The sequence below is a fragment of the Nicotiana attenuata genome, unplaced genomic scaffold (genome assembly GCF_001879085.1).
Source record: "Nicotiana attenuata strain UT unplaced genomic scaffold, NIATTr2, whole genome shotgun sequence".
In the NCBI taxonomy this organism is placed as follows: Eukaryota; Viridiplantae; Streptophyta; class Magnoliopsida; order Solanales; family Solanaceae; genus Nicotiana; species Nicotiana attenuata.
The window spans coordinates 85,735-153,389 of record NW_017671884.1 but is presented as its reverse complement, the minus strand read 5'-3'; the positions used below and the strand labels follow the sequence as shown (position 1 = coordinate 153,389).

The 67,655-nt window shown below is 37.6% G+C and overlaps 4 protein-coding genes and 1 pseudogene across 5 annotated transcripts; 2 read left to right on the top strand and 3 right to left on the bottom strand.

The window, feature by feature from the left end:
* Positions 1–7,073: 7,073 nt before the first annotated feature.
* LOC109210723 (protein NRT1/ PTR FAMILY 2.7-like) lies at positions 7,074–10,090 on the top strand. Its single transcript, XM_019374176.1, has 4 exons — positions 7,074–7,497; positions 8,094–8,311; positions 8,568–9,112; positions 9,193–10,090. Exons 1-4 carry the CDS (start codon positions 7,404–7,406, stop codon positions 10,025–10,027), a joined length of 1,692 nt encoding a protein of 563 aa, XP_019229721.1. The 5' UTR covers positions 7,074–7,403; the 3' UTR covers positions 10,028–10,090.
* A 4,763-nt stretch (positions 10,091–14,853) lies between these two features.
* Positions 14,854–17,001, top strand: LOC109210719 (annotated as a pseudogene).
* A 286-nt stretch (positions 17,002–17,287) lies between these two features.
* Positions 17,288–20,799, bottom strand: LOC109210722 (DDB1- and CUL4-associated factor 8-like). Its single transcript, XM_019374175.1, has 5 exons — positions 20,504–20,799; positions 19,136–19,387; positions 18,687–18,830; positions 17,921–18,607; positions 17,288–17,831 (listed from the first exon to the last, which is right to left on the bottom strand). Exons 1-5 carry the CDS (start codon positions 20,612–20,614, stop codon positions 17,604–17,606), a joined length of 1,422 nt encoding a protein of 473 aa, XP_019229720.1. The 5' UTR covers positions 20,615–20,799; the 3' UTR covers positions 17,288–17,603.
* A 3,486-nt stretch (positions 20,800–24,285) lies between these two features.
* Positions 24,286–36,133, bottom strand: LOC109210721 (V-type proton ATPase subunit a1-like). The gene is made up of 17 exons (XM_019374174.1): positions 35,712–36,133; positions 33,315–33,359; positions 32,020–32,142; positions 31,778–31,885; positions 31,062–31,175; positions 30,791–30,964; positions 30,408–30,545; positions 29,892–29,999; positions 29,665–29,772; positions 29,414–29,562; positions 28,637–28,790; positions 28,376–28,536; positions 27,237–27,443; positions 26,973–27,156; positions 26,269–26,352; positions 25,509–25,705; positions 24,286–25,421 (listed from the first exon to the last, which is right to left on the bottom strand). Exons 1-17 carry the CDS (start codon positions 35,850–35,852, stop codon positions 25,358–25,360), a joined length of 2,259 nt encoding a protein of 752 aa, XP_019229719.1. The 5' UTR covers positions 35,853–36,133; the 3' UTR covers positions 24,286–25,357.
* A 5,618-nt stretch (positions 36,134–41,751) lies between these two features.
* Positions 41,752–47,780, bottom strand: LOC109210720 (arogenate dehydratase/prephenate dehydratase 2, chloroplastic). 2 transcript variants are annotated; one of them, XM_019374173.1, is made up of 12 exons: positions 47,395–47,780; positions 47,228–47,295; positions 46,727–46,819; positions 44,284–44,484; positions 44,126–44,206; positions 43,891–43,986; positions 43,738–43,815; positions 43,518–43,607; positions 43,348–43,415; positions 43,128–43,209; positions 42,766–42,835; positions 41,752–42,174 (listed from the first exon to the last, which is right to left on the bottom strand). In XM_019374173.1, the coding sequence occupies exons 1-11, from the start codon at positions 47,657–47,659 to the stop codon at positions 42,776–42,778; spliced, it is 1,182 nt and encodes a 393-aa protein (XP_019229718.1). In that variant the 5' UTR covers positions 47,660–47,780; the 3' UTR covers positions 41,752–42,174; positions 42,766–42,775. The 2 variants fall into 2 exon arrangements, with proteins under 2 accessions (XP_019229718.1, XP_019229717.1); XM_019374172.1 differs by having other exon boundaries at positions 41,752–42,156.
* Positions 47,781–67,655: the final 19,875 nt, after the last annotated feature.

The following is a 67,655-nucleotide window of genomic DNA, read 5'->3' as shown; positions in this document are numbered from 1 at the left end:
TCGGCTTCGGCTACGGCTACGGCTACGGCTACGGCTACGGCTTCGGATTCGGTCAAATGATCGATTGATTGATTAACTTTTTGGACCAAATTTATTTGTTAATAGTAAAATATTAACAGAAATATTATTAAATATTTGTTTTAATAACAAAATATTAATATTAAATATTAATATTAAATCCAATCCGTTTTTCTGTTTTGGTAACAGAAAAGTAACTACCCTCTTCAATTTTCCCTCTTTATTTTCCCTCTTTATTATTGAGTAAATGGCCATTTATGTAATGACATTTATGCTGTGGGCGTTTTGCATAAACAGCCATTCTGAAGAGTTGCACCCTCTTCAGATTTCAGCCTAACTTTGGCTATAAATACAACACTATTCTGCTCAGAATTTCACTACGATTTTCTGAGTTTCTTCTCCTTCTTCTGCATACTTTTAGCATCAAACAAAGCAAAAAGTAAGTGTGATTTGCTACCGAACTTTGTGTTCGCTGAAACACTAGGGTTTGAAGTACCACTACACCAGTGTGTAATTCGTTCTATCCTGGGAGGAAATAATCCATAACCTTGGGTACTAAGAGGGGATTAAATTCCTTAAGGAAACACTGTGAATTCAGTGGGCTCGAATTGGTTTTATGTCATTTCTGTTTATGTTCATTTCTGTTTATACTCATTTATATTTCCAGAATTATTTTACAAATACACTCTACTAACAATTTATAACCCACTTATTCTAATTTATGATTGTATACTTATCATAACATAAATTATATTTAGGGCAAAGGGTCAAAATTGTCCCTCTACTATTGTTTATTGGTTACTTGTGCCACCCGTTACACTTTTCAGCCATTCTCGTCCTTGCCGTTAATGAAGTTTGAAAAAATACCCCTAACCCTAACGTTTTGACACTGTGGCAACTGACCACATCAATTTTATCCATGTCAGCTGCCAAGTCATTGATTAATCACACCAAGTTAAAACCCTACAGACTCCATTTCAGTTGAGCTCAACGAATAACAAGAGCCTTCACCACCGACATCATTGCCGTCTCTCCAACCACCGTTACAACCAAACAATCCCAAATGGGATTCAAGTAACTTCATATTACCAGAAAACATCAACAACTATTGTTCTCATTTTTTTTCACAAGGACTTTTCCAGATTTTGAAGAACTTGAAGAGTTCTTCAACTCTTTTCACTATTTAGAAATGGACTTTTCAAGTTTTCTTCTCTTAAATCTTGATGAAATAAGTGTTAAACTCTGAATCTAACACAAATAAATAATTTTTAGAAGATTTAAACAATAAATCACTGAACATCTATTAAATATTCAGATATGTGAACATGAAAACCCGAAATGGGTTTTTGATTTTATTTCAAAATTAATCCAAACCAAGACGGCAGCAAATCCGATTTGGCACATACTGACATAAGCTAGGTAATTGCTGCAATTCACTTTCAGTATTGTTTTGGCACGTTTGTTTATAAGGACCATTTTGACCAAAGTTCAAAACTAAACGGGATTAATATTAGTGTCTGCGAGTAAAATCCCATACTTGATTCTTGAACTGAATCCTCGTACAACAGCTATAGAGAGGGCCACAATTATCATGAACAAAAAGAAATTTCCGGCCACTTCATTTAGTTCATACTAGCTATTCCACCGTGCCAATTGTCGTCCCCAAACCTCTGCAACTCTCCGATGAGCACCAGGTGGCCGGAAATGGAGTTCCAGCCGTCCAAATCGACCAAAACTACCGTCCAAATCGACCAAAACTAATGCGAAATAATTTCTGCGGATGAGGAGATTGCTCCCAACACGTCAAACGACAACAACAAAGTGCCAATCTTCTCGAATCCGAAGAAAACAAATTCTGCAGAGTCGACCATGCCAGGTGCTCGACAAAATGCCAAAGTCAGGGGAAAACACGCACACATACATAGATCTGTACAAAAAAAAAAGGGGGTATTAGAAGATATCCTTTTAAGCCATCCATTTGTACAGTGAGCAAAATTCGCGAATTAAACATACGCCAAGTGAGTAACTTGTTTGATTTTAATTACATGCCCATAAAGAAAAAATCTGGTGAAATTTTAATGATATACAATTGATTAAACCAAATTATATATCTAAATAATTAGTAAAAAAAATAATGATTCGAATTTTGTCCGAAATGAAAGAAAAAAGAAACACAAGAAACCAACTACTGAAGAAAATCAAAATGATTACAATAGGATTAAGTTTGACATGCGTCCCTTGGTTTTAACCTCTCCTCCTTTGGAGTCCCTTCTAAATTTTGATTCTTAGCTGAAAATAGAGCTTGTAGGAAGGATCTTTGGTGTGATTAATTAATGACTTGGCAGCTAACATGGATAAAATTGATGTGGTCAGCTGCCACAGTGTCAAAACGTTAGGGTTAGGGGTATTTTTTCAAACTTCATTAATGGCAGGGACGAGAATGGCCGAAAAGTGTAACGGGTGGCACAAGTAACCAATAAACAATAGTAGAGGGGCAATTTTGACCTTTGCCCTTATATTTATAAAAAAAGATATAATCTAATCATTTTTATAATTAAAATAACATGATAAATAGGTTATTTTTGTATTTGAATCTATGTAGAATCTAAAATTTTGAAGAAAATGACGTTTTTAGTAGTGTAAATTGTTATAAGGTCATTTAAGTCATTTTAACATAAAAATAGCTTATCAGCACTTTTTAATCAAATAGTTTTAGCTGCTTATTACTAATTTCAGCACTTTTATCCAAACACGTAACTGCTTATTTATTAAATCAGTTTCAGCACTTAAAAGTGCTTTTCAGCACCTAATGCTTATCAGCTACTCTAAATCAGCTAAGTCAAACGGGCTATGTCGAAGATCCCAGCAAGTACTATGATCATATTCGTACTGATGTTTACTTCTATTACCATTACTTTCATAGACAGACACTCTGCCCTTTTCTTGCGAAATTCACCAATTTTACTCTCATACCCTTAAGGAAGCATTGGGGTTGGGCACGTGCTCACGATTGTTGGCATGGCTGTCTCCGCAATAGTAGAATCAAAGAGGCTAAAACTACAAGGCCAGAATAATGCCATAGTTCCAATGTAGTCTTGTGTATATATTGTAGGCCGACAACACTTGCAAATTATACAAAGTAAACATTAATATTGAACAAAACGTAACGCTTATAACTTCTACAGACTCAAACGCACATACGAACTGAATTGTGATAATAGATCGACACTGCTTAATCCTGCGTGATCCACTGACTGGTATGGTCGAATAATATCATTTTATGCTATACTAACAAAAATCACCATTAAATAAGTGAACCCCACTTGATATTTTCTCATCATATTGTAGAAAGATATTTAGAATAGCTAATTATCTAAGATTGTTCTAAGCATTAGTTGGATCATCTAATATCAGGGTGCCAACATTTTCTAAGCTGTATAATACCCAACTTGATATTTTCTAATCATTGCTTAGGAAGAAATTGTAGTAAAATATGTTTAGGATTATATGATTTTCCCTTTATGTTTGTACAGCTTAACATCTGGGCCCACCAAAAATTATTGAGAACGTGCTATATTTGCAACTTGCTTGATATTCGGTAGCATTTCGCATTCACCCTCCTTTTCTTTATTCTGGTTTTAGGTAAGGTTACCATATTCTGCTTTGCTCCGGTTGCAAAATGAGCTGCATCCGGTACAAAATCGGGTCAAAAGGGTTATTATCGTAATTATAGTAAAATAAAATGATTCTATTGGCTCACCAAAAAGTTACCACCGCTAACTTGAAAACTGATATGGTATTTGACGATTCTACCCTTTAGTTATGTCATGATACATTTTCCCATACAATCATTTCACATGGGACCCACTTTTGGCCTTTTTGGGTGTTGATTCCATCGCATTCTGTGGATGTCTCTTATGCTTACGGCTTACCCATACAAAATTTTAAATGGGTAAAGTTTTTTTCTTTTCTTTTCCCATTGCAAATTTTTAAGTGTAAAATATTTTACATTAAAATTAACAAATATCCAATTGACAGAAATTAATAAAATTATGCAATATTAGCACTTAAAATAGCAAATAGGATATATTTTCTAAATGTATGATAGAAACTGATAAATGATTAAATTACTACAATAAACAATTTACGTTAAATAAAACATATATAAAAGGTTTATATATATATATATATATATATATATATATTGACTAGTTTTTTATTGAAAGAAAGGCAATATATGTCCTACGTATGATTTACGAATAAAAATTGGACAATCTTGTTGACTTTCTTCATCGCTAAAGACGAACACGTTGACTTTTTTATGAAGTAAAATGCTGTATTTTGTACTTTTGGTATAGTTTATGGGTGTGCAAGCTATTGAATAAAGAATGTAAAAATTGCATGGGTGTCCTGTTTGGTCGCCCCCTTTTAACTTATACCCGTTTTGTTTTTTCGTTTGCATTCATATCCATTTTTTTGTTAAAAACATTTTAAAAAAGACGATTTTGCCCTTCAGGTCTATTGATAAAACTGTAGATTGCAGGACAAAACTTTAGCATGTTTTGGCATGACGTTTTAGCAAATGAACTTAAAAACTTAAGCATGTTTAGTATGAAGTTTTAGCAAATGAACTAAATAACTTAAGCATGTTTAGTATGAATTAGCAAATGAACTAAATAACTTAAGCATGTTTTGTCTAAAGTTTTAGCAAATGAACTAAAATAACTTCAGCATGCATTAGCAAAAACTCATTAGAAAACTACATACTGCAAGACAAAAAACTTAAGCATGTTTAGTCTGAAGTTTTCGCAAATGAACTAAATAACTTTAGCATGTTTAAACTGAAGTTTTAGCAAATGAACTAAATAACTTCAGCACTCATGATAAAACTATAGACTGCAGGATAAATAACTTCAGCATGCATTAGCATGAAGTTTTAGCTTTAACATGAAACAACTGCATGCTACATTAGCATGAAGTTTCTGGTTTTTGATAAAGCTGCTGAGAGGAGAGGAGGAGATTTTTTTTCATGAATGAGGTTGCAGATCACGCGATTTATCGGGGTATAAGTTTATATTATTACGGATTTTTTGTCAACTGGCTACCAAATGAATAATTTTTAAAATAGGGTACATGTTAAAAGGTGGCACAAATATAGGGTACGGTTGCAAATCCCCCATAAAGAATTGACAATTTTCCTTTTCAAAAAGCAAATGGGATTCCCAGGTTATTATGTCGCTGGGCCGGCTCTAAAGGTTAGGTCACTAAGGCTATTGCCTTAGGCCCCCAAAATTTGAAGGCCCCAATTTACCTTAAACTTTTATTAGTATATATTAGGGAAATTACCAACTATGTCCATTTATAAGTAGCTCATTACAAAAATTGACCAATTGATAAAATATTACTAATATTAGCCAAATTAGCCAATTAGCTATTTGTAGCAAAAAATATCAAATTTTTGCTTTGTTTTGAGTGGGTGTTATTAGAATAGATTGGGCACAACTCAAGGAGCTTGAATCTCAGTTTTGGGATGATTTGGTGAAGTTTTGAGTTGGTTTGAATTGAAAATTCGAAGTAAAAGCTGAACATGAAAAAAAATGACATGTGTATCACATTGTGTATCATTTGTGTATAACATATGTATCATATTTGTATCAATTGTGTATCACATGTATATCCATGTACACCTGTGTGTCTGATACATGCGTGATACATGTTTGATACATGTGTCGCAGAAGACTTTTTTGAACTCGATTTAATTACGAATTTTGATACAAAACCAGGCCAAATCACCTCCAATCTTCCTCAAATTTTGTATATTGATTTATCTATATATTTTCAATGAATTTCAACTATACCCATTGAAAAAGTTCCTTTTTTGTTTAGATTTTTGGAATATTGTATAGATTTTTGTATTTCATCACCTTATTTGCTACCCCGTCCATGAAATTTCCTTTCCGTCTTGTATCTAATGTTGCTAATCACGCTTAAAAATATGGAAGGTAATTTTTGCATGTGATTCTTTGAGAGAAAAAACCCTATTATTTGATTTTTTAATTTTGATTGGCTAGTTTTGGTAAGTCTATGACTAATGGCTAGAGGTTGGTAAGTTGAGATTTATTTGAGACATTTGTGTAAGTTTCCCTATATTATATTATTTATATAAATAATTATTATAAAGAAGTGTTACATTATACTTTTTTGTTATTTGATTGAAGTTATTTTATACCAATAAGTTCATAAACTACGATAATTTTCTCATTCATTAATTATTAGATTTGTTTCACTATTCAATTTTAATATTATCTTTTTTATAAAGGAATTAAGTTATATATATCGATACCATAATGAGTATCTTTTACAATCTTCTTTGAAACCCTATGAACGCAAAAGCATTCATGCACCGGTTTTCTTTTAGTGTAATTCAATATATTATATTAGGTTATTTATAATTTATTTTAGGTATTCACCAATAAGTACTACTAATAAATAGAATGAACTACAATTATCGTTTAAATTGATCAGAAGGAGTAAATATTTTTGACAGCATCAATACACAAAAATTAAGCTATTATATTATGTACGTTTATTTCTTTTTCTTGATTGTGATGATAGCCAAATCAAAATTTTCGCTTTGAGTTATAGACCTCAACAACCCATAATCCACTTTATTCTTTGTGCTCTTCTTTCAATTATTTTTTTTTTTGAAATTCGCTATTTATTATCTTAGTTGATTAATTTGTCATTTCGAAAGCAAGTTTTGTTGTTAGTGTAAATTTTTTATAAAATAAATTTAAGAGCCTTTTCAATATGGTTTCGCCTTAGGCCACAAGATCTGTTGAGCCGCTCCTGTGTCGCTCTCATTTTATATGATAGTATTTGACCGAACATGGATTTACTATACTAGTTGACCCATATATTATAGTAGTGATGGAGAAAGAAATATTAAAGCAATAATAGAAAAATTAATTTAATAAAGGAAGCATCACATAAAGTTGGATAGTTTATTACATATATGTGAGTTTCTCAAAGGTGTGAAAGTTTTATAAAGTGAAATGGTGTCAAACACTTTTGATCGTCACAAAATAGAAAGAGTGTCTGTATAAATTGAAACACAGATGAACCAGAAATTAACAAAACGAAGGAGGCTTATGAATTCTGTGAGTTTGGTAGATCCAGCAACTAAATCATTGGAATATATGATCTCTTGTCAGATCATCAGCTTCTTAAAATAATAGTATATCCTAATAATTTAACTTAAAAAATGCTGGTGAAAGTATGGCGTGCAAGTCTTGGATAAACATTGGCCTGCTATTAAATATTTCAAACAACAAATAACAAGTAGAAACAAATATCATTGCTTTCAGGTTGACCTGCAGCTAGAAATGGAAAATTCAGAAAGAGATGTTGATGAAGCAGCAATGCAGTCCTCTTCTGCTCGAAAAAATGGTGGCTGGATAACCTTCCCCTTCATTATAGGTATGTTTTTCACCCTTTTATTATGATAACAACTACTACAACAACAAGAACAAACTCAGTGTAATCCCACAAGTGGAGTCTGTGGAGGGTAGAGTGCACGCAGTCGCTAACCTTACCCCTACCTTGTGAAAGTGGAGATGTTGTTTCCAATAGACCCTCGGCTCAAGGAAAGCGATGTAGTAACCTTTCTCATCCTTTTATTAAGAGTCGAATTCAGGATTTAGAGTTCCTGGATTCACAATGGCCTAACATATTATGTGTTTACATCTTTTAATATCTTTTACATATGTATAAATGATTCGAGAATAAAGCAGCCAGTTCAGTTGAATTCGTCGAATCCACTCTAAATCCACCCTATGTTGCTCGGACTTTCTAGAAAACATTGTTGGGTACATGTCGGATCCTCCAAAAGTAGTGCATTTTTTGGAGGATTTAACACGGGTGCGGTAACAATTTGGAGAGTTCGTGCAACATGGATTATCTGCCTCTACTTTGTTTACCTTGCTGCCTACCCCATATTGTTAAGACTTTAGTCCATGACAGAGACTGAGGTATGTGAGACTGATAATCTTGAATGTTTTGATTGGTAATTTCAGCAACTATGGCGGGCTTATCGCTTGCGTCTGGAGGGTGGACTAGCAATCTGATTGTTTTTTTGATAAATGAATTCAACATGAAGAGCATCAAAGCAGCTAAAGTTTACAATGTAGTCAATGGCTTGACCTCCCTTTTCCCAATTCTTGGTGGAATCATTGCTGACTCTTATCTTGGCTGTTTTTCTGTCATTTGGATTTCTTCTCTTATCTCCGCGCTGGTACATGAACTAACTCTTGCAATAGATTCATCTTCACTTCTTCAAAATACAGTCAGAACTTTCTATAACAGTATCCGTATATAACAATCATTCACTATAAAAGCCAAGTTTTTCTTCGAACCGATTTTTATGTTATGTTTTCTATAACAACACTTAGCAGCCAAAAAATATCGTAACAAATGAGCCTGTTATAGAAAGGTTTGACTGTAGATTAAGACCCAATAACCACATGTTGATTTCTTGATTGCATTTGCAGGGCATATTGCTTCTACTATTGACAGCAGCAATTGATGTATTAAGACCTGCAGCATGTGATGATGGATCCAGTCTTTGTACAAGCCCCTCAAAACACCAGTATGCAGTATTATATGTGGCTCTGGGACTAGCATCTTTAGGGGTTGCAGGTACGCGTTTTACAATTGCACCCATGGGAGCTAATCAATTTGATAAGCCAAAACATCAAGCAATTTTCTTTGATTGGTACATATTCGCCTTTTACACGTCCTTTGCTATAAGCACCACGGCCATTGTTTATGTGGAGGACAATATTAGTTGGTCATGGGGTTTTGGTATCTCTTTGGCTTGTAACATTCTTGGCTTGGCAATGTTTCTCGCTGGGAAACGTTTCTATCGACATGTTAAGGAACAAGGCGGTAGCCCTTTTATCAACTTAGCACGTGTTATTGTCGCTGCCATTAGGAAATGGAGAGTCCCTCTTTCAGAACAAACTCAAAACTACTACCATGGTACAAGTGATACAACCACAACAACAACTTCTCCAGTTCCTACAAAGCTCTTCAAGTATACCTCCATTTTCGTTATCGTTCTGCTTATCTAGACTCTTTGTCAAATTGATAAACTGATAAAGTCCTGTTGTGCAGGTTTTTGAATAGTGCAGCTTTTATTACTGAGGGAGACAGCAAATCAGACGGCTCGATTAGGAACCCCTGGAGACTATGTACAGTGCAGCAAGTAGAAGATTTGAAAAGCTTGATCAAGCTTTCCCCTTTGTGGGCTAGTGGTTTACTTATATCCACACAACTAGTCATGCAAACAAGCCTGCTAATTCTTCAAGCTCTCAAAATGGATCGACATATGGGACCTCATTTCGAGATCCCAGCTGGTTCTATGTTAGTCTTCATAATGTTATTTACCTGTATAATGATATCAATCATTGACGGACTACTCTACCCTTTTCTAGCTAAGTATACTCGCTTTTCTATCACCCCACTTCAGCGCATAGGAATAGGCCATGTACTGACTATAGTTAGCATGGCTGTCTCCGCGCTGGTGGAGTCCAGAAGGCTGAGGCTCGTTAGATCGCACCATCTCCAAGGCCAAAATGGCGCCATTGTTCCAATGTCAGTCTTCTGGCTCGTGCCACAATTAGCTCTGAATGGAATTGGAGAAGGATTTCATTTTCCAGGACATATGGGGTTTTATTACCAAGAATTTCCAGCATCCTTGAAGAGTACGTCGACTGCAATGGTTGCGCTGTTTATTGGTATCGCGTACTATATAGGGAACGGGTTGATTGATCTGGTTCAAAGACTATCAGGATGGTTGCCAGACAATATCAACGACGGAAGAATGGATAATGTTTTCTGGCTCTGTTGTGTCTTAGGATCAGCAAACTTCATTTATTACCTTGTGTTTTCCTCCTTGTACAAGTATAAAAATATGGACAACAAACCAGATGATGTGCCTAGTAAATGATCATTGTTATAATTGAAGAAGCATGTACAGTTATCATGGTATATATATATTAAGCTTTCTTCAGTTACAACTTACAGGCATTGATAAGCCAGGCGCCAGCGCCAGCGCCAGCGCCTCTGGAGCTGCCCCCCCCCCCCCCCTTCTGGAGCCAGTGGGTTCTGAATGACACAGGTAATAGAGCGAAGCCTTAGGCTGATAAACTGATTGAAGTCGCTTCCATGTTTTCCCCGAATTTCATCAGTTTCAGACTCAAGTGCTTGTTCATCCATCTTCATTCCAAACAAAGGCGAACAACTCCATTGAGTGACCGTAAGAAAGAGATGAATCCTTTAAATGAGTGAATGCTTACTAAAAAAAGGTGTAAATTGGTGTCCTTTTTGCAACAAAATTATCAGTTAGCAGATTTGTCACTAAGCATTGTCAATGTAGATCAACTGAACATGTTAAGTAAATGAATGAATTTGAGTTAGACCTGGTTTAGTGAATTGAAATCAGGACACATGAGGCATGTTGTGGTTGAACTTTGTATTGTCAGAAGGTCCAAGTTGATTGTTTTTCTTTTTGACCTGTTAATCAAGAAAAGAGATAAATGTTGATAATTTAGAAGGTGAAATAGAAATTTGGCCACCAAAAGTTTGAGAAATCTAGTTGAGTACTTTTTTGAGTGCTAAAAGAAATATGACTTTAGTATGTAATTTCAAATAGTTGTGTCACCCTTTGAGTAATAGACTTTTCCTTTCTGAATATGTCCTATCCAGAGTCGGACCTATGTTGTAAAGAGAGCAGTCACCGGCACCTAAAAAGTTCAACAAATTTTTTATGTATACATGAATATGGCTTTAAAACATATAGTGATAGATTAGTAGTGACACTCTATACAAAGTAGATTTTAATTGAACGCAAAAGTGTATACATAATTTTCAAATCTTGGGTCTACCTCTATCCTGTCCGGTAATCATCTTAGATTTATGGATAAAATAATCATCATCAAAAATAAGAAAACAAGAGTTGATATTTTCTCATCATTGCTTGAAAAGGTATTTTTATTGTCTAGGATTATTCTATGCATTAGTTAGCTCATTTTAGTATTACGGTGCCCGCATTTTCTAAACTTTGATGAGGTGGAAAATACCCACCTTTCTGGAGATGACTAATTTAATGCTAAGTCCTCCAAAAATTATTGAAAACAGACACACGTTAATATTTTATACTAATATTTAGCATTCATCTCCTTTTATTTATTCTGACTTTAGGTACGCCTAATTTTGTTTATTTGGACTGCATATAAACAAATAATATCACCTATCATAGTTTATAGCTTATGAGTTCTGGGAAATTAGTTAGATGCAGAAACTGACTCACTGGACAATAAGGAATATCTGACCTTTTTCAGATATCTGATTAAACAAGATTCTCCAAATAATATATAGTCATGTTGCAACTTTTAAAAAACTTTGGTGAAAATATGGCGTGCAAGTCTAGGTAAACTTTGCCTTCTATTAAAACACAAGAACTCATAGCAAGTAGAAACAAACATAGTTTCATCTCTCAAGTTGACTTGCAGCCAGAGGCGGAACCAGGATTTCAAGCTTATTGGTTCGGGATTCCAATCGTTTTAATTTATTGGGTTCTAAATTAATAATTTATTATATATTTAATGGATTTTTTAAAACAAATATAGAGTTCGAATCAAAATTAGTGGATTCGGACGCACCCGCTCCCTGACACTCTAGCTCCGCTCCTGCTTGCAGCTAGCTATGGAAAATCCAGCAAGTCACGTTGATGAAGTAGCAATGCAGTCCTCTTCTGGTCGAAAGAATGGTGGATGGATAACTTTTCCCTTTATTATAGGTATGTCCCATTGTCTCTTTGTCCTTCAGTTAAGAATCGAATGCAGGATTTAGAGTTTGTGGATTCAGAATGGAGCGATCTATTATATCATGTATACATCTTTAATATTTTGACATATGTATATGTCACGACCCAAATCCCGAACCCGATCGTGATGGCGCCTCTCGTGAAGACAAGGCCAGCCAGAACAACCCAAGTACCTCTTCTAAAGCAATTAATTAACATTAACAATTCTAACACATGTTTAAGGTAACCATAAACGCGGGAACAGCGATAATAACAAGGGGAAACCATCCCGACACGGCCCAAACCGGGGTGTCACAAGTCATGAGCTACTACAGAGTTTTCTACAAGTTTACGAAGTATGAAATCCGATACAATAGTCTGAAGAGAACATAAATGATAGAGGATAGAGGAGACAAGGGGCTGCGGACGTCAACAACTACCTCGTAACTCCAAATCGATGCCTGGTCTGGAAGGAATCAGCGCTCAGGTGCGGACTCTGCTATGCCTGAATCTGCACACATGGTGCAGGGAGTAATATGAGTACTCCGACCCAGTGAGCAATAATAATAAATAATAACCGAAGGCATGAAAACACACAAGTGCACAAGGAAATTCTATATCATGCAGTAAATCATTTAACGCAGTAAAACAGTAAAGAGTCAAATGAAATCTCATTTTAAAAACAGGTAAAACAACAAGTAAATAGTGAGTAGAAATCTGCCCCTCGGGCCCAGTATCAATCGCTCAGAACAGTATCAGCCCCTCGGGCTCAGTATCAGTCACTCTGCATAATATCAGCCCCTCGGGCTCACTCTCAGATCATATGGGTACCCGCGCTCACTGTGGGTGTGCAGACTCCGGAGGGGCCCCTTACGGCCCAAGCGCTATATCAACATAAGGCCTGAAAGCCTTCTCACATCACTCATAAGGCCTGAAAGCCTTCTCACATCACTCATAAGGCCTGAAAGCCTCCTCACATCACTCAACATATCCTCACATATGGCCCTCGGCCTCACTCAGTCCAGAAAACATCATAAAACCCTATGGCATCAATAAAATAGTAGTGCTCAGCCCAAACAATAGTGGAAATATCATTTAAGTCTCAAAGTTCAATTAAAGCGGCTGAGTTTGTAAAACAGTATATTCAACAGGACTGAGTTCAAGTAGTATATCAAAATAGTGAGGAAACAGTGATAAAAGTCCACGAAGGATTCAAGTAGTCGGCATGAAGCCCAAAATATGGCAATAGGCCCAAGTCATGTTAATAATAAACATATCTCGGTCATATACGCGGTAAAAACATAAGTCGGGACGGACCAAGTCACAATCCCCAATAGTAAACAACCCCGCGCTCGTCATTAAGCGCGTGTTTCACCTCAATATAGCACTACGTTGTGCAAATCCGGGGTTTCAAACCCTCAGGATATCATTTACTATCATTACTCACCTCAAGCAGGCCAAAATCCTAGCTCGCTATGCCCTTGCCTCTCAAATCGGCCTCCTCGCGCGTCGAATATGACCAAAACCACAACGAATACGTCACAATATGCCAATGGAACAATACCCAATCGAAAAGAATCGAAAAACATCGAAAATCACGAAATTTGCAAAACCCGAGCCCCGGGCCCACTTCTCGAATTTCAGAAAATTTTACATTAACGGATTCCTTATCTCGCCACGAGTCTATACATACCAAGAATTCCCAAATCCGAGTTCGAATGACCCATCAAAACCCAATTTGAAATTTCAAAACTCAAGCCCTAGTTCTTCCCCCTTTTTGATAAATTTTCATGAATTTCTAGGTTGATTCTACATTTAAATCATGTCTTTAGTTCATAAAACTTACCTCCAATCAATCCCAGTCGAAATCCCCTTCAATTCCCGTCTAAAAGCTCTCAAGGATGCTCAACAATGGTGGAAAAATAACCTAGCTCGCGGAACAAAATGACTTAAATCGATTATGCCCAGGTGACTTTTTACTCTATGCAAACGCGAGGGACCTCTCGCGTTCGCGATGAACAAAACTTGCCTCTGACCAAATTACCCTTCACGAACACGGTGACTTACCCGCGAACGCAATGCTTTAACTGCTCCAACTACGCGAACGCGTGATTCATGTCGCGAACGCGAAGAACAAATAATGCGGGTCCTCAATTCCTCTTATGCGAACGCGAGACACTGCCCGCGAACGCGATGCACCAGAACTCGAACCTATGCGAACGCGAGACCCAGCTGCGAACGTGAAGAACAAAAACTCAGGGCCCCCAAATCCTTCTACGCGAACGCGATGGCCCACTCGCGTTCGCGAAGACCAATATCCTGCTGCACTGACTGCTGCATTTTCTGCTGCATTTTTCCAAGTTCAAACCTCCCGTTAGCCATCCGAAATCACCCCGAGGCCCCCGGGACCCCAACCAAAAGCACCAACTCATCCTAAAACATCATTCAAACTTGTTCCAATCATAAAAACACCTCAAACAAACACTAAAACCATCATTTCTCATCGAATTCAAGCCTAAGTTCTTCAAAAACTTCCGAAACACACATTCGATCAAAAACCCAACCAAAACATCTCCGAATGACCTGAAATTTTGCACACACATCCCAAATCACCTAACAAAGCTATAGCAACTCTCGGAATTCTATTCCGACCCTCGGATCAAAATCTCACCTATCAACCGGAATTCGCCAAAATACTAACTTCGCCAATTCAAGCCTAATTCTACACCGGACTTCCAAAATCACTTCCGATCACGCTCCTAAGTCACAAATCATCCCCTGAAGCTAACCGAATCACCGGAAATCACATCCGAGCCCTCTAACTCATAAGTCAACATCCGGTTGACTTTTCCAAACCAAACCTTCCTTAAAGAGACTAAGTGTCTCATTTCCTTCTGAAATCAATCCAAATCAACTCGTTCACACAAGACTCTTACAATGAAGCATAAAGAAGCAGAAAATGGGGAAAACGGTGCGGTAACTCACGTGACAACGGGTCAGGTCGTCACAGTATACATGGTTCAAGTTGAAAGCAACGAATTCAGTTGAACTCACTTCTACAGACTCCATGTTAAGAGTTGAGACAATGTAAGAAATGTTGAATGTTTTGATTGGTAAGTTCAGCAACTATGGCGGGCTTATCGCTCGCGGCTGGAGGGTGGACGAGCAATCTGATTGTTTTTCTAATAAATGAGTTCAATATGAAGAGCATTGCTGCTGCTAAAGTTTTCAATGTGGTCAATGGCTTGACAACTATTTTCCCAATTCTTGGTGGAATCATTGCTGACTCTTATCTTTGCTGTTTTTCAGTCATTTGGATTTCTTCTCTTATCTCAGCTCTGGTACAAAAACAACTAACTTTTTCATTAACCATTATATTCATCTTCCTTTCTTCACACTAGAAAAAGATTCAAGAATCACATATTGATTTTGTAGGGTATGTTGGTTCTACTGTTGACAGCAGCAATCGATGGATTAAGACCTGCAGCGTGTGGTGATGGATCCAATATCTGCACAACTCCCTCAAAAAACCAATATGTAGTTTTGTATGTTGGACTAGAATTAGCATCTATAGGAATTGCAGGTACACGTTTTACAATCGCGCCCATGGGAGTTTATCAATTTGACAAACCAAAACATCAAGCAATGTTATTTGATTGGTACATTTTCATCTTTTACTTGTGTTGGGCTTTAAGCACCGCGTTCATTGTATATGTTGAGGACAATATCGGTTGACCATGGGGTTTAGGTATATCTATGGCTTGTAACATCCTTGGCTTGACAATATTTCTTGCTGGTAAACGTTTCTATCGTCATGTTAAGGAACAAGGAGGTAGCCCTTTCATCAACTTAGCGCGTGATATTATCGCTGCCATTAGGAAATGGAGAGTCCCTCTTTCGGAACAAACTCAACACTATTACCATGATCCAAGTGACAAAACCACAACAACTTCTCCAATTCCTAGCAAATTCTTCAAGTAAGTCTCTTTTCCCCTTGTTTTTCAACACTCAACATTGTTAGCAAACTCAACATTGTTATTAATATTCTGGTTTATGTTGCTGGTACTGATATATTGTCTCTTTTCGTCTTCTTGAGTCTGAGGGTCTATTGGAAACAACCTCTCTACCCCCTCGGGGTAGGGATAAGGTGTGCGTACACACTATCCTTTCCAGACCCCACTTGTGGGATTTTACTGGGTTGTTGGTGGTGGTGGTGGTGGTGTTGTTTCTCCTTATATTTTCCTCTGTCAAATTCATTAGCTGATCTAGTCATGTTGTACTGGTTCTTGAATTGTGCAGCTTTTATTACTGAGGGAGACACCAAATCAGACGGCTCGATTAGGAACCCCTGGAGACTATGTACAGTACAACAAGTTGAAGATTTGAAAAGCTTGATCAAGCTTTTCCCTCTGTGGGCTAGTGGTTTACTTATATCCACACAACTAGTCATGCAATTAAGCCTGTTAACACTTCAGGCTCTCAAAATGGATCGACATATGGAACCTCATTTCCAGATTCCAGCTGGTTCTATGTTAGTCTTCATATTGTTGTTCACTTGTATAACTATATCTTTCATAGACCGACTACTCAACCCTTTTCTAGCTAAGTACACCAGTTTTACTCTCACCGCTCTTCAGCGCGTTGGAATAGGCCATGCACTAACTATAGCGTGCATGGCTGCTTCCGCGCTGGTGGAGTCTTGGCGACTAAGGATTGGTAGATCACACCACCTACAAGGACAAACGGATGCCATTGTTCCATTATCGGTCTTTTGGCTACTGCCACAGCTAGCTTTGAATGGAATTGGAGAAGGATTTCATTTTCCAGGACATATCGCGTTTTATTACCAAGAATTTCCAACATCATTGAAGAACACGTCGACTGCAATGGTTTCATTGTTTATTGGCATCGCGTTCTATTTGGGGAACGTGTTGATTGATCTGGTTCAAAGACAATCAGGATGGTTGCCTGACAATATCAATGATGGAAGAATGGACAATGTCTTCTGGCTCTGTTGTATCCTGGGATCAGTAAACTTCAATTATTTCCTTGTGGTTGCTTCCTTTTACAAGTACAAAAATATGAACGATAAACCAAATGATATGCCCAGTAAATGAAAGGAGTTTTTGTTAGTATGATTTAAGAAGCATATACATCTGTAGTAGTGTGAAATATTGTGCTTTATTCAGTTACATGAGTTGATAAGCTCTTTGGAAAGACAGTATATTAGTCCTTTAAATACATCTGTAGGGCGTAAATTGGTGCAAAATTATCGGTTAGCAACTTTGTTGCTGTGCAATGTCAATGTAGATAATGCAAGATAAGATAATAGCTTGGGACTTGAGTTGACTCCAGATAATGAAGTCCACAGAAGGACAAAGAACATATACCAGGTAAACGATGGATTCTGAAAAAGGAACAAACTTTTAAGATTAAACCATTCTTTCATACTTGGCCAGGATAGGATAGAAGAATTTACAGATGAACTATTCAATTTGATAGTGGCTACAGATTACACCACCCACTTATTAACCATGTTTGTTGGAACATGGCAGCCAGCACCATCTTTAAAGAAAGATGTTTCTCTGAACATGTGAATGCTCAACCACTATAAGATGCATGAACTGACCGAGCCATGATAGAAGTAAAAATGGCCCTCAGCGAGGAGCGAAGTAAAGCAGAAAAAGAAAATTGTGCTGGCGGATACGAAACATATGGACTAGCTAATGCTGCATTCGGAATTTTCTCCCTCCTCACCATCTGAGAATCCTAACACGAAAGCGCCTCCCCCTTCATCTTCGTCACTATCAACATCCTCCGAATTTTCTCGTCTCTCAATATAAGCCAGTGCTTGCCTCCTGTGCAGACGTAAAACATGCATTATCATGTCTGGGGTCAGCGTAACCCTTGAATGGTCCTCTCGGCCTCGCCTATTAGCTTCCATTATCTGCTTAGATCAAGACAAAGTGGAATAATCATAAGCCATCAGGTATTAGACAAACATGAAAACTTTAACAGAAGTGCTAGGATTTGCACCTCTTGAACATCAGGAGGCAAAGGAGTAACATCTTTGGATGCGGGAGCCCAAATCTTTATGGTCTTTTCTATTCCACATGTAGCAAGAACAGGGATACAGGGATGGGGCTTAAGCTGATTTACAATGTGCCTATCACCGACCATCAAGCGGACAAGCTTGGCGTCCTTTTTCTTCCAGATAAATATATGCCCACAATCAGACCCAGTCAATACATATTCATCATTCGGACCAAAGAAACTCACTCCTTTAACTGTCTGTGAATTTCTGTGTCCTGAATAAACCTGTGGTTTTTCAAGCTTGTCCAAGTCTTCACCTTGCAAAGACAAAGGAGCCGGACTCAATCCCATGTTCTTCTGAAACAAGTATATCAGTTCGTCATTGTATGAAACCAGCAATTCACTTGTGTTTGAGTAAGTCAGTGCTGTAATATGAACATCATTTGTCTTAATCAGGTGATGAGGACAAAATGTGTTGATCGGCCTATCCGAACTGGTTCTTGCATCCATTTGGTACATTCTGATGTCATATACACGTGCATATTCATCGGAACCTCCTACAGCAAAGTAGTTAGGATTTCTTGGGTCTATCACAATGCCATTCAACCTTATGCTGCTCGAGTGCTTATTGTTTTCCGCAAATGATGAGCAACGTAAAAGCTTTGAGGAAGAATTACTGCGCAGATCATACTGCACAATAATGCAAGTCACGGCAAAATAACATGAAAAGAGAACAATGTAACAAGTAAAGAAGCGCGTCGCGACCTACGTGTTGAACAAAACCATCTTCACCACAGCTATAAAGTATGTAGGGACTTCCTGGTTCCACAGCAAGCTTATGTACACGACCTTGGTGCTTACCTACTCTTTTTGTTTCTACCCGACCATTCTCCAGCAATAAACCAAGCCTCACCTGCAGCAGTGCTTGCAATATGTTGAAATAAGCACATAGGAGTCAGAGCCACAATCATCTTCTTTGGCCTTTGTCAAATTAGAGATATGAAGCAGCAGACTCAGCAGGTCTAAAGTATCGCTTCATCATACAGAAACTACAGCTGAATGTAAATATATGCAGATAACAAATGTGTGAAATTATACTTGGACAAAAGAAAATGTCGCATTTAAATACTATTGCCAGAACCATTCAATAAAACATTTGCTCTATGTTTCCTGTCTCGCATGTTCCATATATTATAGTGCGTAAGATGGCAAACATACCTGACCATCAGCGGATGCAGTTACTATTTTACGATCATCCGCGAAGGGCATGAACTTTGCCTGGAATATATTGTCCATGTGACCTGATGGATAAGACAGCTTTGAGGTTCTCGTTGCCCAGTCCCATAGTATCACTCTTCTATCATCAGAACCCGAGACAAGTACATCACCGGTGGCATTGAAGTCTATTGTGTTTACACATCCTTCATGACCGGTTAACTTGCCATATAAATCCAGTCGCTTGACCATAGCCTGACTCACAAGATTACAAAATGAACTCTTCAGTGGCGCACAATGTATTAGCCAAAAAATTTCTAGGGCACATGAACTTTCAAGCACCTTAGACATAGCTGAATATAATTCTACATAGATTTTGAATTACCTTCACATCAATGTGAAATATTTTACATATAAAAGTATGAAGTTACGCGAACATAAGTAGCAGCTGAGACTGTCATTAAAGCTGAAAGGTGTCATTATTTCTTTATCTTTTTGAATAAAACTCCACATTATTTAAAGATAAATAGTATCATCATTTATCTTCATTATTTACCGAATAAATTTCCACATGGATCTGAATTACCTTCACCTTAAATGTGAAAACTTTGCATATTGAAGTATGACTTTATACGAAAATTAAGCAGTAACAGAGACTTGATCATTACAGCGTATGAAAGGCATCATTATTTATCTATCTTGGCATACTGTAAGTCACAACAATCTCACATCAGATATCGCCATCAAGAAGGAATCTGATTAAACATATTCAAAATTCTAGTCCCAAAGTCCCCAAAAATTCTGAAAATCATTGAAAATGAAAAAAAAAAAAAAAAAATCAAGTCCATTCTACTGGATGCTAAATTGTTAGAAAGTGGTAGCTAGGAATAAACTTGTCAGTACTAATCCAAAAACATTTGTAGGTATTAATCAAGTCATATCCACAACTCCAATATTACCACAACCAAACATTAGCAGGTCGAATACCTTTGTTTGTTTATTTGTTTTTTCTTTTTGTGTGTGTGAAAGAGAGTGTGTGTTTTAATATTTAACCATTATATCAGTTAGCCCTCATCTCCAAGCTAGTTGAATCAGTTATAATAGTCATCTGTAAGAGATGAGTTTAAATGGATTAACATAGTTTATAGAGCCGACCCCAACTTGTTTGAGACCGAGGTGTAGTTGTTGTTGTTATAGTAGCAGTAGTATTAGTACTGACCATATTAAAAAAGAATTTGATCAAACTAGAGAAAGTATTCATATACAGTTCAATCAGCTGAAAAAATCACAAAAATCAAACCCAAAATAATAAATTCAAAGAGATGATAATTTAAGCTCGTACAACAAAAACCGGGAGGGAACAAATCAAACCTCAGAAGCAGAGATTCGACGAGAGAAATTTCTGGGGTGAGAAAACCCAATTTCTCTTTTATAAAACTCCATTAAATCATCTCCACCAGAAACCTTGTACACCCTCTCCATCTCTCCTTAATCAATCTACTCCTTTTCTACTATAGAAATTGAAGTTTTTGGATTTGGTAGAGTAGAAAGTACTAAAACCATGACATTTTCTTAAAAGCTAGTAGGAAATTATTATATATGTATTTGTGTTAACAGTAGGGGACGCTTGGATAATTGACACATTGCAGGTATAAGATACATCTACATTCTTTAGATAATAACACTGGTTTGCCTTTCGGTGGTATATAACAGTTTTCATACGACGTCGTATGCTTTATCCCTCTTTTCTTTTGTTTAATTATTACTTTATCTTATCTCAAATACTACTGGTTTTGATCAACTGAATTTGTTCAACAATATTTGAGGTTATGAAATAAGAAGCGTACTTTTTATTGTTAATTAAATGAGGCATAAGAGAGAGATAAAGGTATTTTAGACCAATATTTTTATAATTAAAACTATTAAATTCAAGGTGTATAAAAACTTTGAAATATGAATGGTATGGACCAAGGATAGTAATTTAGAATTGCATGAGCATGTGAAAGTATTTTGTCTTCTAGTTGGGCATTTCCTATTTTTTGTTAATTGTGTTAAATAAATTGTCTGAAAATTTAAAATAATTGTTATACAGAAATTTAGATGTATCCTCAAATTTTAATATTTATTTCGTTTAATAAATTATCCAAAATAGTCTGCATCTCTTAAAGCAGAAGAAAGAAATCATTATTATATATAATTCCAAAAATAATCTTCTAAAGTATGATTAGGATGGAATATTTAAAGTGGACTCTCTCCACTTCCTTTCCACTTGCTTCGTGGGAATCCTAGTGGAATTTATCCATTTCATCTTCCCTGGCCCGCCCAACACATTTTTGATACGAAAGAAACCGTAAAAATAGCACGGTCTAGCCAGTTTTCGAACTGGCCATTCAAAAATAGCCAGCATTTATCAAGTCAATGAAAAATAGCCACTATTTTGCTGCAACAGAGACCGGTCCAGCACAATATACTGGAGTTCGGTGCACCTGTGCATGAACTTTTGGCATATTATGCTGGAACTCCAACACACGGAAAGTTCCAGCATAATATACTGGAGATTCGAGCACTTGTGTATGAACTTCCAGCATATTATACTGGACCGGTATACTTTGCTGGAACTCCAGTATATTATGCTGGAGTTCTGGGACTCCAGTATAATATTCTGGAGTTCAAGTATACTTATGCTGGAACTCCAGCATAATATACTGACGTATTTTTCGGGTTTTGAATAGTGTTTTCGCTCAGATTTATCTTTACATGAAAAGTGGCTAAATTTCGATTACTTTTGAAACATGACTATTTTTGAACGACCACTTGTAAATCTGGCTATTTTTGAATTTCTCCCAAAGAAACCTCCCGCCATAGAGAAGAGATCGAAAGTTTGGGTACCTTCGGTCACCTTTCCTTGAACCTGAATTAATTGAGAGATGAACCTATACCATATTTTTTAAAATCGAAACCCCTAACTAAAAATGAAATTTCATATCTAAACAACTCAATTGAGAACTCGTGATTAGTTCAAGGTCAACCAATGATTTGATATAATAATGCCCCTATACATATATATACCAACATGATTTACATGGCTTTCGCCGTGGTTTTACCATTTGTTTTTATTCTCTGTTTCGTAATTTTTCATGTAGTAGACTAGTACCTTCAAGTAACATTTCAATCTCGAGGAAATTAAAGGTCATTAGAGTCCGCTAAATGAATCATTATTTTTCAAGTTCTCCAATAATAGACGCTGCTAACATTAGAAGCTACATTTAAAATCGGTATGTAAATCTTAACACTCCTAACAATATTGGACCTAAAATAATGTACCAACATTAACGAAACTTAATCACCATTACTATCACCTTTATAAATTTGTCTTCTATTGTGCTCTATTATTTTCAAGATCTATAGCAACGAAGTTGTGATTATTCAAATTAAGTAAATTTTTTAGAGAGTTCGAATAGGCAAATCGTAATAAAGAATGAGATTTCAAGCAAAAAGTTTGAACTTCCTAAAAGTTTCTCGCATTGGAAAAGTGGTAAACTGTTAAGAGGGAGTGTCAGTTTTGAACATTCTGGCTAAAACGTAGTATAGGCGGCCTACAGATTTGTTAATCATAAATCTATTTACAAATCAATCATGTCTCTATATATGTCTCATGTACAAAACGTTTAATTCAAGAATTCTAAAGTCAAGATAGACTGAAATATACGGAAAGCAGATGAAAGAGACGCCTAATTGATAAATTTATTTGAGAAATATATATTTTTTGTCGTTTCAATAAATAATAACCAATAATATATATATATATATATATATATATATATATATATATATATATATATATATATATATATATACTTTTTGGTTTACAAATACAATTAATCAATTTTGTCTTTTTGGTTCACAAATGCAATTGGTTTTGACCAACTGATCAATTTTGTATGTTGCTCAATTTATTTCTCAGCAACACACTCGTGTAGAGAGAGAAAAGAGGCACACTCCTGTCATTTTCCATTGTGCCCCTATTCCTTTTTTTAACTCGACAAGATGTGGTTAAATTAGACTATAAAAATGGATATTCATCAAATTTATTATTTTTGTATTTATTATTCAGATATCTAGTTTCTGAAGAAGTATCAAATGAGAATCTAAATGCACAAGCAGAAAATTTCAATTTCTGTGTCATGGACCTCATTAGCGAGGTTAGAATATGTTGGATCCCATAAGTTAAAGATAAGAAAAGCTAATACAGTAGTTATTTAATTCAAATTTACTAAATTTGACCATTTCATTTATCAAAGTTTGGCGATTCAAAAAAAAAAAAAAAAAAACAAAGAGATGAAGCATCAGGATTCAGGAGCATTACATTTCAAGAGGGGCTTCTGTCAACAAATCTGTAGAGACTCATAAAATGTATACAAGGAGCATGTATTTGCTGATTCTGTAAATTTGCCTCCACAAAAAGAATGAGATACCCTTAAGATAAATGCTATAAAGACTTCCCTCTTTACAAACAACTTACTCATTCGTGTTCGGAAACAATATGTAAAGTATTTATAAAGAAAAATTTACAGATCTCTTCTTTAACAGCTAACTATTACCTCAAGCAGAGCCCTTTTGTTACCACTATACTGAAAGATTATGTGTGTCACAACTTTACAATTCTATGCTAAAAGCCAGCTGCTTCATCAAAAGAAAGCGCGCAATAGTAGTCAGCCAAAATTGGGTCCTTCCAAAATCCCTGTAAGGTTTTTCAGGTTTTTCCATGAATNACGCAAATTGAACCTCACTCTGTTCATTTGCGGATGGCGAGGTCATGTACCGCGTTCTTCAGCCGCACAGACCGGTGATGGATCAGCTACGTCTTCGGAGGCTTTGTGGAGGTTGGATAGGTTTCACTAAGCTCTCCACTACTACTTATGGCGGTACGATCTTCTGAGGATCCCCAGGATTATTTAGACAGTTGTCATGAGGTTCTCAGGAACATGGGGATAGTGGAGACCAATGGGGTCGACATCGCTGCTTTTCGACTGCTGGATTCGCCAAGACTTGGTGGAGAGAAAATTGTTTGGCTAGACCAGTTGGGTCTCCAGCTTTGACTTGGGATCAATTTTCTCAGCCAAAAGAAAAACAAAACTAGAGAGACACAAGGGCAAGAAGGAAGCACTGATATGGTCTTTACTGTCATGTCATTTCATTAGAAAATGCCACAACAACATTCACCTAAAAAGGAAAAAGATTTTGACAAAATTGTATATCAATCAAATAATGGTAGAAGAGAGACCTAGTTTTAGGTACCAAAAGAATGAGAAAGCCTTTTGATTCCACATCAATTTAGTACTCAAATAGGGAACAAATGTGTTTCCTATTGATACATAAAAGTACCTCAAACACATACAGGAGTGTGCATATTGTCTAGATAAAGAACCTTGATACATTAGTTCCAGTCACCACGCATCATTATAATATATAAGCACCAGATATCATGGCATAGCACAGGATTGTGCATATTGTTTAGACATTTTTTTAGTTGTTTGCATTCATAAAGGGAAGCCCGGTGCATTAAGCTCCCGCTATGCACGGGGTCCGGGGAAGGACCAGACTACAAGGGTCTGTTGCATACATATATTGCTATAACTAAAAGTGGAGAATATTTTAAAGAGCTATTTTTAGGCAAAATGGAAAAGAGATATATCTAGGACATAACGGGTTCAAGTTAAGATACTAGCGTTTAGTAGAGAGACCAAAGCATAATAACAAATTTAGCCCTAGGATTTGTAAGTTTGTAGTGGAACATGGTAGCAAATATGCATTCAGATAGGTTGTCTGTTTTCATGCTTCCACTTCTCAGCATAGTCTAAATAAATGCCAATTTTACCTATCCTCTGTGACTTCCTACAATGAGTACAAGAGAGCAGATAATCGTGTACACCAAATATTTCAGCATAAGAATACGAATAATTTGGATGAGATGTTGCTAAACAGATTAGAGCCATTGCAGAATAGAACTGAGCTAGTTCCGAGGGAATACTTGTTATACCTCCAAATCCATACTATTGCAAAGAAAATTTGAGTAACCAAATGTATTCACCAGATTCATGATTCAACAACTTGACATTTTAACAGAAGTAAACTTCGAACTTTACTATTAACGTCCATGAAGACACTGAGCGGTGTCTAAACAAGGAAATTCTGAACATCAAAAAAGCTAAAAGTCATGGAATCTTACCCCCAAGCAAGGAGGAGAACTTTCTCATAGAACACAGTAGACAATTCAGAATGAGCCAAACTGCACCAACATCACAGATATCAATTTGGTAGAAACGTAAAACAAGCTGAAGTTAATGATAAAAACAATTAAAAATGAAGGATATACCTCAAAGCCCACAGCCGAAGGTATGATGCAGTGTTAGAGACGGCACCCAGAACAAACTCAATAGAGTGTATCATTTGATGCACAAAAACCTCACTAAAATTGAACTCCTCGTGGTGGTGTTGCCTCGCAGAGTCTGGTTCCTCATAAGTATCCACCTCAGATGTTCCAAGAAGGCCATAAGTTCCACCTTGAAATCTCTGAGAATCATAATAAGGTAGCCCAAATAACCATAAGAAAAATGTCAAAAGTCAAAACAATTTCTTTTGTTTTGTTTGTTATATATATATATATATGTGTGTGTGTGTGTGTGTGTGCGCGCGCGCGCGTGTATAACGAAAGACAAAACACTTCTGGTTTGATGATTAAACAATTACTATATAGCCAAAATTGAATAAACCAGTCTTGCGCAAGTAAACTTTGGGAGGATTGGATCGTGACCCTTTTAGTGACTCAACCTGTTTTGTTTCAATTTAGTCAATCTGCCCATTGGCAACCCTAAATTCCCAACCTCTCTTCTCTACAAAAGAATTCCCTCAACTCAACAATCACAAACTGACTCTTAGGAAAAACAAGATTACATCCTCAATGATTCCATTACTTGTGCCCTTTTAAATAGAAAATTGATTATCCATTCCTTTATACTTTTCTCTGGATCATCAAGATAGTACAGTATTCAATTCATTGTGATGGGTGAGAAAGCAAAAGCAACCAAATGTACTTACACAACAACATACCCAGTAAAACAACCAAATGTACTTACCTCGGTGTAAAGTCTCTTCAAAATAAAAGGTTTTGGAAAAAGCATCCATGGAACAGCAACAAGTGCTAAAAGCAGCAATATTACCTGCAATAATAATTGTTAAACAAAGAAGCAAGGGACGAGAGATTTTCAAGGGTTTGTTCCATTTATGGATTGGGGGTGAGGGGGGATTATGGTCAATTGTTTGGTTGTCTATGTAGAGTTCGATAATAGATGATATAATAATATCATCTCGCCCCCACAACCCACCCCCAAGTCCTGGATAAATTATCCCTAGGGGAGAAGCGAACAAAAGTTATCCTATGATATCAAATGGTTTTTTTACTCCACAGATTTCTCTCTCCCCTTCCACCCACACACGGCCACCAACCTTTTCTTTATTTTCTTGTTCGTATTGCTTTTAATTAATGTCGAATAGCTTTTAACAAATATACAGAGATACATTATCATGACTAATTCTTCATTTCAAATTAATCCTTATTCAATAAGTTATTTAATGCATTTAGGCCAAGGAAATTTGTCACAGAGATTTAAAATCCTTGTAACAAACATGGGACACAAGTGTTACAATCTTATCCATATTCCATTAATTAACATCATATCCTACAACGTAATCCGGTGGTATTAAAGTTTTACCTTATCACGTCTGCAGATCAAATGAACCCTAAGAGCAGAAGATTAGAAAGAGATGCGATGGCACATACCTGAAGCACACTCTGGCCCCAAAACAACTGGTTTTCACCAAGAGCCTCGAATGGACTTAGGAACATATAAATCATAACATGGTAGAGATCTGCCTGAGATCCAGTGCACCATTTAACAACAATGAGGAGAGACAGGTATCCAAAAAGGCTGTTGAGAAAGATCACTTGTGGCACAAACTGATACCTGATAACAAATCAATAACAGAATAAATAACTTCAACGAGAAAACCATCAAGAGGGGACAGAAGAAAAGGGAATACGCACTTAATATCAAGTGTGTTGTTGAAGAAACGTGCATTGAAGTAACTTAATATAATTCCGAGGTTCATCTGTGCCACACCCAACAAAATAGACATCTTCATCTTAAGGGAGTTCAAGAAAGGAAGCTCCGAACGGCTACCTCTCCAGCTTGGATCCACACCAAAAGGATAAGGATCACTGTATTTTATTAAACCGACTGTATATGCGTCACTGTAAATACAAACATCAAAATCCCAGTTAAAAAATTGCAAAAGTAAAAGGGCTGGCTGGAAACGATGCATTAAAAGCGAACTCAAGCTATACGTGCATTCAAAGATTGGGAGGCAAGAGTAAGGTGCCAGTATAGACGAATGATATGTAACCATCATAAACATTATTTTTTTTTATCAATAGTAACCATCATAAACATTATTTGAGGAGCAAAGCAATATCTGAATATGTCCAAGAAATATGGAGAAGATAATGATTGTTTGATTGCATTTCTACAGTGTCTTGTACCTGACCGGAAAGCAATGAGGCTACTTAAAAATATGTAGAAATCAAATAGAAACTTAGCCAATCTTCACCATAAGTACATAACAATATAAGAAGCCTGACTAAGAAAATCCCAAAAACCAAGCGATTTGAGGCATTAACCTGAGATCAAATTATTAGAAACATCCAAAGAACCTCGACTACTTGTAGTTATAAGTAACCTGTTATGATCGTATTGAATTGAAGTCTTAATCACAAAATCAAAAATAAAAATTAAATCCTGCGCAGGAGTGGAGACAAAAGCTACTCTTCCCCATCTGAACCCCCCCACCACCCCACCCCCAAAAAAAAGAATAGTTTATTTCTCATCTATGATCTAATAACATAACTTAAATTGTAGCCAAAGCAACCACTTCTTCGCTCTTATTTTTGGCAGTTCGGTATAATCCAGATTTGCAACATGGTTGAAAAGTGTCCTTTGCTATCCTTTTAAAGGTCTGGGCGACGAAGCTTTTTTTGATCAAGTAATAAGGTCTGGGTGAGGAAGCTTAAAAAATGCAAATCACAGTATTGACCAGAAGCATATAAGAGATTGCATTATCATTACTTTGGCAGATCACAGACCGAAGTATTTCAATATGGAAACTTAACAAGGTTATAATTCATACCTGCATGAAGCATCTCGGCATTTGTATGCAGAGCCACCAAATATGTGAAATGGAACAGAGAAGAATTCATTATATATCAAGCCACAGTAAATTGAAAATATTGACATTAAGAGGAGTACATAGCGACCGCCAAAGAGCATCTCCATAAAGCTGCCCAGTTTCTGTCAGAAAATTTTATTTGATCACATAAGGAATATATAATTGCATAATTAATGATGTTAAGTACTCCAAGACAGAGGTTGAAACAATGAGAGGACATACTTGAGAGCTAAGCTTGCTTTCCTTAGAAATAAGAACCAATGCTCCCAACAGCAAACAAATTCCATGACCCCAATCTCCAAACATCACCGCGAAAAGGAAAGGGAATGTAACAATGGTGTAAACAGCAGGATTTATCTCCTGGTATTTAGCAACACTGTCAATGTAGACATTAGTAAGTGCTTTTGTTTTCAGAAGCAACAGAAGACATGTATATTTCAATTTGATATTTAAAGATTCTACACTTGATCTTAACCAAACAGGCCAGAAAGGTATAAGAAATGGATATTGATTTTTCATATAAGATTTAAAGAAAACAAATGAAAATGAATTTTATTTGAAGAGCTGAAGTATCCCAAATTAATAACATAACGTAAGAAGAACAAAGAAAGGGAAGAAAACTGGACTCTCTGTTTTAAGTATATATCATTTTGCCTCGGGCATAATAAATACCATACTGCAAATGTCACTGTCTGAACTAAAGGAAAAGGAGGAAAATATTCCAGCCAAATATGCGTACTGTTTATCATCAAAATCAGTAACACTCTAAAGGAGATGGCATGACCCATGAGGCCGTGAATGACTGAATCATATAGACAAACATAAACCAAGTTAAAGCAATTTCAGATGAACAAGCTGCTGCGCCTGCCACTAGATTCAACAAGGAATCATGAATGTCAATGATTAACGTTCTATTCGCAGAACTTAACAGCATCACCTAACTCATTACATTGTAAATCAGTTTCGCCGATAACTAAATGCTACTATACATTTACTTACCCATACGCATCTACAATTTCTTGATATGCATTTGTGAAATGGTTTGTCCTGAAGTATGTTGGAGGTGAATCTACAGCACCCATCACATGAAATACAATTCCCACTTGTGAGTTGCTATCAATTGTCGCACGTTGCAAAGCCTCTTGTATCTAACGTGTCAAAAGCATGTACGTGGTAATACTATCATAAATAATGCATATGGAAACAGTGCATATGTAACTGCTAACATAAATAACATAAAAGAAGAGTACCTTAGTCTTCGCAAATATTGGACACCAGCCCTCTCCAACTAGACACTTCTTTGTGACATCAAAATTCAGCATATTTAATGTATCATAAACAGCCTTTTCCCTTCTAACCTAAAAAAGAGTTGAGCATTCAACTCGTATTTCAGGGTCACAGAAAGACTTGCTCTCACAAGCCACAAATTAAACTGTATTATAAAAGTGACAACTTATACTGTCGTCGTCACTCTTACCATGTTCATCCATTTTGTGAGGTGAAATCCAATAGACGTTAAAGCTTTATCTCGATGACGTAATCCAACATCCAGAGTGGTTTCCAATTCAGATAGCCTTGACAAAACCTGCACTCAAGATGTTATCCCAATAGTCTTACGTTAGGGCAGGGCAGTTCAAAAAGATTACAATCGAGATAATATACGTACAGAACAATATACAAAAGAGAGCTAGGGTTACACTCATCGAACTGGTGCGATGTGAAAGCTACATCACATAGCGATACTGCTAGAGATTGTGCAACCAATATATTGGCCATTTTCCATGTATACTTTGTTCCATGCATAATATGACCTCAGATATACATTAAAACACAAAAGATACTAGACAGAAGAAAAAGAAATTCTTCCATGTCCTGTTAGCAGTACATCCCAAAGTACACTGACTGGTGCAGAAAAACAAGTTCATTCAATGATGATGTCTATGAAACTCTTCTAGTAATCAGAAAGACTGCATTAAAAAGTTAACCAACATACTTCTCGAGTTATTTGCCTCCTCTTGGTCATGTCTTCAGGAACAGGATAGCAATTAGCACCAAACGCCTCACATATTTTCAATATTTTTGTTCTCGCCTGCTCACCCGAAAAGAATACTACGAAGACTATTTTCTCAACCTGCAGAAGCAAGAATTGGGAGTTAACCACATAGTGAACTTGATACTTAGCCATTTTCAATAAGCAAGGATAAAAAGAAATAAGAATATGAATGGGAATTAGAGTTATTGATGAAACCATACAGCATAAAGTGAGAAGATAATTCATGGACAGTTTCCTTTATTAGGAAAGAGTTCTTAGTGCACCAGTGTACAGAACTATTTCCTGGCATTAACGCAAGAACAATTTAGAAGAAAGAATGTAACCATTTCATTTGAGGTAGGATCCAAGATTTCTTCATCAGCAACTGCCTGGTGGAAAAGCATATTGCCCCTTGTTGCACGAAATAGCATTCTTTCAAATTGTAGAACTTTGGGCTTGCAGATAATGCCACTAATAAATCTTACTCCAGATTGATTTGAAAGTTCTGGTTGCATCTCCTGAAGATTGAAAGAAACCTTATCTCAGATGCTTCATAGATACAGATAATCATTATCATGCACCGGATCAGTCTAATAACAAGAAAGAATCAATTACCTGCTCAAGTAATGATGCTGTATCTGAATAGCTATGATTGGAGTACACATTTTCATCTAATTCTGTTTCCTGAGCTGTTGTATAACTTCTACTTGAGACAAGGAAGTCACTAGCCTAAAATTTGCAGAGTTATAGTTAGCAGAAATGAGAATAGCTCTGAAAAGGCAAATATTTCCCGACCATAAGAAAAAGTATCACTTTTGGTCCAATAGGTACAACTAACTAGAACAGATTTGTCCATAAAGTTTGTTGAGTGGTTTGAAGTTTCAAAAGCTTGAAGGAAACATAATTGGCAAGCACCATGTCAGGCATTAATAACACCAGATTAAGTACGAAGAATCAATTTCTCAACTAACAATGTTACTTGAGAAGCCATTAAAAGCTTAGCGCATAAATGCTGATTGATTAGAGCTTAAGCATTTAGAAATATAAAAAAATCCCTATGGAGGTTGACATAGACATGCTTTTTGAACTGTAAAAGCATTACACCCTAATTATGACTAAACAGTTCAATGCGAGGATAGAAGAAGCAGAATAGATGGACATTAATGCAAGCCAATACCTTGCACATGTATACATAACAAATACAAATGCATGACACACATACACATAGTGATGAAATATCCAGACAGCAGTATTAGTCATGCATGGACCAATTTCCCAAAATGTGACGCAGCTCATTAATGCAACAGTAAGAAAGAGAATTTAAATTGTACCTTCTGTAATACCAGCTTAAACTCAAGCAACTCATTGAATGATTGCCTTAGCTTTTCGCTATTAGCATTCATTTCAATCAACTCATGTTCATGCTCTGCAAGTTGTATCTGAAATTCGGAATAGGTCTGCATGAGATTTACTAAAACCGAAAAAAGTATAAAAAGGAAAAAAATAAAAAAGAAGCATAAACACGATTTGGACAAGAAAGTAGGCGTTCATTTGTCAGCAAGAAGAAAAACACCTCCAGTTCTTCCAGTTCAATATCAGGTTGTGAAGCAGGACGCGGAGAAGGCAGCAGCCCAGCTTTTTGTATCTGATCTTTGAAAAATCGTAGTTTTCTTGACATCTCTGCGCATCTTTTTACCTATGTAAGATCATCCACAATTACAATGAAAAGATAATTATACAACACTGCACCATAAAATCTGCAAATGCTTTTGATACCAACTTGGTTGTTAGTAATGTAGTTTTTTGTTTATAAAAAAGAGAAGACTTCAATAACTCCATACATAAGTTAACAAATTACGTGCTGAATTCTCAGTCCAAGTTATTGACCTCCTCTTTGCCAGCAGAAACACTGAGGTATCATGCTGCTTTCGAAAATTAGTAGTGGTTCCCCAGTACATTAGGAAGGCAACTCACATAGGAGAGTTCCATTGAATTGCTTGAAATTCAGTTCTTTTTTTAATATTTGCTAAGTGCAAAGTACTGAATACTATTCCCACTAGAATGTGTCCAAAATAACCTTTAATTGGTCAATCAAAATATTATATCAAAAATTTAAAGCGTATCCTTTTTAACAAATTTTGAAAAAGAAAGAGTTTTCTGAAGACAAAAAATAAAAAGAGATTAAAATGGATATAATAGACAAAAGAGGGGAGAATGGAGTCAAAAAAGTGGAGAGATCAATTATGTTGCTCTTATCGATATGTTAGTTATATCTTAGCTTTAGATGTTGAAGCTAGAGATGGGGACAAATATATGTTAGAACTTGAGGAATCAAGGTAGGTTGGCGTTTATATTTTAGCACTAATTATGCAACCCAAAATGTGAAAACACCTACCCTATGGAGCTTCACTCTTTTCACTGCACCAAAGGAATTTTAGCAATCAGATGTTTCATGTAACTAAGGTTGACTTTACAATATGAATTATCAATCACCATAGTAGCATCAGTGCAGGATTATATGGAGGAGTTTATCTTAAAATCAGACCAGTCTTGAAGATAAAGAATAGCAACAACATTATTTACTTCAAACATTTTCAATATCCTATATATAACCTCAGTGTAACTCTACACTACCATTACAAGCTGAGATAAGATAAAGGTACTTCTTATCTTGACTAAAGCAATTGACTTTCATCAACTTTCAAAGTTTTTCAGCAAAAGTTAATAATGATTATGATTTGTCAAAAATGCATGCTAACAATGATTAACAATTCAATAAATTAAGTTATTGACACAGACGAATTCCACTGAGGTAACAACATTTAGAATATTCAACACAAAGATGTGATATTCACTATTAGTGTATACCTGGTTTACGAATGTTCTTTGAAAAGGACTCTTATCATCATTTAACTGCACAAGGAAAACTTAAATAGTGAGTATGTTTCCCAGTTAACAACAAGAAAGAAGGTGACGCAGACAAAAGATACCAAACATTTGTATTATAAGGCATAAGTAAAGACATCAATTTGCCACAACCAAAATCTAGTCAGAGAGATGAATAGTAATGACAGACTAAAGGACGAAATCATGTGATTAATAGTAACCCTGAAACATGAGGAATGAAGGAAAGGGCTACTCTACTCATCCTCCTGCCAACTCCAAAAGCAAAAACAAGCATAGAGAACTTTTCATTCCTTTAAGATATTAACTAAATCCATACAGACACTGCACCAAGACAATTCGGTAGAAGGACATTACATTCTGTTTTATTGAAATACACTTCATTTTGGCCCTTCAAGATCAAAACCTTTTCTTTATGTAGTAAATGTTTTATTAATGAAGGGAACTAAGATACCCAGATTTAAAGATGAATCTATCTTTCAAATACTACTTCAAATTTCAAAAGAAAAAGCAACCCTGCCTACAACATTTCTTTGTTCAGAAGAAACAGAGGCCAAAGAAGTAAGGGTGATTTGGAACAAAAGTTTGTACCCTGTCATGATTATCTTCCTGCAATACAAATAATGCATCTAATATCTAAAAATGTGTTGTCCGTTAGAAAGCAAATCAATTTATTACTTGATGACAAATTTGCGTAAACCAGTTCCTTGGTCTCTCTTTTCATTAGCATAATCAGAGGCAAACCCAAGAAATTTAAAATTCATTTATCTCCTTTGGAGATGCATTTCAGTAATTAGGATAAGTGCTGTGCTAATAAGGATGTGTTTTGTCAAGCTTAGAGATCAAAAGAAAGTTCCTATATGTAGTCACTATTTCAGATGTGACCGTAGAAATCATCACAACTTGAAGGTTCGTAAGCTTTAAGCAGCTACACTTTTTCAAATCAAATTCACAGGAAACAAAGGAAAAAAGAATGATGACTACTTCTCTTGTGCTCAGGCAAGATAGCAATTAGCAATTTGTTCCAACTTAAGAGGCCTGATCACGTGTACAACTGAGGAAAAAGAGAAATAGATCTCTTAGAAGATCTTTTGGGACTCTAACATGTTATCATCCGCCATAACTCAACTTTACTGAGGCCAAAAGGTAAAGAGAACTACCTTATTTTACCATTTACAACCGTTTCCATCTAGCTGACTTTGAACATTAAAACATTAGTCATATGTTTAGGAAGGTTGAAAGTTCTTGTGCAGACTAAATGAATGGCAATGGTGAAGAGGCTTATAGCATGTAAGGGCTTTGAGAGCACCAAAATCTGGTTAAAGGTGGGTGGATGGTGTTAATTACCAGCCCAAACGGATGAAGAAAAACTCTAAAGACATTTTTTTTTATAAGATGGGATAAAATTTTATTAATAAAATACCAAGATGGTACAACAGTTACACCAAAAAAGAAGGCACAGACTATCTGACCATTACATAACATATCTAAGAAATGATCAAGATATTGATCCATCAGTCTCGAGAGACTTGCTCCTAATCATCAGTCTTCTAATACTCCCTCCTCCATCCCAATTTATATGAAACTCATTCCATTTTGATACCATTCTATTTATATAGAACTTTCATAGCTTTCAAGACTTCCAATTAATTAAGCAATTCAACTTTTTGCTTTCCATGTGATGTTTTCTCTATCAAAAAAAAATTTCTTTGTATCAGTTTCTCTATCAAACTAACTTAAACGGCATCCAATCAAATATCGTCATATAAAATAAAACTGAGGAACTAGTGACGAAGACGGCAGCTCTGAAAAGATGAAAAGATTATTAAACACAATATCAACCAGATCTAGTAGCTAGAGGAATACTACAAAGATACTTTGTGGCCCTCATTTCTAGCCATTCAAATCATAATGTGATCAAAACTAATTCAACCTCAATTCCTTACTCACTCCAATCCCAATATTTAAGCTCATAATGTATCATCCATATCAAGTCTTAATTAAAAAAGAAAAAAAAAGAACTCTTTTATTATATCAGCTCTTAATCCCAATTGCACCAACATGACAAGTCCTCTCTACTACCAACAGGGAATAAATCCACATCATTACCATAATTAATGTTCTAATATCCAAGCAACACAAAGAATGTTATCTTTTTAATTTCAAATTGGAACAACAAAGGGCCGAACCTCAGTGGATCATGGCAACAAAGCAACAATAATAACCAGCTTAATACATAAAATTAGCATCCTTATAAAAAAATACATAAAATTAGCATACAATAAATATAAAGTCGGTGCAATTAATTAAATTTAAATAATCAAATAAATAAAGAAACGAGAAAGAGGTATAGATCTGTACATCACGGAACTGAAGAAGGCCAAGTTGGCCAAGGTAAGTAATAGCAGGGTGAGCCGACTCAACAGGAATGATAAGCTGTACAAATGTCATATTTTCTGAACGCATCAGATCCATTGGAGGCAAATTGTCTATGTACTCCATTTTCCATACACTGAACAAAAATTAGTGTAGAGGGATCCTATCTAATTTTTCTTCAGATCTGATCACAGAAAACACAAACAGTCACACTTTTCTTATCGTACTTTGTACGTTTCTCTGAGTTTTTGTTATTAATGGCGGCACCGATTTTGGAATTTCAGTTCATGCGTATTTTATTTGCAGGGGGTGCCAAATGGGTACTAACTGCCATGGGAAATTCGGTTTTTTCTTTTAATTTTTGAGTCTGAAGTAAGGAGAGAGGGATGGAGTGGTAAAAATGAGAAAATTCAGATTATTAGAAATGAAATTGTAATTTACGCTACCTTTTAGTCGTTGGTCAAATGGTGAGTCATAATAAACTATGTATGTAATTTCAAAAAGAAAAAAAAGGATATTATTTTATGCAGAAAATTAAAGTGCCTACTTATATGGGGTAAATTGATTAGCCACAGGTGGATGAACCACAATATGACATGTGGAAATGAAGACACGTAAGATATGAATTAGTAAATAGTTGGCATCGAATACAAATTGTGACCGGTGTTGAATAAGTTCTGAAGACATTGAAATTGAGAACGAAGATATCACCATCCAAATTCTCCCTCCGTGAACAGTCGTGACGGCACCTAATCTTTACGACTAGGTAAGCCTAACATTTGCGGAAATAAAATAAAAAACATAAAAGCTAACAACTAACAGCAACAGATAATTTAAATAAGCATTTGAGATGCCGCTCGGCATATACAATAATCAACTCTCGAAATATACACAACAATCCCAAAACTCGGAATACCGCACAAGTTTATAAAAATTTCTAACTATTCTATACATCAGTATCTAGAGAATTAAAGGAAGAATTAACACAAGAAGGGATAGAAGGGGACTCCAAGGTCTGCGGACGCGGGTAGATGTACCTTGAAGTCTCCTGAACAGCAGCAATCGTGCAACTAAACTCGAGGCTGGTAGGAGGTACCTGGGTCTGCACACGAAAAATATGTGCAGGAAAGGGCATGAGTACACCATAACGGTACCCAGTAAGTGACAAGCCTAACATCGGTCAAGTAGTGACGAGGCCAGGTCAGGGCCCTACTTGTATAGATATAATAAAAATAAGACAATGAAATATCACGGTAAAAAAATAAAGACCGAAATTTAACAAAAATGAAATCATAGAAAGGTAACAGCTCAATACACAGAGATAACAACAGGGGCTCTCACGAGATACCGTCTCGTAATCCCAAACGTAAATATACAGGGGATCTGCCGGAATACCATTCCGTAGCCCCAAAGTAAATATGCAAGGCAGGGAGATCCCCGAAATACCGTTCCGTAGTCCCAAAGTAAATATGCAACTCAAACAACGGAAATAACAGTTACAGCAAGAAAACCTACAGTTTGGACTAAGTACAAGTCAAGGAAAAATAGGAAAACCCACTAAGCATGTTGCACAAAGTTTAGATAAGCAATTAAGGCACGTAGACATGTTGTTCTAAGCTAAACAGGATAATTACAAATGTTGATAGAACCCGATAGGTTACAAGTATCTTGGTCATAAGTACTTTGTTTTATGTTTTGATGATCTAACAAACTTACTATCAAGAACCAGATAATGAACCTGTCACACATTCTCAAGACCTTAAGATCATAAGGTCCAGCTTTTGTGTTATGGTTCAACTCTTCAGAGTAAAAGGAACAGCTGAGGGAACAGGTCCCTACCAGTTCCCCAGGTGACTGTATGAAGTCAACTTTCCAGCTGGAAAAGTTGTTGCCTGCACACGCTACAGCACAAGAACAGTGCAGCAGTCAACTTTCTGTGAAAGGCTTTTTACCTACCTCGCTTACATCATTGTATGTGAGGTCACACATGTATTATTACCATCAAGGGAGGTAAAACACATTTACTTGAACACTTAGAAATTTCACTCAAGCTCACTCACGTGACCATCCAGCAAGCAAGTCTCAAGTGCTTTAAGAACAAAGAACAAAACAACTACGGACCAGTTCCCGCATCGAGTTATTGTGCCCTCAGTTGAGTTGTAACTTTGTTAATGTTCTTACTTGTAACTCCTGCTTAGCTTACTAAGAAGTAGTGTGTAGGAAACCCTTTGTAAATCTTAAACCTGTGTGTTTGAGTCTTGGCTAGAGTTAGTCAAGTTGTAAAGTCTTTGTAATAGAGTTATTATAAAGTGGTTTGTAATAGAGTATTACAAGTTAGTGAGGGATTAAGAGGTTAATTCCTAGGTTGCATAGGTTGTAATCTAAAAGTTGCTCAGTAGTGAAGTTAAAATCCTACAAGGGTAGGTCGTGGTTTTTAATCCCGTTGAGCTGGGAATTTTCCACGTAAAATTCCTCTTGTCATTTATTTAATGCAGTGTGCGTGTGTTCTGTTGAACCTGATAGAGAACCTGGTTCTCTATAGAGTTTGGTGGACTTTTATATTCTATCAAACCCAAATAAGAAGAAAGAGGTTATTACTCAGTACAAATCGAATTTTACAACAAATAACACGTGTACGCACTTGTCACCTCACATACACGGCGCTCACATATCAGAACAGTACCAAATCCTAAGGGGGGTTCCCCCACACAAGGTTAGGCAAGTCACTTACCTCAAAACAAGCTCAAATCAATCCGTAACAATGCTTTTCCTACGAATATCCGACTCCGAATGGCTCAAATCTAGTCAAAATCAATTACATATCATAAATATAACTACGAGAAACTAATCTAGCTAATGAAATCAAAGCTAAAGTAAGAAATTAGAAAATTGCCTCAAAAGCCTCCCTGGGCCCACGTCTCGAAATCAGTTAAAAGTCACAAAATATGAACACTCATTCGCTCACGAGTTCACTCGTACCAGCATTACTCAAATCTGATACCAAAATCTCGATCAAAACCCCAAAATTCGGCCTAAGAACTTTTGTCAAAATTTTCCCTATTTTTTCACCCCAAATCCCTAATTTAATGATAAAATTAAAGATATAATCATAGAAATTAACTAAAACTAGGTAAGAATCACTTTCCCCAAACACCCACGTGAAAATCTCTCTAAAATTGCCTAATTCCGAGCTCTCAAGTCCAAATGGTGAAAAATGACATAAACTCTCGATTTTGAACTTTTAAATCTGCCCAGGTGCTCTCTTCTTCACGAACGCGGAAGGACCCTCATGTTCGCGAAGCACAAACTCGCTTTAGCCCAGAAATCCTTCATTGCGAACGCGATGACCTTGTCGCGAACGCGAAAACCACTTAGCTCAACTTTACGCGAACGCGGAACTAACCTCGCGAATGCGTAGGCAAAAGTCCTGGGGACCCAGCTGTCCCTTTTTCCTCTAAGCCCCGCGTACGCGATGCTTCCACTGACCACACCTTCGTGAACGCAGGCTCCCCTTTGCGAACGCGAAGAACAAACTTCTGCAACAAAAATACCAGAAAAAACCTGCTATCTTTCCAAAGTCCAAAATGATCCGTTGAGCATTTGGAACACACCCGAGGTCCCCGGGATCACAACCAAACACACCAACAAGTCCTAAAACTCCAATTTCCGGAATCGGAATCCGACCCGATATAAAAAAGTCCACTACCGGTCAAAATCTCCAAAAATTTGACTTTCACCATTTCAAGCCTAAATCAGCTACAGACCTCCAAAACATAATCCGGACACACTCCTAAGTCCAGTATCACCCAAACGGAGCTAACCTAATCGACGGAACTCCGTTCCGGAGTCGTCTTCGCCCAGTTTCGACTACGGTCCAAATCCTAAGACTTAAGCCTCCATTTAGGGACTAAGTGTCCCAAAACACTCCAAAAACCAAAACGAAACCTCCCGGCAAGTCACATAAGAAGAAAAAGATGCGAGGGAGGCAGTAAATAGGGGATCAGGGCTATAACTCTCAAAACAACCGGACGGGTCGTTACATAAGATTTTAAAGGAAGACATCGGTTAGAAAAGACAGTATTCAATAAGAACTCGTTACAAAGAATCTTTGTATTAATGCCCAACCGTTAGGCAACCATCAAGAAAAAGAGATTTATTCACATTAAAGAAGAGCTTGATTTGGGAATCTTATCTCCCCGTTAAAGCTATAGTTAGGAAAATTTGTATTAATGAGAGGACACGTAAAATTCTGTCCGCAAAAGCCAAAATGTATTCTTATTTTATCAATCTACTTTCTTTCTTTTGTTCTTGATATTATTTTTATCACTGCTTCCGGAGAAGCTAAGTTCATAACTAGGCTTGTATTTTGTTCAAGATTATTTTAATAATCTTATTTATGTTCTTATTTATTTCATATTCTTGGATCAATTTAATTCATATGTCTATAAACCACGTTACAATTTCAACTATACCGGATAAACACGACTGAGGTTTTAACGTGGAGAGTTTTTTTTTCTTTCACGAAAACGGGGTCAAAATTGATTCTGTTATGTGATGGATGAGAATTTTGCCTTTTGGATGTTGGTAAATATCCTGCAATTAAGGTGAAACCTTATATGTTTTGGCCAATCAAACATACGAGAAAATTTAGTAAATAAAAAGGAAAGCAAATGTCAACTTATCCTTGAACCATTAGTCTCATGTGTATTTTGGCGAAGTGAATGAAATCTTGGTGAAACGTTATGTACTCGGGCAAATGGCTTTCTTCTATGAAACATTATAATTTCTCTTAGTTGAAGAAATCACTCAGTAGGAAATTAATTATTTCTTTTTAGTGAGAATAGGGATTAGCAAGGATAAATGAAGTAAATCAAAAGAGGCTAAAACAAATGTAGTCGTGTAGAGGTAAAGAGAAAATCTAATTGGAAGAAAGGAGCTTTTTTTGGCTTCATTTCATATAGCAAATAGCGAGTAGGAACTCCAACTTGATAGTAAGTTAGGACACACCTACTAAGTTGGGACTTGTCAATTCTTGATCCCTATGGTAATATTTTGAGTTTTATGACCCATTTTTGTTCCTTTTATAGGAATATCTGTCTCTCTTTTTCTCTCGTTGTCTAGTCTATAAAGCATCTTGTTTTAGTGGAGAGTGGAAAGTAGTGGCTGTAAGCCTGTATCTTTTTTTCCAAAAGAAAAATTATTCAAGGTCTGTGCATGGACTTAAAGCAAACGCAATCTCTAGTGTTATCTTGCACGTAATGCTCACTAGTGTTGGATCAAATGTGGAAAGTACAGCTCAGAGGCATGCACAAATTATAGAACATTGTCTTTTCTTAATTAAAAGTTCCATGCAAATGGTACATTGTTTGTCCTTCATGCTATATTTATCCTGAAATTTGGCGTTTATGCCTTATCATGAAGAACCTAAACATTTTCTTCTTTTCAGGTTTGGGAAATAGCCACTTTTGTGGCTTCGTATTTGGAAACTAACCATTTTCGGAATTAGACCGGTGGTTTGAAGTTCCAAAGTGGATCTCGTATGAATCTTAGGTTTGATTTCAAAACTAATAGTCAGACCACGAATTTCATTTTAGAAAGTGATCAACTTTTAAATACGACCAAGCAAAGCCAGTGAGTTGATGCGAACCCAGCAAAACCATGTCTGGTTTTTGTTCCTACATTGAGCCGTTGAGCGTCAACTATGCTAGTAGCAGATGAAACAGGGTTTCAAAATGTTGTGTTTATTGGAAATGAGCTCAAAACGACTAGTGTGTGTGTGTGTGTGCGCGCGCATAAAAAGAAAAAATAGGTTAAATTGAACCCACTTCTATCACTATAGGTCGGTCTCTGTCTAGCAGTTACTATAGAAGATGGGGACACCTTTTGGTCCTTTCAGAAATTTGACCACAAATTCAGAATAAATTTCCCTCGTCTATCAATTTTTAACAAGCAAGGCAGCATTTATAATAGTTTGAGCCAACTAAAAGACCAGTTGTTAATTACCTGTCTGTAAGAGCACCGACACTAGTTGCAAGTTGCCAGATGCAATAATCATCTCTGTTCTTGATAAATAAATACTTCTAACAAAAGACAGATGAATACATCTATTCTCTGCTCTTCTACATTTCACTCCTTCAAAAACCAATACGATCCGGACCCGGGAACCTAAGGAAACGGATCTGGGATTGAAAATAAAGAGGAACACAAGAAAAGAGGATAGATTCTGGGATATTTTTTAATTTAAAAAAAAAAGAACACCAGTAATTACACGTATCAAATTGCAGTTAGGCAAAAGAAAACTGTATCATGGTATCAACAGAACCGCTGAGGACGTACTGTAGTGCTGCATGGTATCTATAATGACATTGCAGCAATTGGATAGAGTAAATACCAATTTCACCAGCGTGCGTCTTACATAGAGTGTGATTGCCTGCATTAGCAATTAATGCTAGTAATGCGAATTGCTAAGTTCAGATTTGGCTAAAAGTATTACAAAATCAAGAATAAGTAAACATCAACTAACATGCCAAGCCTGACTATATCAACTAGCAATTCTAGTCAAGATGCTTCTGTTTAGGCTTTTGCAATTCATATTAGCTTCGTCATTGCTTAACCTTATAGACTATTCAACTGTAGTTTCCCCTCTCATGTCATTAAATTTCATTAGGCCAAAAAGAAATTACTTTTTTGGAGGTGGGGTGGGGGTGGGGTTACTGGAAAAAAGAAGGAAATGACGGATACGAGTAGAAGGATGGGGCATCTAAAAACTAAAAGCCAAAAGATCTGCTATTCTTCTGATTACCTGTTTCCTCTTTTGGTTATACTTAATTTGAGGATTCTCTGTCCTATATTCCCGTATTCCTTTTTCCATATAGGCCACAATTTACTTCAACATTGAACAGGAAAAAGACATGAATGTTTATCTATCAGGCCAAAGGCAATAAGCCCCTTGAGCAAAATAATATTTTTTATTAGAGAAGAGCAAAAAAGGTATCTATAATGGATCTCTCACAAAAATTCTCAAACATTCAAGTAATACCTTGTAAATGTCAAGCTACACCACTATCTGAAGGGTAACTCCCTAATACTCGCAAAAAGGTTGCAAATTCCTGCAAGGAAAAAACAATTCTCGTTCAGTGTTCAACTACCCACTAGTGAATTCGTTTTTTTTTTTAAAAAAATTATTATAAAAAAGGGAGGAAGGGGAGGGAGAAATGGGAGAGGGGAATACTCTATAGAAAATCGAACCCCCACCTACACAGGGGCGGATTAGGTATCCCACAAGTGAGCTACCCTGAATCACCTTATACACTTCGACAACTCTTTTGAGTGGTATTACTTTGCTCCTTCCTGTATGAATGACCAATAAATACTACAACATCAAGTATGTCTAAGAAGTACCTTGAGATGCCCCAGAGCATTTTGAGCCCTTTGGTCAGCCATAGATGCTTCGAAATCCACATAGAAAAGGTAAGGAAAGTATCTGCATAAGCATGTCGCACACAATTAGGAAGTGCACAACAGCAATGCAATGACATTGTAACTAAACGTTCTTCTGATCATAAGATGGTACTAGCATTTAGAAACTGCAAAAGTAGAGGAAGACATGTATGATGCATACTTTGGAAACCCATCTGTACTATCATCAAGCACCCGCAAAGCCTGCTTTTGCAGCGGACGACTCTCAATCTGACCCAAAATTTAAAGTAGAACATCCAAAAAAAAATGACTTAGTATATCTTACCTGTGGCCTGAGAAATAACAGAGTATTTTCAGCAGAGATAGACTAACCTTAGTAAGGTTGATATTTCGCATAGCAAAAACCGCAAGTGCCTTGAAAAGCACACCAGGACCTTCATCGAGCGAAAAGACCACACTTGTCTGTCACGATCAGTAGATAAGCACATTCCACAGAATTCGGTGAGAGTAACTTTTGAAGATAAAAAACATATGAATTCAGTTATAAAGTATTTGCTCCGCATTTGAAGAGTTGCTAAACTGAATAACTAACCTTGAATGGTTTATCAGTACCAGGAATAATGGGCTCCCTAGCCAGCATAAGGAAGCGAGTAACATTATCAGAGTCATCCTGAAAGAAAAATACATCAGAGAACTAATTAAAATGTTGTCGACAGCTAGATTGTTAAACCAGACTTCTGCACACCTGAATATCTTGTGCAAGCACGTTCAAACCATAGATCCTAGCTGCAGCCAAACTTGCAACTGCCCCTGCATCTTTTAGTTTTTGGAAAGCAATATACTGCAGAAATAATCAAAGAAAACATATCATGATTCAAAAATCTCAAGATAACTGGTTGAATCAACTAAGTATAATTTACCAGACCAATTACAGAATCTTCTAAATTCCAAAAGTTGCAGAAGTTAGAATATTGTCTCACCTTGGCTGCACCAGCAGTATCATCCACAGCTTCTCTGACCAACCCTAACTTTGTTAATGTGTTCTCACACTGTGCAAGAGCCTATGTACCAACCAGGTTTTCGATAAATAAACATGTGTGTCAAGCATATAAACAATTAGGAAGCAAAAGAAACATGCCTGAGGATGGCTAAGAACTCTTTTCAGGTCTTCAATTTTGACGCCATTGTTAGCCATTAAACAGTGCCGAATTGCAAGTTTGACTTCTCCAACTATATGTAGACGGTGTCTCAGTAAAAGGTCATAATTCCTGTGAATACTCCCCCCTAAAGAGTTTTCTATAGGTAAAACTGCTCTATCAACAAGCCACCTTTCAACAGCCTATCAAACAAGAAAGGAAGGTGAAATCATGGTTTGATTTTAATCTATATATGTGCAAAAGAATGTGAAACTAGCTTCTGCTGCATCTGGAACTTACTGTTAAGTCTTTAGTGACCTCACTCTTTAAGAAAATATAAACTAATGACACAAGCCAGCTTAAGAATCTTTAGTGACCTTAGTCTGGCAGGCCCCAGCTATTATGTCTTGCATAACCGAATTAGTTTACACAGACAGACTGAAACCATTTCACAAGAAATTTCAATCCAGCCTGACGCCTGTAGTACAAATTTTAATATTTGGTTATCTGTATCACTGTACAGCATTAAAAAGATCAGATAAACCCGCTAGGCCTAACATTACCTAAAGGAGAATTGGTACCATTCCTTAAGAACAAGCAGATAATACTATGATCAGACAATTTATGGCTGTCAATTCTGAAAATGTTGGGACAACTGCCAGATTTTCTACGCATCCCTACATGCAATAATCATTTCTATTACTTCTTACAAAACCCAACTAATTTCCAGCTCAAAATAAATTATGCAAGCAAACATTATAAAATAATTGGCTGAGATATATTTTCCTCTCCTATTTTCAAAGAAAATAGCTTTCTTGAAATTACCTCTAGATATTTATAGAAGACACCAATACAGGGTCCGTGATCTAACCCAAGCCCCGACATGGTGGTTTTTGAAAAGCATAAAGAAAGACAGAGATAGATAAAATCAAAGGAAAAAGTATGGGAAGAATTAGATTATAGAGACATAATATGAACATAAGGGCCTCTTATGAAGTCTTTGGGTGAGCAAACGTAAACAACAAGAGGATATAACAGCATTTTTCACATAATAATTCAAGACAATAAGCTACTTCCAGCATCTTCCAGTATCTCCCAGCTTGGGCAGCTTGTTCATAAATACTTGAAATTTCTTATAGAGGTAGACTCATGTTTGACTAACTGATCTCTTCATATCCATATAGAAGAAAATGCAATATTTGAACTATTGGCACCCAGTATGAAAAAAGGAAAAATAAGTCCATCTTTTATGATTAAAAAAAGAGGTTCCATAATCCCTAACCAAGCCAAAATTTAAGGATTTTAGCAAGTTACTGTTGAAGTTAAAGTGGGTCAACATTTTAACACATGGTGCAACAGTTTAAACTTTTTTGGTTAACATAACTAGAATTCCAGCATTCATGACATGGAAAACCATAATAACCACATCTTATGCAAGGAACAGAGCAGTCATGAGTTCCTTCAACATGTTAAATAGATATGAAGTTATCCCTTAGGTTGGAATAAGTGTCAACACAAGTAGCAGGATTAGAAAGTCATCATAAAGAAAAGCATTATAAAGAATAATCTGGAGTAATTATTTTGTATTGACAATTTCTTAAGTTCTTTTTTTATTTAAGGATATTCAACAACTATCTCAGCCAGCCTTCCATTATGTTACCCTCTGTCTGTGGTACTTGCACCCTTGATAGGGTGTAACCATTCTAATATTATCCAATTTTATGTTGTCTCTATTCTCTTTTTGGTGTACTTATGAGGTCCCTTGTCGTATAGAGGATTGGGCCACTTTTATCGAGAACCATATTTTGATGTAACTTCTCTTTTTTGATTTCGGCGTGGTTATTATGGAGGACATGCCGATGTCTATAAGCCCTATGGTGAAAATTTTACTATTACAATGTGAACTCCTTATATCCATTTATATAGACGGATTTTAGGAGGTTGTTGTAAAGGATTTTCGGCTCCTTTTACGTAATTCTCTGTACCATCATGGTACCTTTAGCAATAAAATTAACCTTACAAAAAAATATATTATTCAATTTTGTGGCCACTTACCACACATCCAATGCAACACTTTGTATTTTTGTAACATTATATGCAGGATCTAGAGGCTCAATATTCACTCCCATGTAACATTGCTCGTCTCACAAATCACAACTGTTCTACAGAAATTGTTTATTAATTTGTTAGATATCTTCCTATCAAATAATACATCATAGCACTCCACTTCAACCATCCTATTTTAATTCTAGAACAGATGTAATTAGCATTAACTTTTTTACTTTATCTTTGAAAAATAAATACTCATTAAACAATACAAAGTAACCAATGATGGATAAGTTTACAACCATGGTTAACCGTCATCCGCTCCTACACACAAAGAAATGCATAATTCATTGATGAAAACAATCGTTGCCTTAATTGAGTAACCAAAGAAAAACTCACTTCAAAAGCAGTATCAAATTGTTCACAGGGAACTGCTTCACAGTTTGGATATGCTTTCTCTGCTGCTGATTCACTGTAAGCACCACGCACTCCCTGAAAGATCAATACATAACCAATCAGGATCGTCGACAAGCAACCTGATTAGCAGAGGCGTATCCAAAATTTGAAACTAGTTGGTGTAATATATATATATATATATATATATATATATATATATATATATATATATATATACACAAACACACACACACACTGACAGCATAAGAAGTTTTAACATCATCAGTGAATTTTAAAATCTGATAGCAGGTTAGTTAGCATTTTTACCAGATTACTTATTAACGCCTATCAAGAGATTTACCTAAAATTACCTACTAAGTGACATGATTGTGTAATTTTTTTACACCGTCAATGTACATAACTGAAACTCTATATTTCCAATCCGCCTTTTTTAATCAATGTCTAAAGAAAAATGAAAACGCACGCATTACACCCACTCATAACCTGATAAGCAACCCGAAGACGAGACCCTTCGGATGCCATATTGCTCAAATCAGCCGACGTCAATGGCCCTAAAATTCATCAATCAACACAAAATATCAAGACAATTGCATTATAAAAGAAAGCCCTAAATTTATCGAAATTGATCAATTTTAAAAACTGTAACCTACTTGGAAGGGGATTAGGTGAATCCTTGGCATTGAATTCATAAGGATGTTCATCATTGACTTTATTAAGCTCAATTGCTTGACCTTTCTTAATATTGCCTCCGAATGGGCTGTTGCCGGAACCGTCGGCGCAGGCGTAGATCGAGAGATAACGACGTCGTTTAGGTAATGGAGTGAAGGAGATGTGAGTGAGGGATGAGAGATTTGAGGTGGTTGTTTCAGGAGGAGGGGGTTGGATTTTTGGAGACCTTAAGATGGTGGCCGCCATGGTAGTTGTTCACTGTGTGTGTGTGTGTTGTTGCATGAGCGAGATAACCGAGAGCGGGAGAAGAGATGGTGTCAGTGTCACTGTTTATTTGGTGGAAGTTTTCCAAATTAGTCCCGCTAATTTTAGATTCGGAAAAGGTCATTTATTTCCCTCTACTTTGATTTATTGTATAAGCTAGGGGTGTTCAAAACTGAACCAAAAAGAAAATCGAACAGAAACCGAAGCTTAATGGTTTATTGATATCGGGTTAAGGGTTTAACGGACGGGGAACAGATTGAATTTTTTTTATTAACGGCTTATCGGTTTGGGGGCGGATTATTCAATTTTCTTAACGGATAATCCGTTAACCCGTTAAGAATATATATGTATATATAATTTATTTTTATCCAACAACAACAACATACCCGATAAAATCCCACTAGTGGGGTCTGGGGAGAGTAGAGTGTACGCGGACCTTACTCCTGCCCCGAAAAGGGCAGAGAGGCTGTTTCCAGGAGACTCTCGGCTCAACAGGAAAGGCAATAATATCAGAAAAGAAATAAGAGAAAAGACATGTAATAATAAAAGATACCAGAAAGAAAATAACCATAACAAATAAGTGAAAGGACTCTATCAAAAACCATATATATATATATATATATATATATATATATATATATATATATATATTAAATATCAAAAACCCTTCCACTTCAGTCTTCCACTCTTCCAGTACTCTATCTCTAAGTTCTAACGCCTAATTCCTAAATAATCAGAATTATGAAAAATATGTAACATAATTCAAATGAATGACATAAGAAAGTACAACACAGTTTTTGTTGTCATTTTCATATTACCGTTTTAGGCTGCTCAATGTTGCCATTAACGAGCTGCTAGATTTAGAATTTTCTGTATCATTTACCAAAATAAATCTTGAGAAAATAAGGTTGATAAGTTGCATCGTTTGGCTCAAATCTGGAGAAAGTCAATTTGTTTTGAAGCATTTGAACGATTTAGAGATTAATTTGGATGACATGCATTTCTTTCGACGTTAGTGTAGTAGTGCTACCACTTGTAGAATATAGATTGAATTAGGCCGATAAACCGCCCACTAACGGCCCGATAAGAGCTAAACCGATACCAATCCGCCCGATATCTTATCGGGTGGCTAGCGGATTAAAACATTTAAAAGTCGATAACCGATAAGCCAAACCGTTAAGAGTAAATAACCGCCCAATCCGCCCGATAAGCAACCCTAGTATAAGCTAGTTCCCGTTATACTTTCTTGCTAATATGATCTCTATTGTCACTAGAGTGTTCATGGTTCGGTTTGGATCGATTTTTCCCTAAAAAGAAATCAAACCAAGTAAGTCGATTTTTTAAATATTAGAACCAAACCAAACCAATTAAGTCGGTTTTTTCTCGATTCGGTTTATGTCTGGTTTTGTCGGTTTTTCGGTTTTTTTGGTTATTTGTCGGTTTTTTTCTTAAATATAAGACATACACTACCAAACACATATTTCGGCGACCACATTTTCAACGTAACACTATCAAATCAATTTGCCCTTTGAGAAATCTATTATTTACCAAGATATATTGATGATAATTGAATCAAATAGTGATGAATAATTTAAGGACTCAACTAAAAATATATTATTTTTAACACGAAATAAATTCTTACACTTAACAAAAAAACTACCAATCAAACTAGAATGTAAAGGTAAAAAACTATACTAAAAGTGAAAACTATTAACATTTACCATAAAAATTTTGAAATTTTGTATAAAAATATACATATATATAGGTGTAATAATAAATTTGAAATAGCTACTCCTATAGTTGGTTTGGTTCGGTTTTTTTCGGTTTTTTCTGATTAAAACCAAAACCAAGCCAAATTTGATCGGTTTTTAAAATTCAAAACGAAACCAAACCAAACTAAAAAGTATCAGTTTTTTTGGTCGGTTTGGTTTGGTTTTCGGTTTGGTTCAGTTTTTCGGGTTTTTATGAACACCCCTAATTGTCACACAAAGTTCCATATTTGTCCCCTTTTTGACGAAATGGGACACGTAGCATCTTTGAACTTAAAAACACACCCCTCTAATGGACTAACCCGCCCCGACCCATAACCCGTCGGATTCCCCCACCCTAAATTAAAACACCCGATAAGCTATTACAACCCTAAACCACCATTGACAAATCAATAGCAACCAAATCTAGAGTTCTGTTATTTTCTCTCGCCTTTTTTCTTCTTAAACTTTTGTGTTGGGACTGTTTAGGTTATTGAAAGGCATACAATGTCGGAGAATAGTTATTCATCGAAGAGGATGTATCATTGTGGAGAAGTTGCCAATCACTCATAAACCCACGAAGGAGATTCTACAAGTGTCCTAAACCTGAGGTACCCCTTCCATATCGATTGATATCCATTGTTTCAACAATTGTTTGAAGTTGTTTGTGTTTCGTTTAGAATGAAGGATGTGGTTATTGGCAATTGCACGATAAAGAATTCCCCGATGTTGCATTAATTACAATTACTAATGTACGATCAAATCGAGAGATTAAAATGTTGAATATTTCTTTGAAAGCTCTTAAAGTTGAAAGTGATGGCTTGAAGAAAAGGGTTAAAGTATTAGAGGCAATGAAGAATTCTGAAGTTAAAAAAGTTATAAAATTGGAAGACAAAGTGTTGAAGATGAAGACGTTCATCATAGTTTTCAGTGTCCTAATTGTTGGATTTGCTTCCTCATTTATGAAGTGAATTACTTTGTACAATCTTGTATCTCTAATGTTTTCATTTAGTACCAATGATAACTATTAGTTAACTGACTTTTTTTTGCTAAAGTAATGTTTGTATTGTATGGATTCCAATCGTTTATCATTTCAAATGACAATTAGTAGTTCAATCTTTCCAGTAGAATTTGTTATGTTAGTAACATGAGTGATGTTGGTTCCAGTAGAATTTCCAATAGAATTTGTCATCTTTTCAGTAGAATTTGTCGAGCAAACAATAGTTAATCTATGTACATTACCAACAGCAAAAAGAAGGTCCTAAATATGTACATTATCAACAGCAGAAAGAAGTCACAACTGATTAAAAAGGGCTAATTAACTTCATAAATTACCAACTGATTACACACTAATTAACTACATAAATTACCAACTGATAACATACTAATTAAGACCAACAACATAAATTATCAACTGATAAAACACTAATTTAGCGAACAAACAATACCAACTTACCAAGTCAGAAGTTTGACATTTACATCAACTTAGAATAGTGGATGCTATGTTATAACTTACAACTGCAAACACTTACAGAACCTAAGTCATAGCATGACATCCACCTCTAAAGTCACACAACCAAAAATTACCAAGTATTATCATAATGCAGTAATTACATGCCAATTTAAACCAACACAAACTAAAAGAAAGTGACATGGGACATATCAGATACCCTTTCTTGGTATCAATTTCTGGACTTTCTATCTATGTTGCTTCTCCACCTAATCTCTAGTCATTGCAGGATTTCCCTTCCATGTCAAGTTTGTTGGTGAGTAAGGAAGATAAGTTGGTTCTATTTTAATATTCTATTAATTATTCCCGTGAAGTTATTATTAACTGTTAGGCTTACCTAGTCGTAGAGACTAGGTGCCATCACAACATCCTACGGAGGAAAATTGGGATAGTAACAAGTTAGTATCAGAGCTCTAGGTTCATAGGTGTTACAAGTCATAAGCAAGTTTAGTAGAGCCTTGTGGATCCTTACGGAGACGTTTGTACTTATCTTCGAGAGGCTACGGAACTGTTAGGAAAACTTCACTTCTTTGATTCCTTATCATGTGAATTGGTTGATTTCAAAACTGAATCTTTGACTTTCTATTCTCTACCAGATTGTGAGGACACGCACTGCTGCATCCAGCGATTAGACATCTACGCCCCTGCTAGAGCTGCGAGAGACCGGGGCTGGGTTAGAGGCCGAGGAGGGGCACGTGGTGCAGCTAGAGCACCTGCCCGAGCTACGACAAAGGAGCCACCAGTAGCTCTAGTTAGGGGACAGACACCCGAGGCGCCTGTTGCCACCCCTACACTACAGGAGACCCTCACATAGTTCTTGAGCATGTTTGATACTCTAGCTTAGGCGGGTTGATTCCACTTGCACCAACCACATTTCAGGCTAGGGGAGGAGCTCAGTCTCCCGCGTCCCGTACCCTAGAGAAGTCGGTCTAGGTCCATTAGGTAATAGAGGTCATACCAGTACAGCCTGTTGTTTACAGTCATACGTGTTGACAATGCCTCATTCAATGTAATAATTTCTTGATATTTTTTCCCAAGCGTTGTGTACATGTGTGAAGCTTCTTTTCTATTGCTACAATTCCAACGTCCAAACATATTCCTAACTTCTTTTAGGAAGTCATATATTGGAAATTCTCTTGCTAATACAAGTGCCGAATTGATCGACTCAGCAATATTTGACGTCTTAGTTCATCCCCTGTTAACATGTGCATACAACCTAGCCCACTTTTTGTATCCAGCTAATTCCAAGTAATCTTTCACCCGAATATCTACTTTCTCCACCTTTTCCCTTAGACTATCAAATTCTTCCTAGGTGTATGTTTTTTTCGTTGAAAAGTATAACTCATTCAACTTCTCATGACTCTTTTTGAATTTCTTGTATACGTTGTTCCATAGATTCCATATACAAGCAAAATGAGGTACAGTATGATACACTATAGATACAGATTTGATGATGCTCTCATTCCTATATGAAATGATGCATATGTTCTCTCGTTCGCCATAAGCTACCTTAAATTGCTCAAAGAACTACAACCAATGAGCATCATCCTCTGAATCAACTACAACATATGCTAGTGGCAGTATATGTCCTGTAAATACAATTGCATACAGACCAAAAATATCATTATAGTTGTATTAAAAATCAAAATAGTATTTTCTATGTTAGTCTAACTTGTATGTAATTTTTTTAATTAACTAACCTGCACCATCCAACGTGCTAGCAGAGACGAATGTCCCGTGTATGTTGATTTTAGGTGGATACCATCCACAACGACGATGGGTGTATAGTAATCGATCCCCTTTATAAAATCATACAACGATATATATAAATACACGAGCTCATTTTTAGGAGATTTTTCCATTCTAATATGTGAACCGGGATAAGTTATATCGAGTGTATATAAGTACCCTGGTAATTTATTGTATGAATAAGCTGGTTCGCCCCTCAGGAAATCCACTATGGTTAATATTTTGAGTAAACGATCTCAGAATCTGGATCTTACGGTTCCAATACAATCGTATGACGATTTTGGACTTGGGCGTATGTTCGGATCGGGGGATGACCCGGAAGCGTTTCGACGCCTAATAGTGAAAGTTGGCATTTTGAGCAAATTCCATAAGTTTGGATTGAAATGGATTTTTACATTCTAGACGTCCGTTTGGGGTTCCGAGCCTGGGAATAGCTCCGTACGGTGATTCTGGACTTGGGAGCGCGTCCAGAAGTGGAATCGGAGTTCGTAGGTCGTTTCGGAGTCATTTGGCGAAAGTTAAAAATTTGAAGTTTTGAAAAGTTTGACCGAGGGTAGACTTTTTGATATCGGGTTCAGATTCAAGTCTTGGAAGTTGGAGTAGGTCTGTAATTTCATTTATGAGTTGCACGCATAATTTAGTGTCATTCCGAGTTGATTTGATAAGAATCGGACGCGCAGAAGTGTTTCTAGAGGTTTTTGAGTTCATGAGTAAATTCATGCGTTTTGGCGTCCAGTTCATGGTTTTTGATGTTATTCCGGTGTTCCGATTGCGCGAGCAAGTTTGTATAATATTTTTATACTTGTGTGGGTGTTTGGTGTGGAGCTCCGAGGGATCAGGTGAGTTTCGGACGTTCGGAAGGAATGAAAACACCTTAGTTTTCTGGTGTTTCTTGGCAGCAGTTGCAGGTCTCGCAAATACGAACCTCGCATTTACGAGAAGGGCTTCGCAATTGCGAAGGAGCCCGACCTAGGCAGTGTTCGCATTTGTGACACAATTGTCTCAATTGTGATAACTAGCAGAGTCTGCATTTGCGACCTCAGCAGCTGAAGCCCAGGCTTCGGATTTGCGAGGCTTTTGTCGCATTTGCGAACCTGGTGTCGCAGATGCGACATCGAGGCCTGTGCGCAGCTCATTTAATGCGACACTTAGGCCATTTATCTCATTTCACTTCACTTTTTGGGCGATTGTTGGAGCTTTTGGAAGAGGGTTTTCACCTAGCACTTTGAGGTAAGTAATTTCTACACAACATGAGTTAAATACATAGATTATGGGTAGATTAACATGTAAATATTAGTAAAAATCAAGGGTTTAGATGAAAATCTAGGTTTTTGATAAAAATGAGATTTAACCATGAAATTGGTTACGGAACTTAGTAAAAATTATATATTTATGTTCCTAAGGTTATGGGTATCAACTTTCTTCGAAAATTTCTAAAATCCGGGAACGTGGGCCCGGGGGTGAATTTTAGGAATCTTGCATTTAGGGTTGGGTAACCACTTAAATAGTTAGAACATGAACTTTTGAAAATATATTGTTTAGTTTTTACACTATTTGAATAATTTTGGATTGTTCGGCACCGATTTGAGGGTTTGAGCATAATCTTGGACCGAAAAGTGGGTCTGGTAAGTCTCTTTTCTAACCTTGTAAGAGGAAAATTTCCCCATAGGTGAACTTAATTGATATGTGTTGTTATTTGTGGGAGCTACATACGTATGAAGTGACGAGAGTCCGTACGTAGCTACTATTCCTGTTTATGTCCGGATAATTTTAGGCTTACACCATGCTTTGTGGATACCGTTAACTGATTATATTTGTTAACTGTATCGAATGGAACTAAGTTGAGGATTTTAAGATTTCAAAAGCTTCAAGTTGAATTTCCTTTATTTGAAAAGAATCGAGAAAGGTTATGATTTATTGCTAAATTTATATTTGACCGTGTCACAAGTATATTCCGCGAACGGGGTGATTCTTTCCACTACTCTCATGGGAGCGGGCCGTTCGCCTCGGCAAGTTAATAGATGCATCTATGGTTTGTGTCGTTCGACCCTTGACAGTGCACAGTTTATATTTGTGTTGGATCGGATCGTACGTCCTCGGCAGAATTCGTGCGCAATAATAGGACTGGAAGTCCCTTTCATAATTGGTATTAATTCATTTGTTTGAGAGATTATTTGTTTTAAAATGAAGGAAATGACTGGGTTCTTAAATATGGTGAAAGGATTGTTTAGATATCTCTTATTCTGAGTTTTATTGTCATCTCTATATATCATGTTTTAACTAGAATTTCACATTATCATATTGTTGGCCCTTAGTAAGTGTCGGAGTCGACCCCTCGTCACTACTTCTTTGAGGTTAGACTAGATACTTACTGGGTACATATTATTTATGTATTCATGCTACATTTCTGTACTTAATGGTATAGGATCTAAGGCGGGTGCATCTGGTTACCAGTCCGGCGCGCATATTTGATCCCCATCTCGAGACTTCACGGTGAGCTGCCTTCCGAGTCGTTCTGCAGCAGATGGAGTGTCACGCCCCAAACCCGGGGAGGCGTGGCTGGCACCCGGTGCCGAGCTGGCCCGAGCGAACCACTCTGTAACTCATGATCATTCGACCAAAACTAGAACATACATAGGTCGAGTTAGCTGGACTCATTCCTTTAGTAACTACCATGGGCTAACATGGCCACAACTCGTAATGTATAATTGTAAGTTGGAAAACACTGTATCCCTGAATCATTTTTCTTAAAACATGAATACATATGGGTCGTCAAGGCCTCTGACATACTGTACAAACTGAACTTCTATCTACAAAGCCTCTAAGATTAACTGACATCAAATGGGACAGGGTATCGGCCTACTCGTAAATCTGTAGCAGAACTCTAACACGATGACTCATAGACTCGGCTGCACTCTGAATGAGGTGGAGTCTTACCTATCCTTCGCTGAATGCCAATCTCGTCTACTATGAGGGCTCGTCAACTGATTATCTATACCTGCAGGCATGAATGTAGCGTCCCCAACAAAAGGACGTCGGTACGAATAATGTATTGAGTATGTAAGGCGGAACTAAAACATAACCATAAGTCAATATTAATCAAGGACATGGAAGAAACATGGAGTAAATGACTCAACCTGTAAGTCTGGATAACTCTGTAAATCATGAAATACTTATAGTGTCATGCATATGTGTATAAATGTCATGTCGTGCATAGGTACATGTGTTCATAACATCATCAAGCCTCTGAGGGCATCCCATCATATCATCTTAGCCACTGTGGGCAAAATCATCAACGTATAACCAGCTGATCAGGTGGTGGTGCGTATATAACGCCATAACCTTTCCCATATCCCATATACATACATACATACATACATATATATATATATATATATATATATATATATATATATGCATGTATAAATGCATGTAATGCATATGAAATACGTTAATAAAATCTCTTGGTACGTCATAAGGCCATTATGCCTCTGATTAATATCATGAAATAAACTTTACCAACTTACATATTTTTGAGACCCATGAACAAACAATAGAATAATAAGACATATGGAAATTCAAGAACATAGACATATCTAATACTTCTATGAATATAGTCATTTATGGAATTTGTGCATTTGCTCGTTTCGCTTGTGTCGTATAGATCATGCCAAACATACTTGGAGTAAGGAAAAATCCGTATGATATTTTTTTGGGAAAGGTTGCTACTTCTGCCAAGTGCTATCGTGATACTATCTTTTTTTTTTATCTTGTCAAATGTTTGTATAAGCCGACGTCCACTCAAAAAAACAAATCTTGTCAGCGCCTCTTAAGTATCTACAATGGAGTGTCAAAAATCCATTTCCTTCAGTTTTAAGAATCTTGAAGATACATCCCTCTGCCCTTTTCATCTCCAACTATCACTATCCATATGTTAGATTTTCTGCTGATGAGCAACCAAGCAACTTTCTTGATCTTAACAGATTCCTCTGAATTTTAGGTCCATGGGATTCACCCTTCCAATTTATTTGCAGAACTGCTGGTGTCTGCTAGCAAGAAATATTGAATACAACCCGAAATATTTCACAGAAGGCGACATCTATATATGTTTTCAGAAACCGATTCCTAGCTCTTTTGCCTGGTTTCAAGCATTTCTGTAGAAACTATCCCACATTTTCCTAATATTCCTTTATAAAGCTACTCTATACCGCTCAATTTGATATGAAATGGGCCAAAATGGACCAAAATGATCTTAACGAATTTTGTATAAAGAAAATGATCTTAATGATTCATATAACTGACTTTCACTATTCTAAGATTGTGGAATATTAGTAGTCAAAGTATGTTTAATTATTTCTCTACAATAAGGAGAATATGACTATGTTTCCGTCACTTCTACTGCAGCAGTTCCTCTCTAGAGGTGGAGACATCCAAAACTATAAAACATTTTTCCAACAACAACTAATAATGAAAGGCCATTTTCCATACGTGTAATGAAGGCATATTATGCCTTATGACTCATCCTACATTTTGGTTCCACTTTGGCTTAGCTTGATGCCAAGTGGCTGTCACGACCCTAAACTCGGACCCGATTGTGATGGCGCCTCTCCTGAAGACAAGGCCAGCCGACACATACCCAATTCAAAGTTAAACAGCTAAACAACAATACAATAGGCTAAAACATGCTTTAATAATTGCTAAACAACAATGCAATATCACAGCAAGGCGGAAGTACAACCCAAACACAGCCCAAATCGGGGTGTCACTAGTCATGAGCATCTACTAATCTAAATACAACTGACAAAGTCTGGAATGTACTAAGTACAAACTAAAAAAAATAAGCAGGGAGAAAAGCAGTGCTGCGAACGCCGGCAGCTACCTTGCTAAACTCCGATAACTCTGCCTCCGATCAGCCAAAACCCGCTACCGGGTGTAGAATACCTGAATCCGCACACATGGTGCAGGGAGTAAAGTGAGTACTCCAACTCAATGAGTAATAATCATAAATAAAGACTGAGTGATAAGAAATCACGAAAAGAGCATCAACATGCTGTATAGAAGCAGTTTCAAAATCCAGTAAGAAAGCAATGAAGCTGTAAAATCCTTTAAAACATCTTAGCTTAGTTTAAAACTCTTTTGAAAATGACTTTCAACAGTTGCGCAAATGAATGCAGAACAACTAGTGCAAGTAAGCACAGAAATCCGCCTCTCGGGCACAAATGCACAATTAAGCAAGTAAATGACAGGCAAATAAGAAAGATAAGCACATAAGGTTCGCCTCTCGGGCGACATCTCAGAACAGTATCAGCCCCTCGGGCAAACACATCGAACAATAACAGCCCCTCGGGCTATATCTCACATCACACTGGGTACCCGCGCTCACTGGGGGTGTGCAGACTCCTGGAGGGGCCCCTTACGGTCGAAGCGCAATAACAAGCCATCTCGTGGCATCATAAACAGGTCCTCGACCTCATATCAAAATCAAGCCACCTCGTGGCGTACAATCTCAGGCCCTCGGCCTCATAATCAAATCAGTGTATCACCGCTGCGACGTGCATCCCGATCCCAAAGATATGTATCACCGCTGGGGCGTGCAGCCCGATCCCAAAGATATCCTCACAACACAGGTTCTCGGCCTTACTCAATCAAAAATCACGTAAGCCTCTCGGGAAACAGTAAAACAGTATTTCTCAGCCCAAAACATCATTTAAATATCATTTGAGTATTAAAACAGAGTAAACATGGCTGAGTTTTGAAAACAGTGGGAAATAACATGACTGAGTTCAAATATAAAGCCAAAACAGTGAGAAAACATCAACAACAATCCCCGAAGGGTTCAAATAATTGGCACGGAGCCCAAATACGGCATACAACCCAAATAATGATGATACCAAATAGATTTCAATCAAATACACAGTAAAATCATCAATCGGGACGGACCAAGTCACAATCTCTAATAGTGCATGACCCCACGCTCGTCATTAAGCGTGTGCCTCACCTCAATATAGCACTACGATGTGCAATCCGGGGTTTCAAACCTTCAGAACATCATTTACAACCATTACTCACCTCGAACCGGCGAAATCTCTAGCTCGCGATGCCTTTGCCCCTCAAATTGGCCTCCACGCGCGTCGAATCTATCCAAAATCAGAACGAATACATCACAATATGCTAAGGGAACAAGGCCCAAGCGAGAACAATCAATATCGGGCACAAATCCCGAAATTACCAAAACCCGAGCCCCGGGCCCACTTCTCGAAACTCAGAAAATTTTACATCAACGGGTTCCTTATCCTTCCACGAGTTCATACATACCAAAATTTCTAAAATCCGACCTCAAATGGTCCTTCAAATCCCAATTCAAAAGTTCAAAATTCCAAGCCCTAGTTCTTCCATTTTTTAGCTTAAATTCCATGAATTTCTAGGTAAATTTCACAATAAAATCACGTTTTAGGTTCAAAAATCTTACCTCCAATCAATTCTCCTTGAATCCCTCTTCAATCCCCCTCAAAGAGTTCTCAAAATGATCAACTATGGAGTAAAAATGACCCAAAATCGCGGATGAAATAACTTATAAGCTTTCTGCCCAGTTTTGATATCTCTTCATCGCGATCGCGGCCCAAGCCTCGCGATCGCGAAGAACAAAATTCCAAGACTTCACAAATACACTACGCGAACGCGACCACCAACCTGCGAACGCGATGATCAAATGAAATGACCTTACGCGAACGCGATGCACAAATCACCTTGGACCCCATCTGACTCACTTCCTCTACGCGATCGCGTACCCTCATTTGCGAACGCGATACTCTGATCCATAGCCCTCCGCGAACGCGAGCCCTCAACGCGAACGGGAAGATCTAAATCCTGGTCTTCCAAATTCCTTCTACGCGAACGCGAGCCTACTTACGCGAACGCGAAGAGATAAACTGTGCAACACCTGAACTCCAAAATCTGCAACTTCAAAATACCAAAAATGGTCCGATTGACCATACGAACTCACCCGAGGCCACCGAGACCTCAACCAAAAGTACCAACACATCCTAAAACCTTATTCAAACTTGTTCCAATCATCAAAACACCTCAAACAATACCAAATCCACCAATTCACATCAAATTCAAGCCTAAGTTTTCTAAAACTTTCGAAATACGCTTTCGATCAAAAACCCAACCAAACCACATCCGAATGACCTGAAATTTTGCACACACATTCCAAATGACACGACGAAGCTACTGTAACTCTCGGAATTCCATTCCGATCCTCGGATCAAAATCTCACCTACCAACCGGAAATCGCCAAAATATCAACTTCGCCAATTCAAGCCTAATTCTACTCCGGACCTCCAAAACCCATTCCGATCACACTCCTAAGTCACAATCACCTCCCGAAGCTAACCGAACCATCAGAACTCACATCCGAGCCCTCTTACACATAAGTCAACATCCGGTTAACTTTTCCAACTTAAGCCTTCATAAAAGAGACTAAGTGTCTCATTTCTTACCAAATCCTCTCCGAACGCAAACTAATCAACGTGATCACATGAAACACGGATAGCGAAGCATAAAGAAGCAGAAATGGGGGAAACGGAGCGGTAACTCATGAAACGACTGACCGGATCGTCACATCCTCCCAACTTAAACAAACGTTCGTCCTCGAACGTACCCAGAGTTGTTCTAGAAGCCAACCAATTGCTGAATGACTTTACCATGCATATACCCGGGGGTGATCCCACGTCACCCTATCTCATATAGGTCCGATAACACATTGCAACTGAAATTGCACAATCCAATCTGGCCCATAAGCCGTAGAACCACATCTTCACTTCTGAAACCATCAGTACGATCAAAACCTCACACCTATACTCTGAATAGACCCGAACCAGCTGTAATAACCCATGCCTGCAACCTCGGGAGCAATCCCATGATATACCTCATAACTCAAACACTCGTAGCGATAACTTCTATTCACAGCAGCTGCCCACAACAACCGAATACTGGTAGAAAACCTCTTATCAACTAAAGTCTCATCCCAACACTTTCATATACTGCCAATGATAACTAAAACACGCGGTAAGCCATAACTATTTCTCAGGTCAACCATTTATGAAGCCACTTCTCCTTGGCAATGACCATAGCAATTTTCCGAGCCGAACCTCGATATTATCCTTCCAACATGCTGAAATCGAATCCATTCGTATTCATTAATGATCTCAACGATCCCCTCTAATCCAACACACCACTCTGGCGACATGACACATCAACATAGGTCTAAGCCACAACTTGCATAATACGTGCACCAATAAGCAACGGTCCGAACATACTCAAATCATGAAAATGACTCAAATGAAAGAGCTGTACCTCAAGCTCACCAGTACCATCACAACACAAGGCTGAAAACCCGTCTCGCATCATAGAAATAGAACACACGAATCTAACCCGCAAGGTCATATCTCCACATAGCTTTGCTACAATGCGCGATCCCATCAAACACTGCTCCACATGAAACACCTCAAGTCACTATGCTCGAAAGTGACAACCACGCACAATTTGATGTCTGGAACCAAAGCAAATCATTACACCCACGGTGAAACAAATAACATACGCCACACAACCCGATAGGACATAACCGATACGCCATTCACTGAGCAACGCCCAATTACTCTTTCCGCTTGAGTTCCACTAAGAGACCCCAAATGAACTGCACCATATGTGCCTATAACCAACAAATCATAACACCTCGCAACATAGAAAGGTAACTCATAGATCTCCCCAGATCACTGATAAGCTCAACAACGGTCGAATCAATACCTCCCTCAGCAATGCCATTCGGAGCCAACCAAGCCGACTCAAGATAGAACACTCACCCACATTGGCCTGCCAATGGACTCCCTATCAAGGAAATCCTAAAGCTGCTCCTTCAACTCCTTTAACTCTGCCGGTGCCATACGATACGGTGCCCGACATCAAATCAGTACAGAAATCAACAACCTTGCCTGGCGACATGCCCGGCCACAAGAAACACATCCGAAAAGTCCCTCACCACCGAAACTGAATCAATATGAGGAGCCTCTGCACTGACATCCATCACGAGAGCCCAAATAAGGAAGACAATCCTTCCCAGCCCTCCGCTGGGCCTTCGAAGCATGAAACCACTCTACCAAGAACATAATCCATCGAACCTCACCACTCAATCCGTGGCATTCCCGACATAGCCAACATTGCGACCTTAGCGCAATAGTCCAGAATAACACAACACGAAAACAACCAGTCTATACCCAGTATTACATCCAAGATTTAACATACCAAGCAGCAAAAGATCCACTCGGGGTCTCCAAACCCCGATAGTCACTACACAGTGCCGATACACATGACCCAAACCACAACATAGCCTGAATATGGGAAATCCCAGTCTCCAACTCCATGTAGCACACAAATCACCATACCCGATCCCGAATTCCGCCGTCCGAATACATATCACACCTCAAGTACCCAATCATTCCACGAAAGTTATTCTAAAATTCCCCTGTGCCATCGAGCAAACTCGAATATTAGCAGTCGATCTAACAAGAAAGCGCCGCAGTACTACCGAAGTACTAGCAACTTAATCACATTGGCTTTCTGAAACATATACCCTCGTCAAATCACTATGATTAGCAATACCATTTCCTTAATCATCTGAAGATCATTCACCCTAATCATTTGAAGCTCATTTCTCTAATCACCTAAAACTGCCCGTGCTGCCTAAGAATTTTATGACTTTCCATTCAGAACTGAACCGTAACCTTACACACGCAAATCTCAATCCTCCACAACATAACGCATATACCATACCATCCTAGGATAACATGAGAACTTCATCTCCCTTCCGAGCCACAAACATCTACGTACTCAACTAGTCAAGAACTTTTCATTGGTCCCACCTAGAAGAAAATCACTATACATCCCATGCTCCGCATGCCCATAGAAAATATACATCTCCAAACCGCGGTAAAACCATCAAGAACTCTCCGAGTTCCCCTTGCACAAATCAGACCTGCCAGGACTGAATCCTTCTAACTCGACCAAGCTACGCAACCGTCAAAACCTACGAGCATTGCCGCAAATTACCTGTAAGAACTCATTACCTCGAACACACACAAGGAACAAATCATATCCTTACCATACCGGTCCGATCTACTACTAAACTAACCCATCTATCTAAATTTCCTTCTGATTCTTCTTCAACTTGATATTTTCTTTTTGCTGTAGCACCACAATTCCTCAACTCAGACTTACCACAGCAACTAGGCATAAAGCCACACCATCTAAGGCTCATAAGTCGCTGAATACTTTCTTAAACATTCCCAAAAGTACCACATTCCAAAATACTTTACTCTGAAGAACTCCCTGCGAATCTAAATCCGTTACCTTTACCTTCCTGGTACTGACACATAGAATCCCATAATTAACATAGGAATACCACAAGTCTTGACCTCTTCCAACGAAACTCAGTTTCTAACCACATATACAACTTTAAAATACCCGATTGTTATATGTAGAATCTTGAACACATTAGAACCATTCTCGCAAGTCATCCACTCTACTCAAATCGCAATTAGCCCGATCAAAAGAACCGAACACCTTGTGCCTCATTAGCACTTCAGACACTGCAGAATGCAACCTCATCCCAATACAACCAAGCAACTACCCGCTCTGTGCACCGAGCATCTTTTACCAACAACAACTTAAGACATTCTGAGATTCTCTTACACCTATGAAGCATGACATAACCTTTGTCAAAATTTTCCTCTATTCGAGCCATCCTCGGGCTCAATCTTTGCAAACCATAACTGATCACCAGTACGCCTCAAACGGAAACCAACATAGTACATAACCGTGCAACAACTAATCAATAGCAAACTCCCCCACTTGGCTCGAAGCCATAGATTAAAACACACACGATAACCCATAACGCATATAGTTAATTGTTGCCATAATACTACAGTGGGATTTACTCAATCCTTCATTAGCTCGTGGAACACAGACCATCTGGTACTTCAAATCTTCTGCAACTCTCACATTTACTCACGTAACAATTAAACCCACTCTCTTAAGCGGCCTGAATTAAGCTTCAACACATATATTTCACTTGTAAAGGGAATCTTCTAACAGACAACATAAGCATCACACAACTCCAGAACACTTCGCAGGAGGTAGCCCGCCTGCTTTGCCTTAAACTGGAATTTCTGTATACCTTTCACCGTTATAACCATTATGCAGCCACTTAGTCTTCCTGAGTCTAAACTCATACCGTAACATGAAATTTACTTCACTCCCAACTAGGAAACATGAAAAGATTTTCACACACCCATAACTTAGGGCTATACATCCTATCACAATGGAAATCAAACACCTAATAGATCATCTATCCTCCAGCAGACCCTTCTTGTCGCTTCCAAATCATATAAATATATCCCGCAGTCACAACATACTCATCACATATCCACAGCCGTCACTTCCACTAAAAGGGACACTACCGAACATATAAGTTCAAAAACGCTTGTTCACACAATCAGCACCTTGGTGCTCAAGCTATAAATCCGGCCTCAAGTCCTCCAGACTGGCCCAACATCAACTCATAGAGATCACATCTCGCCCCTCGATCAGGGAATCACAAGCCATCGATGCACATCTGATACTGAGCGCTCGTTCGCGCATACGAATGCTGGAAGGAATTTCAAGAGTTATATTTCAAGCTGAATCAAGGACGCACGATAAGAGTTCAAGAATGTGAAGTTTTCCTAAAGGTTCTGCAGCCTCTCGAGGATAAATACAGACGTCTCCGTACAGATCCGTGAGACTCTACTAAACCCGCTCATGACTCGTGAGACCTATGTAACCTAAGCTCTGATACCAACTTGTCACGATCCTAAACTCGGACCCGGTTGTGATGGCGCCTCTCCTGAAGACAAGGCCAGCCGACACATACCCAATTCAAAGTTAAACAGCTAAACAACAATACAATAGGCTAAAACATGCTTTAATAATTGCTAAACAACAATGCAATATCACAGCAAGGCGGAAGTACAACCCAAACACAGCCCAAATCGGGGTGTCACTAGTCATGAGCATCTACTAAATCTAAATACAACTGACAAAGTCTGGATGTACTAAGTACAAACTAAAAAAAATAAGCAGGGAGAAAAGCAGTGCTGCGAACGCCGGCAGCTACCTTGCTAAACTCCGATAACTCTGCCTCCGATCAGCCAAAACCCGCTACCGGGTGTAGAATACCTGAATCCGCACACATGGTGCAGGGAGTAAAGTGAGTACTCCAACTCAATGAGTAATAATCATAAATAAAGACTGAGTGATAAGAAATCACGAAAAGAGCATCAACATGCTGTATAGAAGCAGTTTCAAAGTCCAGTAAGAAAGCAATGAAGCTGTAAAATCCTTTAAAACAACTTAGCTCAGTTTAAAACTCTTTTGAAAATGACTTTCAACAGTTTGCGCAAATGAATGCAGAACAACTAGTGCAAGTAAGCACAGAAATCTGCCTCTCGGGCACAAATGCACAATTAAGCAAGTAAATGACAGACAAATAAGAAGGATAAGCACATAAGGTTCGCCTCTCGGGCGACATCTCAGAACAGTACTAGCCCCTCGAGAAATCACATCGAACAATACCAGCCCCTCGGGCTATATCTCACATCACACTGGGTACCCGCGCTCACTGGGGGTGTGCAGACTCCTGGAGGGGCCCCTTACGGCCCAAGCGCAATAACAAGCCATCTCGTGGCATCATAAACAGGTCCTCGACCTCATATCAATATCAAGCCACCTCGTGGGGTACAATCTCAGGCCCTCGGCCTCATAATCAAATCAGTGTATCACCGCTGCGGCGTGCAGCCCGATCCCAAAGAAATGTATCACCGCTGGGGCGTGCAGCCCGATCCCAAAGATATCCTCACAACACAGGCTCTCGGCCTTACTCAGTCAAAAATTACGTAAGTCTCTCGGGCAACGGTAAAACAGTATTTCTCAGCCCAAAACATCATTTAAATATCATTTAAGTATTAAAAGAGAGTAAACATGGCTGAGTTTTGAAAACAGTGGGAAATAACATGACTGAGTTCAGATATAAAGCCAAAATAGTGAGGAAACATCAACAACAATCCCGGAAGGGTTCAAATAATTGGCACGGAGCCCAAATACGGCATACAACACAAATAATGATGATAGCAAATAGATTTCAATAAAATAATGATGATAGCAAATAGATTTCAATAAAATACACAGTAAAATCATCAATCGGGACGGACCAAGTCACAATCCCCAATAGTGCGCTACCCCACGCTCCTCATTAAGCGTGTGCCTCGCCTCAATATAGCACTACGATGTGCAATCCGGGGTTTCAAACCCTCAGAACATCATTTACAACCATTACACACCTCGAACCGGCAAAATCTCTAGCTCGCGACGCCTTTGCCCCTCAAGTTGGCCTCCACGCGCATCGAATCTATCCAAAATCAGAACGAATACATCACAATATGCTAAGGGAACAAGGCCCAAGCGAGAACAATCAATATCGGGCACAAATCCCGAAATTACCAAAATCCGAGCCCCGTCGCCCACTTTCTTTGTAAACTACAAAAATTTTAACTACATCAACGGGTTACCGTTATCCTTCCCTACCGAGTTCATACATACCAAAACGTTACTCAAATACCGACCCTCCAAATAGGTCCGTTCCTAAATACCCAACTTCAAAACGTTTAAAAATTTACCTAAGACCCTACGTTCTTTTCATTTTTTAGTTCTTAAGTTTCCTACTGAATTTCTTAGGTAAAGTTTACTACAATAAAATCACGTTTTAGGTTCAAAAATCTTACCTCCAATCAATTCTCCTTGAATCCCTCTTCAATCTCCCTCAAAGGGCTCTCAAAATGATCAACTATGGAGTAAAAATGACCCAAAATCGCGGATGAAATAACTTATAAGCTTTCTGCCCAGTTCTGATATCTCTTCATCGCGATCGCGGCCCAAGCCTCGCGATCGCGAAGAACAAAATTCCAAGACTTCACAAATACACTACGCGAACACGACCACCAACCTGTGAACGCGATGATCAAATGAAATGACCAAACGCGAACGCGAGCAACCATACGGGAACGTGATGCACAAATCACCTTGGACCCCATCTGACTCACTTCCTCTATGCGATCGCGTACCCTCATTCGCGAACGCGATACTCTGATCCACAGCCCTCCGCGAACGTGAGCCCTCAAACGCAAACGCGAGGTCTAAATCCTGGCCTTCCAAATTCCTTCTACGCGAACGCGAGCCTACTCACGCGAACGCGAAGAGATAAACTCTGCAACACCTGAACTCCAAAATTTGCAACTTCAAAATACCAAAAATGGTCCGATTGACCATCCGAACTCACCCGAGGCCCTCGAGACCTCAACCAAAAGTACCAAAACATCCTAAAACCTCATTCAAACTTGTTCCAATCATCAAAACACCTCAAACAAAACCATATCCACCAATTCACATCGAATTCAAGCCTAAGTTTTCTAATACTTCCGAAATACGTTTTCGATCAAAAACCCAACCAAACCACATCCGAATGACCTGAAATTTTGCACACACATTCCAAATGACACGACGAAGCAACTGCATCTCTCAAAATTCCATTCCGATCCTCGGATCAAAATCTCACCTACCAACCGGAAATCGCCAAAATATCAACTTCGCCAATTCAAGCCTAATTCTACTTCGGACCTCCAATACCTATTCCGATCACACTCCTAAGTCACAAATCACCTCCCGAAGCTAACCAGACCATCGGAACTCACATCCGAGCCCTCTTACACATAAGTCAACATCCGGTTGACTTTTCCAACTTAAGCCTTCTTAAAAGAGACTAAGTGTGTCATTTCTTACCAAATCCTCTCCGAATGCAAACTAATCAACTTGATCACATGAA

Coding starts and splice junctions, on each gene's coding strand:
- LOC109210721 (XM_019374174.1), bottom strand. CDS start 35,852: ATGGAGTACATAGACAATTTGCCTCCAATGGATCTGATGCGTTCAGAA. Junction 31,176..31,777: donor TTAAGCTGGTATTACAGAAG/GTACAATTTAAA, acceptor TGCAAATTTTAG/GCTAGTGACTTCCTTGTCTC. Junction 29,773..29,891: donor TCACAAAATGGATGAACATG/GTAAGAGTGACG, acceptor ACTCTTTTTTAG/GTTAGAAGGGAAAAGGCTGT.
- LOC109210720 (XM_019374173.1), bottom strand. CDS start 47,659: ATGGCGGCCACCATCTTAAGGTCTCCAAAAATCCAACCCCCTCCTCCT. Junction 43,816..43,890: donor TGCTTGCACAAGATATTCAG/GTGTGCAGAAGT, acceptor TTTTTCTTTCAG/GATGACTCTGATAATGTTAC. Junction 43,210..43,347: donor AGTACAGATGGGTTTCCAAA/GTATGCATCATA, acceptor ATGCTTATGCAG/ATACTTTCCTTACCTTTTCT.
- LOC109210723 (XM_019374176.1), top strand. CDS start 7,404: ATGGAAAATTCAGAAAGAGATGTTGATGAAGCAGCAATGCAGTCCTCT. Junction 7,498..8,093: donor AACCTTCCCCTTCATTATAG/GTATGTTTTTCA, acceptor TGGTAATTTCAG/CAACTATGGCGGGCTTATCG. Junction 8,312..8,567: donor CTTCTCTTATCTCCGCGCTG/GTACATGAACTA, acceptor TTGCATTTGCAG/GGCATATTGCTTCTACTATT.
- LOC109210722 (XM_019374175.1), bottom strand. CDS start 20,614: ATGGAGAGGGTGTACAAGGTTTCTGGTGGAGATGATTTAATGGAGTTT. Junction 19,388..20,503: donor GTCGAATCTCTGCTTCTGAG/GTTTGATTTGTT, acceptor CTTGTGAGTCAG/GCTATGGTCAAGCGACTGGA. Junction 17,832..17,920: donor TGCCTCCTGATGTTCAAGAG/GTGCAAATCCTA, acceptor TGATCTAAGCAG/ATAATGGAAGCTAATAGGCG.